Consider the following 72,089-nt stretch of genomic DNA (forward strand, 5'->3'; position numbering starts at 1 on the left):
AGCATTTGCTAGTCTTGTTAGGGGTTAGTAAGTTATGGGAAAAAGCTAATCGGGATCCGGTTCTGATGAGAGATGGCACGGGTATGCATTTTCTTTTCCACTTTTCTCGTGTTTTTATTAATTTATGTCTTATGTTCTGTCTGGTTGTTTCTTGCAGTTATGTCTGCCTTGGATTTCATTAAGAGCGACGACACTTCTGATGTTGTTTTTGGGGACGTTACCGTTATCCCTGATGAGAATGTTGTGGTGAAAGGTGCTGAATAAAGGTTTGAGGGTACTGGGTATTTTAGTGTTTCCAACGTGAAAGGTTTTTCTAAACCTCTTGTCCCCAAGACTTCGACCCGGCGATCTACTCGTCGTTTAAAAGGTGTTCCTCAATCCACCTCTACTGAACCGGTGGAGTTGAGTGATGATGTCGAAGTGTCTGGGGATCAAGGTGTTGAAGCGGGTTCTGAGAAAGAGAAGAAACTAGTTGTTCATGGCAAAAAGGTTTCGGCCAAGAAGGTTGCTGCTGCTCCTGTTCAGGGTTCTTCGAGCATGGATGTTGAAGGGTTGGATCCGGATGCGGTTTATGTACCAGGTTGGTCAGTGAAAATTGACGACAGTTTTAAAGACGCTGCTGTTTGTGAAGATGCCTTGAGTCATATTGCTCCTCCTTCTGTTCATAATACTATCTCCGAAATGGATGATGATGTGATGTTATCTCGTATGATTCTAAGCACTTGCAACCTTGCTGCCATGCTTCCTCAGGGCGTTGCCCGTTTTCGTTAGAGGATGCAAGAGTACGAATAGTTTTCTAAGACGAAAGACAAAATGAAGTCTTCGATGGCAACGATGAAGAAGGAGGTAAGTGGTTTTGTTGAGAAGGAGGAAGCTTGGTCGAGAAAGGTTGAAGGCTTGTCCAAGCAGCATGAGATTGAGATGAGTGCTTTTAAGAAGAGTTTTGAGGCCGATCGGTTGAAGCTAAAGGAAGACAAGGAGGCTTTGTCTGTTGCTCAGAAAGCTTTTGATGAAGAAAAGGAGAGCTTGAAGGCTTTGGTTTCCCGGGCAACTAGTGATAACCAGTGGTTGATTGAGCAGGGCTTTCAACAAGTTGTCACTTATCTGCTTTATTCTGCTGAATTTAACTCCGCTCTTGGTGAGGTTTATACAAAGTTGCTCAATTTGGGAAAACACCAAGGCCTCATTGTTGGTTATAAGTTGCATGAAGCTGGGCATCCTTTAGAAAAGTCCCCCTTGTTTCGTCCCGATGCTTCTGATGTTTTTAAAGGCTCAGTTGAACAGATGGAAAGGCTGACCTATCCTTATGTTCATCAGGTTTCCTCTTGTTTTGGTAAGCCTTTATCTGTTTTACAGGACTTGAAACAAGAGGGCCTTAATGAAAAGGTTTGTGCGGAAGTTTTGGGCTCACTTTCGAAGAAAAGATCCTATTCCGGAGATAGTGATGATACTTTTTCAAGTGTGCCGGATGTTTCAAAGGATGCGGGCTTGGAGGCTTCAGTGGTGGGTGGTGATGGTGGTGCAAAGGCTAAGAAGTCCAAGAAAGCAAAGAAGGCCAAAGCTGAAGGTTCTGGTGTCTCTAAGCCTTCTGCTGTTTAATGGTTATTCGTAGCTTTCTTAGCAAAACAACTTATGGTTTGTAATGTTACTTTGAACAATATTAGGTTTCGAGGAACCCTTAAGGTTCCTGTTGGTTGTGTGTTGGGCCTGTATGGTCGTTTGAACAGTAGTTAAACTTGCAAGTTACTAGGACTTGCCTTAACTTTTATTTGAAAGTCTTTTATGACTTTCTTTGCTATGGTATGTTGGTTAATTATGCTACTTTTGTTATGTTTTTATACTTATGCCTTTTTGCTGAGTTAGTTTGATTGGCTTTAACCATTCAAGCCTTTTGGCTAGTCGTGGGTGGGTTGAAGCCTTCAAGGTTTCGGGCTGTCATGTGGGTAGCTTGAAGCCTTAATGGCTTGTTATGACTTGATTTGGTTTGTATGTTTTGTTTAAAGGATTTTCTTTTTGCTTGTGTTTTTCTTTCTTGTAACTTTGTCTTTGTTGAGTTTGTGTTGTCTTTATGTTTTTTACACCTTAAAGGGTTCAGTGCTGCAGACACTTAGCCTTGGTGTTTTTTAACAATAAGACATAGCACCTATCCTCTTTATTATTTCTTTGTGATTTATTCGACTTCGTAAGCCTGTTTGTTTGTTATATTTCTAAGGCTTAAGGAACGATTGGTGTAGGTTGTTCAGACCTGTCTATGAGACAATTTTGTTTTGGCTTAGTAAGTCTCATGGAGTTGTATTGATTTAGAAACTCACCCCTTATATAGGTTCATTCAACCCTTGAACCTATTGAGCGATGTGGCGTGGGAGCTCATCCCCTTACATGGCCCTTGCCATGGAGTTTTTTTGCTAGGTTCTCAGCCTGACCTTAGGATAGAAAGACAAGTTTGATAAAACAACTTCATTCATTCAAGCAATACTTGCTTTTTACAAAAGGTTTTCATAGTGTTGTTCGAGATACATTTTGATACAAACCAAACTTTCCTGTCTAAACATGGAATTTTCTCAGGGTTTTGCCGTTCCAATGCCTTGGAAGCCTTTTGCCTTCTGAATCTGCTAGCTTGTAGGATCCACCCTTGTGTGCTTCAAGGATGGTGTATGGACCTTCCCATTTTGGGCCCAGCTTTCCTTGATTTTCCTTTTTGCTAGCTTCATTGTTTCTGAGGACTAGGTCCCCTGGCTTGAATCGTTCATTCTTGACTTTCTTGTTGTAGTAGGCTTCCATTTGCTGCTTATACTTGGCTTCTTGAATTGCGGCTTGATCTCGAGCTTCTTCTAGGAGTTGTAAATTCAACATGGTGTCTTTTTGGTTTGTTTCGGGATCCATGTTGACGATTCGTTGGGTTACAACTCCTATTTCAGCAGGGATTACAGCCTCGGATCCAAATACCAAGCTATAAGGTGTTTTCTTGTAGCTTGTTTTTTCGGTTGTTCTAATTGCCCATAGAACACTAGGCAATTCTTCGAGCCAGTTGCTTTCATATCTTCCTAATCTTGTCTTGATACCTTCCACTATGCTTCGATTTGCCCTTTCAACCTGGCCATTTGATTGCGGGTAAGCCACTGAGCTGAAGATCTGGTTGATCCTGTACTCTTTACACCAAACGCTGAAGGGCTTTTCAGCAAATTGCTTCCCGTTGTCGGTGACAATCACTCCCGGCAATCCGTAGCGGCAGATGATGTTTTCGCAAACGAAGTCGATGACCTGTTTGCCTGTGATCTTTGCAAGGGGTTTAACCTCGGGCCATTTGGTGAAATAATCTATTACCACTAGCAAGAATTTCACTCCTCCTTTGCTTGGAGGGAATGGTCCAACAATGTCCATTCCCCACTTATGGAATGGCCATGCCGAGGTTATTGGGACAAGATCATGCTTGGGATTTTTTGGGATCGGTGCATGAATCTGACAAGCATCACATTTCTTCAATTGCTCAGTGGTGTCACGATGCATCGAGGGCCAAAAATATCCGAGGTTCATGAGTTTTGCAACCACCGACCTTGCTCCAAAATGGGCTCCACATACGCCTTCGTGAATTTCTTTGATCAAATACTTTGCTCGGGACCAACACATCTTAGCAAGGGGGCAAGGTAACCCTTTTTGTAGAGGGTTTCTCCTTGCAACACATATTGTCTTGCTTTGATTTTAACCCTTTCAGCTTCTACTTGATCATTGGGTAGTTCACCATTTTGAAGGAATTTTTTGATGGGAGTCATCCAGTTTGGATCTTCCTCGGTGACTACGTCTTGGACCTCCAATTCATCAATCGATGGAGCCTTCAACACTTCTACAACCACCTTCTTGGTGAGGTGGGCAAAGGTGAGAGATGCTAGCTTACTTAAGGCATCAGCCTTTTTGTTTTGGGATTTGGGAATTTGTTTGATACTGCATGCTTGGAAGGTATTCATCAGCTCTTTGGATTTTTCCTTATATCTTCTCATATTGGGTTCTTTGGCAACATAGCTATCGTTGACTTGGCTCGAGACTAGTAATGAGTCTGTGAACACTTCAAGCTTTTGAACTTTCATTTCTTTAGCCAGCCTTAAGCCGGCGATCAGTGCCTCGTATTCAGCCTCATTATTGGTGGTCTGAAAATCAAAACGAAGAGCATATGTGAATTCCAACCCTTCTGGGTTGATTAAAACTAACCCAGCCCCTGACCCTTCAACGCTTGAAGTTCCGTCGGTGAATAGCTTCCAGGCTTCAGGGTTGAAGGGTTCAGTGGTGGTAGTGTTTACTTCGTCAATTGTTTGGTTTGGGACTTCCACAATGAAGTCGGCCAAGACTTGGGCTTTAATAGTTTTTCGTGGGACATAGGTGATGTTGTATTCACCTAGCTCCACCGCCCACTTTGCCAATCTTCTCGAGTTCTCAGGTTTTTCAAGCACATTTTTAACAGGTTGGTCAGTGACCACTTGTATGGGATGTGCTTGGAAATACCTCCTAAGCCTTCTAGTTGTTTGAACTAAGGCTAGGGCAAGCTTTTCAAGGGGAGGATATTTGGTCTCAGCCAATTTTAAAGTTTTGCTGAAGAAGTAAACAGGTACCTGAGCCGTGTTTCGTTCGATTGTGAGGACTGCACTTATAGCTTCTTCAGCAATTGATAGGTAGACTGAAATTAACTCTCCTGTTTCTGGAGCTGCGATGTCTGGCAAGGAAGCAAGGTGTTGCTTCATCTGGTTGAAGGCTTCCTCAGCCTCATCAGTCCACTTGAAATCCTTCTTATCATAAAAATTTTTGAGTGTTTTGTAGAAGGGTAGGGACCTTTCAGCCAGCTTGGAGGTGAAACGCTTCAAGGCAGCCAGTTTCCCATTTAAGCTTTCAACCTCCCTTTTGGTTTTTGGTGGCTTGGCTTCGAGGACGGCTTTTACTTTGTTCGGGTTAGCCTTGATGCTTTGCTTCCCGACAATGTGACCCAAGAACTTTCCTTCCTCGAATCCAAATGAGCATTTTTCGGGGTTAAGTTTCATGTTAATCTTTCTGAGATTTTTGAAAGTTTCTTGGATGTCGTCAAGCATTTGATATTCCGTCTTGCTTTTAATTACCAAGTCATCGACATAGGCTTCCATGTTCTTGCCAATTTGGCTTGCAAAAGCTTTGTCCACCAGACGTTGATAGGTTGCTCTGGCGTTCTTTAGTCCAAAGGGCATCTTCTTGTAACAAAAGATTCCTTTATCAGTGTGGAATGTCGTCTTTTCTTCGTCTTCCTCTTTCATGAGTATTTGATGATACCCTTTGTAAGCGTCGAGAAAGCATTTGAAAGGGTAACCGGTGAGTGAGTCAACCTTGAGGTCGATTTCAGGTAGTGGATAACAGTCCTTAGGACAAGCTTTGTTGAGATCTTTGAAGTCTATGCACATTCTCCAAGAGTTTTCTGGTTTCTTGACCATAACCGGGTTTGCAACCCATGATTGGTATTTGACTTCTCGGAGAATGTCAGCAGATACGAGCTTCTCCACCTCCTGACAAGCAGCCAGGCTTCTTTCGGGTGCTAAGCTTCTTTTCTTTTGGACCACGGGCTTAACATCAGGTGGTATTCTTAACTCATGCTCAGCAATGTTTCGGGGGATTCCTGTCATGTCTTCTGGACACCAAGCGAAGACATCGCTGTAATGTGTCAACAACTTTTCCAGATAAGAGAGAGTTTCTTGTGAAAGGCTTGGATTGACCCTTATTCTTTGTTCAGGGTACCTAGGATTTATGATAAGCCTTTGCTTGTCTTCTTCACTTCTGGGATTTTCGCCTTCAACCATGTAGGCCTCTTGAGAGGGTTGCTATCCCCCTCTCGGTTGGGAATTTTACCGTGCCATGCCCAACAGACACGACCATGAAGAAGGCACATTGTCCCAGTCTTCCTATGATCACATCATAGTTTGAAGGTATATTGATAACCACAAAGGTGAGTGGCTGGATTCTTTCCTTCTGACCTTCACTGAAACGAACATTCAGTGTAAGTTGCCCTAAAGGCTTGAGGGGTATATCAGCAATGCCTTTTATGGAGGTTCCAGAGGGTTGAAGCCTTGAACGTTCTTTATTACTCAAGCGGTTGAAGAACTTCTCGAACATGATTTCAGTGGTCGCCCAGTGTCTATGTATGCCCTATATGTTTTCATCGTTCCAATGGTAGCTTTTACGACGAGAGGGCTTGAAAGAGGGCCTTTTTCTGTTGGGGGAAAGCAAACGCATTGAAGCTCCCAAGCTTCCAACCGCTGCCTTTTATGAGGAACCTTTTCATCGGAGTTCACCATATTAACTTCCTTTCCCTTTCCTTCAGCCATTTTGTCTCGAACCCCTTTTACCAGATGGGCGAGTTCTCCTGACTTAACAGCCTCTTCAATTCTTTTCTTGAGTTGGAAGCAATCATTGGTGTGGTGACCCTTTTCTTCATGAAACTCACAGAACTATGTGGAGTTCTGATTTTTTCTGCTTTTGGGGAGAGGCCTAGGAGGCCTAAAGTTCTGCTTGACTTCTTCTGTTGCAAGGATTTCTTGAGGAGTCTTTGTGAGGGGTGTGAAGCTCATGCCTTTCTCCCTGGTTGGAGGGTTCCGGCCTTCAGACCTTCGAGGGTCTAAACCCTTTTGTCGTCTGTCATAGGAGTTGTAATTCCCTCTTTTTCTGACTGGGCTATTACTTCGCCAGCTAGACCCTCTTTTCCTTTGTTCTTTGATGTCGACCGCCTCCTCTCCCCGGATGTGGGCTTCTGCCCTTTCGAGGGCTTCTTCCAAGGTCTTGGGCAGGGACTTGTTGAAATCTCTTGTGAGGTATTTCGAGGTGATAGCGTTCATGAAACCGGCTACCCTCATTTTTTCATCTGCCCCTACATAGGTTAGACATTCCTTTTTGTATCGTTCAATAAACTCACGAAGACTTTCATTGTCACGTTGTTTTATTTGAAAAATGACTGTTGCATCTTTGACATATCGTCTCTGCTGGGAGAAGTTGGCCAAAAAACCCTTACTAAGGTCATCGAAGCTTCGAATGCTTCGAGCAGGTAAATCGTTGAACCAGATCCTGACAGATCCGATAAGGGTTTGCATGAACATTAGACAACATTCAGCGTTTGACCATTTCTCTATCCTTGCTGCACCCGTAAAGATCTGAAGATGGTCCTCTGGGTCCTCAGACCCATCATACGTTCTGATGTGGGACGGCATCTTGATTTTTGTTTGAAAATCATAATCGGCTACTTGTTGTGAGAAGCATGAAAGGTTACCTGGCTTATAGGGTTTGGCCAAGTCTTCTTCGACCCTTGTACCTTTATTGTTATTACCATTGTTGTTCCCTTGAGTGGCTAGAACTTGATTGATGAAGTGTTGCCACGGGAAGCTGGCCATCATCTGAATCATCATCTGGCTCACAGGGTTGAAGCCTTGAAGGCTTCCAGATGTGACTGGGCAGCTAACTCCAAGAGGGGTGCTCATTACTGCGCTTCGTGCCAATGGAAGCACAGACAGAGCCTGTTCCCACGAATTGGCTGTAGAAGCTGGAAAGCTTGATATTGGGGAATGTAGGAGCTGATCCAAAGTCAGCTCATGGCCTAGAGGAGCACCACTCGTAACCGGCTGAGATGAAAAGAGGGGATGTGTTGTAGGGTTTGTCATGGTAGACAAATATGGAACAGGGTTTGGAGGATTACTGGGACCGGCGTCATTCCTGACTGTGAAGGGTGGAACGAGAGGTCCGGGAGACAGCGTTGGTTCAGGTTCATCATAGTCTAGACGAATCCTCACTCCCTTATCCTTCTCTTTGTTCACGTACTGGTTGAGGGGAGTCCTCAACTCAAGAAAATTGTTGGCAACTCCCTCGGGGGTAAGTTCAATACGTGTTGGAGTGTCCGTGACGCCAACATTAGGGGAAGGAACTCCAGATCTAGAAGGAGTTGGAGTGTTAAAGGTAAGAAACTCGGGTGTGCTCCCCGGAGTTGAGAAAGAGGTCGGAATAGCCACGTGAGCTTGGCTGCTACCCGGAGTTGAAGTGTTTGGTACCTGATTTACTTCACCCGGGGATCCACTTTCAGACATGGCGAATTCAAGAGAGAAGAGCTACACTACTAGGTCTTTTTGATGAGAAATAGCGGCGTAGCCCCACGGTGGGCGCCAACTTGTTGAGACAACAAATAATAGACCAAACGTAGTAGCGAGGGTCGTTAGGCAGAAGGGTTAAAGGGTTTAACCTTGCCTAACGCAGGTCGTGGGGTCCCCCCACGTTTGCAAGACGTGGAAGGAGGTTCACTAGTTTGTTTTTCTTGTTTGAAGATCCAATTCTGAAGCGTTGTCCAGAAAAGGATGGAGGAACAAAAAGAATAAGTGTGAATTGAATGTGAGTGAGGGACACTTGCGTGAAGCAATTGTACGATGTGAAGGACCAGAGTTTAAGGAAGCAAATCTGATCGGAATGTCCCCACTCAGTAAATGAAGTGTCACTTATATAGGAGAAGACATCTCCCAAAGAGGCATTCATTTAACTAGTGAACTAGCTTGCAGCGAGGGGCTTACCCTTTCGGGGGTTGAAGCCTTTTGACCCCTGGATAATAGCATGTGCTATGTGGACCTGCGTTGCTTTTACGGCTGTGGTTGGTGAGACTGTTTTGGGGATGTGACTTGTTTACTGTTCCCGTATTACTTTACTCTATCTTCTCAGCTTTTTCAACCATTGAACCTTTTAACCTTTTGGGCGTTTACATATTTGGTCATTTATTTAGTCTCGGGCTACCCCCGTCATCAGAACCAAACTGATGTTGTTGTAGATTGTTTAGGGTTTGCGAAGGGCACCATCGTTTGAAAGGACAGATTCTTTGGAAAGGAAATATAAAAGGGTAAACAGGTAATTTCATTAAAAGAAGGGGAAATATGTAATTAATTTTAGGAGCTGGGTAAATATGTAATAAAGGCTTTTAATAGGAAGATATATGTAATAATCCCTTTAAAAAAGGTCAATATAAGTTAATTTAAAATATTACACTGTCAAATTTTATATGTTTTGTAGGCCGAAGAAACCCATACTATAAAGTAATAGTTTGCTCTAATTCGGTTCAACTTTTCAACTAGTTGGTTTGGTTCGCAATGGTTGGAAACAATAGTTTGGCTCATTTAAGATTAAACACGAACTATTATCAATTTATCACCCTAAATATATGTGTTATGGTCGGTGAACATAAGTCACGCATCACATTATCACATTCCTCACTCACTCAACTTATTTCATGGTGTTACTCACTCTTATATTTTACTTTTTTAATAAAACTAATATTTATTGTTTTAAAACAATTACGTACTAAATAAATATAAAATATAAATATAAGATTCATATTAATTAATTTTTCTAAAAACATTACATAATATTTTTTAAAAACCTCCATATTCTTTTTCCATTTTTTTCAGCAATTTAATTATTTCACATTTCGTTATGGTTTAGTGATCTATGTTGGTCCTCATTATTTTCAAATTTTCCCTTTCAACTGGTTCTTGGCTTTAAAGGGCCTTCTTTTTAATTGATTCTCGTTAAATTGTGTCAACTTACCCACTAAGAACTCCATATTTAGACTACGGGTTTGGAGGGGCTTGGGTTAGAGGGCATTACTCAACACGTGGCAGATGTGGACTTTACCAGTCCACACAAAAAAAAAGTGGGGTGTGGATGCGGCGTGGCCAAGCCGGCGTTGTGGAAGGGATAGCCAAACGGTCATCAACAACCAGCCAACCATTCCTAGACATGTCACCCTAGGCCAGCGCCCCACGCCAAGCAGTATTGCCACGCCAAGCGGGCAACGCCCATCAAAACGCCAACCCAGGGTGGAACACCCGGCGTTGAAGGGCCATCAATGCCCAAAATTCACGCCCACACCCAACGGTATTAGGCTAACATCGGGTACATTTGATGTTGATGGCCATTCTTTTATTCTTCTTGGGCATGCGTGGTGTTTCTTCGAGGTTTCCTCATCTTATGACTCATTGAGGCTTGTTTGATAATATGCATTTGAACCACTTATACTATCCTCAGTGACGGACCCATGAATTATTTGCTGGGGGTGCGGATAAGTGGTTCAAGCATATTTTCAAAGGGTGCGATCGTGTTTGTTGCCTAGAAAATACACTAAAATATTTTTTTTTCAAGGAGTGTCGCCGCCCCCTAGGCAGACACTTAGCTCCGCCAGTGACTACCCTCTTATTCCAATGTCTTCGATCTTTTTGAATATTGACTCAAATGGAGCATTGACGCCCTCTATGGAGTTGCGATTGCTTGGATCTATTTTGTAGAGTAAGTTTGTAGAGAATGAGATTGGCTTTTTGTGTAAAATAATAAAGATGATAAAAAACAAAATTACTATTGTCGAATGGTAAAAAAAACAAAATTAGATGCATCTTACGAGCGTGAGTAGGCTTGTGGATGCCAGCTCACGGAAGGTCTCATATATAGGGTGAGTGCAGTGTGCTCCTGTCACTCACGCGTCACGTTATTGCTTACGGACCGTAATAAATAGTCTAAAAGACATAGTATTGATTTTTCTATCATTTGAAACATGATATATCGAAAATGATTGTTAACAACATATTCTTTTCAAGGTATCATAATTATGGCTTGTTGGTATATTTGGAAGGCAAGAAACGAGGCGATCTTCATCACTAAAACGTCGTCTATTCCCAATACAGTGGCAGAGATTAAGTCTTTGAGCTATCTTTGGATCAAAGAATAGATCGTCGTTTAAAATGTAAGCTGACGCAATTCGTATGTTTTTATGTTGTAAGTTGGCTTTTGTCGTGTCTAGCTGTTTGCTAGTTTTATGAAATATTGTCGTTCCAAAAAAAAAAACATATTCTTTCAATAAGTTATTTCTTCCACTAGAAGTTTTTGGACCATCTTATATAAAAACTTGTTATCTTTTACTTCGTATAATTTTTTTTTGAACGGCTAATTTCTTTAATCCCCTGTCGTCTGTGGGACTTGAACCCAAGACCTTCCCCTTTCATATATTCTCTTTTAGGGCCTTTTGTTGAAATTTAGATTCTAACGAAAGTTCTTATTTTACAATCTAATTATTCCAATTTTGCGGTACATATCTATATATAATCTATATTTATATCTATACTATATAATAAAAGAAATCGACGTGTCACGTGTCATCCATTGAAGGTATCTACTTTTTTTTCCCCGTCTTTTTTTCCTATTAATTAGATAAATAATAAATTAATATTAAATATTATCCTAGGTAGAAGACGTATAACCAATCCTCAAAGGTTTCAAGAACACCAAGCTCAAGCAGCATGGGCCAAGTGGCTTTACAAACACTTTTCCAGCAATAGAAGCAGCATTGTATTCACTAGATCGTACATATAAAGGAATCTATACAACAATTGTGCTACTTACAAGGTGAAAGCGTGAGAGCCTAAGCTCCGATACCCAGTGGCGAAGCTTGAAAATTTCCACCGGAGGGTCGGAAGTCACCGAACCTAAAAATTCTATATAAGTAAAAAATTTATTTATAAAACCGGGGGGTCGAAAACGTATATACCTGAAAAATTTCTACAGGAAACGTACATACATAACACTACTGAGCGAAAAGTTCGGGGGGTCGGACGCCCCTCCCGGCCCCTTGAAAGCTACGCCAATGCCGATACCAAGTGATGGACACTGGGTGTTAACGAATAGAATGTGGGACAATGGCTAGACCTTAAAAAACAGTGCCAATAACTCGATAAGACAACCACCGACAACAAAACATGCTGATCAACAACGACTAATAATCATCGACTCAACAACAAAAACTATGAAAAGCAAATTCTTAACAATAAAAAACCGTTAATGAATCACAGCAAACTGTACCAACTGAACGGTTAAGATCTAGTTGTTCATTAGCACCATAAATATGTTCTAGTCCCTTACAAATATAATTAGTACCATAAAAAAGTCATCGTCACTTAGAAATATCATTAGAACCATGGTGAAACACTGTTGTTACTTCCCACATTCATCAAATAGACATCATCCCCAAAAGCGTCTTATAAACAACGGTAATCAGTACCAAAGCAGGAACATATTTTACAATCGAATGATATCTTCGCCACACTCATTCATGTGTATGCTCTGAAAGCTTAGAATCAACACCAAAGAAGGTACACATTTTAAGATAGAATGATATGGCATATTCATCCCAGTTCATAGTTATAGGCGTCCTCTGTGAGCAAACAATATAGATAATTTCAGCAGCCATCGCCCTTGAAAGATGAAAAACCTCATCATTCGAACTAAGCATCTTCATGTCCTTTAACTTGAGCTAAACAATTAGAGCAAATACAATACTAAACGTTGTTTTGAGGAAGATATGTTATATCAAGTCTCAGTTGTATGATAATTGAAGCTCTTATATGTTGAATTAGATAATTGAAAAATAAAATAAGTTACAGTTTGAGTAGGTCCTTAATTTAAAAGGGACAAATAATGACATTTAAAGTATAATAATGAAATAGCAAGTATACTTACATCCTTTGCCTTGTTAGATGTTGAAGAAGATGCCTTACTGATCGATCAAAGATAGCAAATCACAATTAATTTAATCGAGAAAGACGCATATATACATATGAATTGAAAGAAGAAAGTACCTCCTCTCTTCTTCGTCCTCCTCCTCCTCCATGCTGATCGATTTCATCAAACACACATCATCCTCAGAAGCGCCTTCTAAACGACGGTAGTCAATACCAAAGCAGGAACATATTTTACAATAGAATATTATCGACGCCGCACCAAGTTTCCAAATTGCAGGCGTCTGCCGTGAGTAAATAATACTCATAACGTTGATCATATCTCGTCGCGCAAGATTGGTATCCGGATCAAACTCATACTTCCAAACCTTCAGGTCTTGGAGAGAGAAAGGGTTGTAACCAGCCATATTGTATTCGGGCCCACGCTTGAGGCGATATCTGTTAACAATAGTGCTGGCGTTGTCCCGGCGGCTGCAAAAAGAAAAAAAAATATATGTGTGAATAATAATAATAAAAACTTAATGATAAGGGGAGATTTTCTTAGAAAGAAAAAGAAAAGGCATATATACATACTATTTCCAGCCGTGATATGGCAGATGAGAGTGGAAGTAGTTACAGAAAAAATGAATTTTGCGCTCAACTGTTGCCAAAGCTTTCTTCGGATCATTGTGCATTTTCATGATATCAACTACTTCCTTAACCAACAGATACAAACGATGAGGTATACGATTAGGTGCAGTTCCAGGAGAATAATAACCAAATTTAAATGGCCCGAAAAGCATCCGCCTGCTGCGGAAACGAGGATGCACGGACTGAAGAACCAAATCAAAGTAAATAGTAAATAAGAATAATGATAACATCGCTTAGCTATCGATCTATTAGGGACCAAAAGAAAGGTTTATGATTGAAACATAAACCCTTGTTTCATATCAATCAATCACTTTAAACCAAATCATTAGCATAATTAGAGATTCAAACTAAGCTTCATGACAAACTAAGCATTGTTTTGAGGTTATATCAAGTCTCGGATGCATGCATGAAAATTGAAGCTGTTGAATCTGATAAAAGTATAATAATGAAATAGCATGTATATATACTTGCCTTCTCCTTCGTCTTCTGGCATGATAATTGACTGTCCTCGCTCTTCTTCTTCATCTTCATCTTCATCTTCATCTTCATCTTCATCTTCATGGTGATGAAACCCTAGGCGATCGTAAGAAACCTAACCACCGTGCTCTTCTTGTTCTTTTTGATTCGATACCTGGGCCGCAGCCAGCCCACTGCTTCTTTTCTTTGTTCGGTCCAACAATCTTTGCAAACAAACACCTTAATTATTTTTCAGTTAACCAGTTATAACAAGTGGCCTAGTGGTGGAGTGACTTGGGTTCTCCAATGGAGACCAAAGTTCAATTCCCATTAGTACCACTTTGGTGGCCACCGACACCCGCTTTAAAGCTGGACCAAGGACACTTGAGGTCTCGGGTCCGAAACATGTTTCTTACCCCTTTTTGATGGCTATGGGTATTTGCCGCCAGGGATCCTTGTCGGGTGGTGAACTGGGAAGGGAGATCCCTTTCGTGGTCAGGGGTACCGTGCAACTACCCTCTTTTTGAAAGCCTTGACTGTTACAATAATTACATATATGCATGGGTTAGATAGAGATCCCTTCTATGAATAATATATAAAAGAAGACCAACTGCATGGAGTAAAAGTAACGCTAGCTGTTGGAGATTATTTATCAAAATAAATTAGCTTAAACAAATCTTAGGTTGTTGCTCGCTAGACGAGACGAAGTCTGTTTTAAACAAACTTAGTCATGGCTTCTTAAGCTTATTTGGTTGTTAAAATTCATGTGAATTCTTATATCTAACCAACAGTTTAAATAGTACTAATTATAACATCAAAATAATTTATGTAATAATAATAACATGTTTACTTCAATTATGTTGGTTTTGGTTCTTTACAAGAAATCATCTAAATTTGGAAGTAAAAATAATGTAATAAAGATATAATAAAATAGTAGCATATAATCTACGTATACAAGCAGATTAGCCAGTTTTTGAAATTTATTTATGTGCTAACTTTTACAAGATTCATTCTTTGAATTATAGTTTCAAAAATCTCCATTAAATAGCTTTGGATAAATAATAACAACCATAAATATTGATCATAAATATATTAAGGGTGGAGTGGTCACCATTTGGGAAGTGGTAAACTTATTTTCTAACCAATAATATCATGTCATGTCATGTCAAGTCCCCACTCCATTCCCTATTTTGCACTAAATCACTAGCAATGGTCAAACACATGAAGAGTAGTAAACAGTTTTAAAAAAAAGTGATTGGATGAAAAAGGGTGGGACTCACCATTAACCCTCTCTCTACTCTATCCCTTCTCTTCTCTTTCGGTTTCTCTCTCGGTGAGTATTCACCACTAGTTCACCTCCCCGCACACCGAAGAAGGGGTGGCATCACCTTACCGCACGGTGACTACCACTCCCCGAAGCCTTTCCCGCAACCACTCCCCCACCCTAAGATCCAAATATATTGATTTCATTAGTTGGGCAGAGAACAAAGAGAGGACGGTGGAGAAGGACGACCGGCGATTGTCGCCGCCATGTCATCTCTTTCTCGACTTGACTAGTTGAATCGTAATTCGTTTTTGAAGATAAGCTCCAATTGCATCATATGCATTACAAAAAAAAGGTTTCTTTTTTTGTATAGTTATAGTTATTATCTTCATTTTGATAGTTTCTATGATTATATGGATTATACCTATTTTGTTTTGTGGCTGATAGTTCACGAATCGATCAGCAACGGTGTGTGGTGATGGTAGTTCTTGGCTGCTAGATCTTTAGGGTTTCTAGGCGGTGTGTGGTGATGGTCATTACCGCTTCCCTCAGTGGGGATTACAATTGTGATGGCGAACTTGAGTTTGTTTTGTGTTCTAAACATTGTACAAGTGACAATTGATTTTTTTTTTTTTGGGGGGGGGGGGAGTTTACAACGGATTATTCTTTAACTAGGAGGCTGTGATGATGAACTCGAAATTGTATGGATTCCTTTGTTTAGTGACCTCATAGAACTTGTGATGGATGAGGCGCACAAGTCTCGATACTCTGTACATCCAGGTTCGGATAAGATGTATCAGGACCTCAAAATCATGTATTGGTGGCCGAAGATGAAAGCTCACATCGCAACTTATGCCAGTAAATGTCTAACCTGCTCGAAAGTTAAAGTGGAATACCAGAAGCCATCGGGATTGCTGCAACAACCGGAAATACCCATGTAGAAATGGGAAAAGATTGCTATGGATTTTGTCACCGGATTACCGAGAACTCAAAATAGAAACGATACCATCTGGGTGATCGTTGATCGCCTCACAAAGTCAGCGCATTTTCTAGCAATCAAGGAAACCGATAAGTTCTCACAGCTAGCTGCCGTCTACCTGAAGGAGGTGGTTTCTAGGCACGGGGTGCCTACATCTATCATCTCTGATCGTGACCCGCGTTTCATTTCAGATTTGTGACGGTCAATGCACAAATCGTTTGGTTCGCAACTTAGCATGAGTACTGCATATCACCCGCAGACGGATGGTCAGAGTGAACGAACCATCCAGACACTAGAAGACATGTTGTGCGTGTGCGTTATCGATTTTGGCAAGGGTTGGGAGAAACACTTGCCTTTGGTGGAGTTTTCTTACAACAATAGCTACCATACCAGCATTCAGGTAGCTCCATTCGAAGCATTGTACGGACGAAAGTGTCGTTCACCTCTCTGTTGGGCTGAGGTGGGTGACAGCCAGGTCACAGGCCCTGAACTTGTGTTGGAAACTTCAGAAAAGATTGTGCAGATCAGGAAACCTATGGCAGCGGCGCGCGACCGTCAGAAAAGCTACGCTGATAAGCGTAGGAAACCTTTGGAATTTGAAGTTAATGATCGCGTCATGTTGAAGGTCTCACCCTGGAAGGGTGTGGTGCGTTTTGGAAAACACGGCAAGCTCAACCCTCGTTATGTTGGGCCATTTAAAATTCTAGAGCGAATTGGTAAGGTGGCCTACAAGTTAGAGTTACCTGCTGAGTTGGGTAACGTTCATGATGTTTTCCACGTGTCACAATTAGAGAAGTGTTTGTCAGATGAAACACTGGTAGTACCGTTTCAAGAGCTGAAGATCGACGACAAGTTGCAGTTCGTCGAGGAACCAATAGAAATTATGGATCGGGAGGTCAAGGTCCGTAAGCAAAGCCGTATTCCGATTGTGAGAGTTCGTTGGAACTCAAGACGTGGACCGGAGTTCACGTGGGAACGCGAGGATCAGATGAAGCTTAAGTATCCACATTTATTCCCAAAGGACAAGACCAAGCCTGGCAAATCTAAATCTAATGCAACTAGTGAATTTCGGGACGAAATTCCCTTTCAAGTTGGGGATGATGTGGCACTCGCGGAAAATACACAGTCATCATCTTAATTCATCACTTCACTCCCCTACGATTACTTGTCAAATTTCGGGACGAAATTTCTTTCAAGTTGGGGATGATGTGACAACCCGTATCTTAGATTTCTCTGATATTGTATTGTAGCTCGTATAAACGTTATGTGATCATGTGGTGTGGTTAATTTAATAGAATGACATGAGTTCATTATTACTTGATTGTATATATACATAAGTCTCGGTCGCACAAGATGTGCTTAATCACACAACCTCCTCATTGCACAACACATGTGGTGGGCTAATCCACGGCCCTATATGAAACCCAAGAATGGGTTTCGGCCCATGACTCTTGTACGCATACACTAAGGGGGGTGTGTGTAGTTTCTCATCATGTTGTCATAAATCAAAACACACAAAACCCTAATCCTTCCCTCTCATCATCGACGGCAGCCTTCACCCTCGAAGTCCCCATTGTTTAGCATCATCATTCCTTTGCCTCAACCTTCTTGCACGCACACATCACTTCTCGGTTAGTGATTATATTCATAATTAAGATGTTTTGCATGATTGATTTGTTTGTACTTATGTTAAAGGTTATGTTGCGGTCTTGGTTTTGAATGAATTGAAATAGTGACCACGCATGTTAACAAGAAAATGTAGGGATTCACTCATGATTTGTTATACATAGAACACACGATGCCAGAGCCGTTAATGTTTAAGCATACTTAGGATCATGAATTGTTGAATCTGAACTAGGATGTTATGCATTTAGACATGTTGTTGAAGGTTGTGATTCGTGAATATATGTAGTCTTTTATTGATTGGTTTGATGTTATGCAAGAACAAGGGATTTCATGTTAATTAGTGACGATTCTTGATTAAGGGAATAATTAGGAAACCTAAGAATTGATGAGTGAATCCTTGATTTGATCGAATAAATGCTGAATTGGAAACTGTTAGAATGATTTGGTTGATCTCCTAAATTTGTGGTAACTGTGTAACCGAATAGGGGATGGATTAATCGCACAAGGGGCTTGGTCGCACAAGTCCCTAATCGTATAACTGATCAGAATCGCACAAGTCTTGTGGATCGCACAAGTCTTGTGGATCGCACAAGGTCTTTGGGTCAGTAACAAATTGGGCCGGGTACTAGGTTAAATCACACAAGTGACTGGACTGTGGCCCAGCACGGATCGCACAAGGGAGAGCAGTCGCACAAGCCGGATGGGCTTTGTGCACTGTTGGGCCGATTTGCTTCTGAATCGCACAAGGCATCCGGGTCGCACAAGATAAGTGGGCCCGAATGCCTGGGCCATATGTGACTGTGTTTGGATGACTAGGATTGTTAAGCGGAAATTGTTATTGTGTTGCATGCTACATGTATCGATTACGTGCTATGTGATATATCTATTAAATACGTGTTTAATAATAAATGAAACTGATTAGATTGATAACCATGATTAGGACGTGTTTGATAGATCAGTTGTGAACCAGTAAATTACATTACCGAGTAATCCAAGGTGAGTTCACTGCTCTTTTCCAAGCATGCATCCCGGGAAGGGATATCGGGTAATGTTTTCAGGGAAGAATGTTAGGTTAATGGGATGTTTGTTATTACTCAGTTTCTATCATATAAGACCCCTTACATCTACCGATAGTTTCCGGTAAGGCAACGAGGTATTTAGTTGATAGCGCTATTAGGTTTGGCACCCTCACACCGGGCCGGAATGGACGGGCGTGAACTATTTACCTTGACCACTTGACCAATGCTTTGATAGAGGCATTGGGGTTTGGGCAAACACATCTAGTAGCCACTTACGGTAATCGGGTTAATAACATTATCAAAACAAAACGTTGAAATGTCTTAAACACACAACTGGTAACTAAACGCGTTAGCAAAACTTTGAACTCACTAGCGTCGTCTGACACACTTGTCTGCATGCTTACAGGTAGTTAGATTTCTGATTATGGACTTGCTATCTGGGAGCACTGGAGTGGTCATGGTTCGAGGCTCTTGGATACTCACTTATTGATTATGAACCCATGTTTTGGAAACTTTTGAAATACTAATTACATTGTGCTTCCGCTGAATACTTATTTTGGTTTAACGCTTGACTTAGATTTATATTCTGAAATGAATGGAATGTTTTTATTAAATATACTTGGTTCGATATGATTAGTGGCTTGGATCCTGGTACGTCACACGCCCCGCGGTGTCCCCGCATGTGGTATTTTGGGGGTGTGACATAAGCCGTCGGCAAAAACCCGAAGCCAGACAAGGCGTCGCCGACGCCTCACCAGGCCGTCGGCGACGGCCTCTAGTTCCTTGCGTCACAAAATTTGTTGAGTTGTGCTTTGGGGACGGGTTATAGGTTATGTTTTGACCATTTTTGGGGGGTTACACTTTAACTGGAGTTTGAAACTTGTTCTTGGAGCAAAGAAACTTATCACCACCATCTCCAATTATCTCAATTCATCCATACCATCTTCAATTATCGAAAACCTAATCGTCCACCATCATAATCACCATCCAATTCACCATTCATCCACCCCCATAATCCATCACAAACCCTAACCCTAATCATTATCATCCTCAAAGCTTCAAGATGATCAAGTTCAAGCTCTCAATATCCGGTGATCGCGTTCATCCTACCCTGAGCGGCTAGATTCTTGTGGGTTTCACCCTGGTGTAGGTTTTTGTAAGTCTAGGGTTTAAACATTGTTATTAGTTTGATTTTATGACAAGTTGCTATTTGATTTTGAAGCTTATAACAATTGTCTTGCATTTGTATTGAATTCATAAATTGTCGAGTGAAGATTAATTTTGACTTTATGAAATGTTTATGTGCATTCATGCCTTGTCTAGGTTAGAATTTACATGTTCTTGGTAACGAGGTGCATTTTTTTTCGTTCTTTGTAACGTCGATAGCTATTGGCACCTAAGCCTCACAACACTAAATTCGTTAGTCATATTCGCAATTGAATCAAATCTAAAGCGTGTAGAAACTCTAGGATTATAATTACCGAGTCGGGTGTGAACCTTGTTTGCATATTTTGTTTTAAACCAATCATTAAGTTTTTGTTTCATTGTTTAAAGTCTTTGTAGATAATAATCAAAATCAACTTGTCGGTTCATTCCGACCCATTTTCCAACAAACAAAGTTATAAAACTTATAGCAAGCTTCATAATTGTGACAAAACTCTAAAAATCAATCAAATCCACGCATAAACCACAAACTATTCGTGGTTCGGCCCCTTACTACCACTAACGCATTGTTAAGGGTAATTTGAGACTATAAATATTATCTTTGACCAGAGCGCAACACTTCGATCATGTAGCACGACGGGTTTAACCCTTCAAGCTCCGCGTACCGCGGCGTGTCCAAATTCCAGAAATCATATTTTATCGCTTCGCTTCGCGCGAAGCCCTCTCTCACATTTTATTTTCGTTCCCATTCAGCTACGATTCGACCCGATTCTTGCTGCTAACTCTTTACCAGCAGATTTTACCCGTTTTCTTCACTTTTTAGCAACTGCAACTGAGACCTGCAAACATAAAAACTATTAAAAGAAACTATATCTATAAAAAAATCAAAACATACGAAACGAAAACTACACAAACTATACATGATAAATAGATGTATTTTGCAATACATCAAATATCCCCACATTTACTCTTTTTTTCGTCCCCGAAAAAGAATTATGCAAACGGAATCATAATCAGAATAAATGCACGGGTTCAAAACTTAGATTACTTATTAGAATTAAAACTCGTGTTAACCGGGATTGCAAGTATACGTATCCCCTTAAACCCAAACCCGGTTCCAAGCCTTTATCATGCAATTTATGTTCAAGTTCGGTCAATTTACCTAGGGTCTCACACTAGAAGCTGCAGTTTCACCTAATCCCGCCTTAAGCTCATGGAAGAATAGGAACAGTCGCTGGACTATTTCCTAACTGTTTTATACGAAAATCAAAAGAATTGAACATCAAAAAAAAATCTTCTTTTTCTTTTCTTTTGAGCACTAGACTTTGCATACCTAACCCAGAGGCTGTCTCAACCAGAGTCACCATCCCCGAGAGCGACAACATAGGCGCCGATAATATTGCATTTTTTTCTTTTAACTTAACCTAGAGGCAATCTAAATGAGAGTCACCATCCCCAATAGAGATTACATAGGCCTCGTTTTTTTTCTTATCTAGCTCAATTATTATATTTTTTTCTTTTGATAAAAAAATTCTAACAATTTTAGCTTATAACGACATTCCTTAAACTATTATTGACGATTTCAACTTCCTACTTTTTTCCTAGATGAGAACCCACTAGCAAACTAACAATTAGGTATATTAGTATCAAAGGAATCTAGAAATCGAATCGGGCCTACTCACATATCCCAAGTTAGACACAAGTTCAACTTACTCATATTATTATTATTATTTGAAACCCTTCACTTTCCGTCTTTATTTGCAAACTTCTAAAACAAGAGACATTTTCATTTTTTTCAATTTTCTTGGATTCTTAAATTTTTTTTTTGTATTTTTCAATTTTTTATGACTCAAACTAGCACTACGGCTCATATTTACGACTCTATATCCCATCCCCACACTTAACGCTTGCATTGTCTCTAATGCAGGTATAGAACACTCAAAACTAACTAAACTAAAAATAAAAATAAAAACTAAACAAAAACATACAAAATATACAAGTGGAAACGACTTAGCTTATATGCGAGACTTTCAAAGTGCCAGTCAATTCCACATATGCCCTCCTATCCGAATATGCTCACCAAACAATTCCTAACCTCTCACACGCGAACGGAAGCGGCAACAAAACACCATACCTATCAATAACCACAAATATACCAGACAGATAGACAGATAGATAGATAGATAAAAGTGTCTCACAGTTCGACCATCATCAACCCAACCCTACCAACCAGTTTAAAGCATTCAAAATACAAGTAACCCAACCCTACCAACCAGTTTAAAGCATTCAAAATACAAGTACAGACCAAAATGAGGATAAAAGCAACATAAATAGAAAATAAAGCAAAAGATACTCCATTAAGCTCCAGTTGTTTCTAATCTTCGTCGTCTTCACGTTCTTCCTCTTCATGCCCTTACACCGCTCAAAGGTTTCAAAAACAACAAGCTTAAGCAGCATGGGCCAAGTGGCTTTACAAACACTTTTCCGCAATAGAAGCAGCATTGTATCTTGTACTTCACCGGATCGTACATATAAAGGAATCTATACAACGATTGTGCTACTTACAAGGTGAAAGCGTGAGAGCCTAAGCTCAAATACCAAGCGATGGACACCTGGGTGTTAACGAATAGAATGTGCGACAATGGCTAGACCTTAAAAAACAGTGCCAATAACTCGATAAGACAACCACCGCCAACAAAACAAGCTGATCAACAACGACTAACAATCATTGACTCAACAACAAAACTATGAAAAGCAAATTCTTAACAATCAAAAACCGTTAATGAATCACAGTAGACTGTAACTGAAAATATAAGATCTAGGTATTCATTAGCACCATAAATATGTTCATAGTCCCTTACAAATATAATTAGTACCACAAAAAGTCACCATCACTTAGAAATATCATTAGTACCATGGTGAAACACTGTTGTTACTTCCCACATTCATCAAACAGACATCATCCCCAAAAGCGTCTTCTAAACAACGGTAATGAACATATTTTACAATCGAATGATATCTTCGGCACACTCACTCATGCTACTACACTCTGTATGCTCTTCATAAACAATCAGGGCAGAATAATAACATTCGTTAGTTGTGACAAGTCCAAAGTTACAAAGAACATAATAGTGACTCGAGGCGTTTTCCCTTCGCCTCACGAGGTGTACACCTTGAAGCGTAAGCTCCAGACAAAATGAAAAAAAAATAATATAAGAATTACATATCTTGTAAAATATAAAATACTAACTAATTTCATCATTATATTCATCAAAAAGACGCGGAATGTTTGAAATTTGACAGAAAAAAGTCTAAAACATCAACAAACACATCAGAACCCTTTGAGGCAAAACAACCCCATGAGGCGCTGCCTCATCCGTTTTGTTAAACTACGGAACAGTAAGCAAAGTCCAATGATCTCTAAATGCCAAGTACGTACAGATTCAAATATCATAAGAGATTAAGACTAAGCTTCATGTCAAACTAAAATACATACAACACAAACAAGCTAGCTAGCTATTTATCAGCCTATTATTTTATGAGTCAACTAATGGAATTTCCTAAATCCCTTGTTTCAAATTTAAACCAATGGCCTCTAAAAATTGAGCCTATGCTTCATGTTACAACACATGCTAGTTGTATCCCTATAATTACTCACCAAATGTTATCAAAAACCCTAACTCTATTATATATATGAACCAGATCAATTAATAGATTTATGTGAGCATACCTGTTCCTCCAGTGGCATCTCTTTTGTCATCGAGGGCGAAGTACTTAAAAGTGGTTTTTCCTGACAGTCATCCTCTGAATCCTTACAATCAACACCAAAGCAAGCACACATTTTGTGATAGAATGATATGGCATATTCATCCCAGTTCATAGTTATAGGCGTCCTCTGTGAGCGAGCAATATACATAATTTCAAAAACCATCGTACTTGAAAGATGAAAAACCTCATCATTCGAACTAAGCATCTTCATGTCCTTTAACTTGAGCTAAACAATTAGAGCAAATACAATATTAAGAGTTGTTTTGAGGAAGATATGTTATATCAAGTCTCAGCTGTATGATAATTGAAGTTCTTATATTAGATAATTGAAAAATAAAATAAGTTACAGTTTGAGTAGGTCCTTAATTTAAAAGAGACAAATAATGAAATAGCAAGTATACTTACATCCTTTGCCTTGTTAGGTGTTGAAGAAGATGCCTTACTGATGATCGATCAAAAATAGCAAATCATAATCAATTCAATCGAGAAAGACGCATATATACATATGAATTGAAAGAAGAAAGTACCTCCTCTCTTCCTCGTCCTCCTCCTCCTCCTCCAGGCTGATCGATTTCATCAAACACACATCATCCTCAGAAGCGCCTTCTAAACGACGGTAGTCAATACCAAAGCAGGAACATATTTTACAATAGAATGATATCATCGCCAAACTAAGTTTCCAAAAGGTGGGCGTCTTCCGTGAGTGAATAATACTCATAACCTTGATCATCTCTTGTCGTGAAAGATTGGTATACTTATCAAACTCATACTCCGCAACCTTCAGGTCTTTGAGAGAGAAAGGGATGTAATCAGCCATATTGTATTTAGGCCCACGCTTGAAGCGATATCTGGTAACAACAGTGCTGGCGGCGTCCCGGCTGCTGCAAAAAGAAAAATATATATATATGTGAATAATAATAATAATAATAATAATAATAATAAAACTTAATGATAAGGGAAGATTTTCTTAGAAAGAAAAAGAAAAGGCATATATACATACTATTTCCAGCCTTGATATGGCAGATGAGAGTGGAAGTAGTTACAGAAAAAATGAATTTTGCGCTCAACCGTTGCCAAATCTATCGGATTATCGTGCCTTTTCATGACTGCTTCCTTAACCAGCAGATACAAATGATAAGGTATACGATTAGGTGCAGTCCCAGGAACATAATCACCAAATTTAAATGGCCCTGAAAGCATCCGCCTGCTGAGGAAACGACGCACGTACTGAACAATCAAATCAAAGTAAATAATAAATTAGAATAATAATAATAATAACATCGCTTAGCTATCTATCAGGCACCAAAAGAAAGGTTTATCACTGAAACATAAACCCTTGTTTCATATCAATCAATCAATTAATGACTTTAAACCAAATCAATTATTATTAGTTTGATATCTAACAGTAGTTGTTAATTTTAGATTGAACGCTGCTCTTTCTAAGAAAACAGCGCATTTTATAAAACAATAACATCCATTAGCTTTGATCAGTCTCTAAGCTTCATGACAAACTAAGCATTGTTTTGAGGTTATATCAAGACTCAGATGCATGCATGATAATTGAAGCTGTTGAATCAGATAAAAGAAATTATAAGTATAATAATGAAATAGCAAGTATATATACTTGCCTTCTTCTTCTTCTGGCATGATAATTGACTGTCCTCGCTCTTCTTCTTCATCTTCATCTTCATGGTGATGAAACCCTAGGCGATCGTAAGAAACAACCCTAACCACTGTGCTCTTCTTGTTCTTTTTGATTCGATACTTGGGCCGCAGCCAGCCCACTGCTTCTTTTCAATTTGTTCGGTCCAACAATAATCTTTGCAAACAAACACCTTAATTATTTTTCGGTTAACCAGTTATAACCGGTTATTACTTCAAACCATGAACCATATATACTTTGAAACCCTTGACTTACATATATGCATGGGTTAGATAGAATCCCTTCTATGAATAATATATAAAAGAAAGAGTTAGGATATAATAGGAAGTATTTTTTTTTTTAGAAAGGCTAGGAAGTAATTTTGACAATCAATAGATTTAATCAAGGGCTAAGATTAAATGAGTGAAATTGAAGAGAAAAAATAAAGAGGAGGTGCGTGGATTTGTGTAAGGGCATTCTAGTCAATACAGCACAATAGTTTCTCTCTCCTCTAATCCCCCCCCTTAAACGTTAATAACTTTTTCATATGACAGTATTTTTTTATAAAAAATGCACCAAAAAACGAGCGTTTTTATCTTTAAAACGAGTATACTATTGCTATATTTTCGAAAAAAAATTGAAAACCCAGTTGCGTAAAACGCAATGGAAAAAAACCCAGTTGCGTAAAACGCAATGGAGTAAAAAATGACTTTTTTTTCTAAAACGCAATGCACCAAAAACACAAAGAAATGTCTTATTTCTAAAATGCAATGGCCAGAAAACACAAATAAATGTCTTATTTCTAAAACGCAATAGCCTAAAAATACAAAACAAAGTGTACTTTCTAAAACACAATGGACTGAATGTGTTCTACGTAAAACGCAATGCACCAAAAACACAAAGAAATGTCTTATTTCTATAACGCAATGGCCAGAAAACACTTAAAAATGTTTTTTTTTTCTAAAACGCAATGGCCTAAAAATACAAAAGAAAGTGTCTTTTCTAAAACACAATGGACTGAAAACACATAAAAATGTGTTTTATCTAAAACGCAGTGCACCAAAAACACAAAGAAATGTCTCATTTCTAAAACGCAATAGCCATAAAACACTTAAAAATGTCTTTTTTTTCTAAAACACAATGGCCAGAAAACACATAAAAATTTCTTATTTCTAAAATGCAATGGCCTAAAAATACAAAAGAATCTGTTCTCTCTAAAACGCAATGAACTGAAAACACATAAAAATGTGTTTTACCTAAAATGCAATGACTAAAAATACTTCAAAAATGTCTTATTTCTAAAATGCAATTACCAGAAAACACTTAAAAATGTCTTATTTCTAAAACGCAATAGCCTAAAAACACAAAAGAAAGTGTTCTCTCTGAACCAGAAATTGTCTACGAAAATGAGGCAATTTCCAGAAAATTAAATTTTCTGATGCAGCTCGAACCCAGCCAGGGGCTCTGCCCCTTGGACCCCGCCAGGGGCTGCCGCCCCTTGGACCCTGCTCCCAGGGGCGCTGCCCCTGGACCCCCGCCGAGATCGTAAAATGTAATTACTCAATTCAAAAATCCAGATCGTAAAAATGCAATTTAAAAATTTTCTTACATAGATCGAAGCCGATTTCTTCAGATTTCTTCATCGATTGATGAAATTTGAATGTTAGAAACACTTATCAGCGATCAAGTCGAACGAATCGAGTGATTCGCTTCAAAATCACAGGGAAAAATCAGATATTGTATGAAATTAAACTGTGTTTCTTCAAAAAAGTTGAATAACACGTTGATGGGGTGTTTGAATAATTGATTGGTGACGAAAATCGCACTATAATGTAGTGATTACTGAGATAGAAAATGAAGAAAAAGTTGAAGATAGTGGGTTTTGAAGTTATAGAGAGAAGAAGAAGGGAGAAGATTGGGTAAATTGACTAAAATACCTTTCCTCTTTATTTTAAATTTTGCCACATGTCATAATTCTATTGCTTCCAATCCTTCCTAGCCAAAATAAACTTCCTATTTCATCCTCATCCATAAAAGAAGACCAACTGCATGGAGAAAAAGTAACGCTAGTTGTTGAATATTATTTATCAAAATAAATTAGCTTAAACAAATCTTAGGTTGTTGCTCACTAGACGAAGTCTGTTGAAGTGGCCGAGTTCGTTGAAGATGATTAAGTGGGGCAAGAAGAGACTCCGGGGGTATTATTATGGTTACATGTTGGGCATTGTGGAAGGAGCGCAACAAGAAGGTATTCCAGGATTCTTCGCCTAGAGTTTTAGAGGCTGTAGCGATTGTAAAGTCGAGGACGTATCTTTGGCTTAAACATCGTTCTAGTCTTAAAAATATTCTGTAAGGTTGTTTTAAGCGGTCCTTTATTTGAGGGCTTGCTCGTTTAATGAAGTTTTCTGTTGCATGATGCATGCATGCATGATAATTGAAGCTGTTGAATCAGACAAAAGTATAATAATGAAATAGCAAGTATATATACTTGCCTTCTCCTTCTTCTTCTTCTGGCATGATAATTGACTGTCCTCGCTCTTCTTCTTCATGGTGATGAAACTCTAGGCGCTCGTAAGAAACCACACTAACCACCGTGCTCTTCTTGTTCTTTTTGATTCGATACTTGGGCCGTAGCCAGCCCACTGCTTCTTTTCTTTGTTCGGTCCAACAATAATCTTTGCAAAACACCTTAATTATTTTTCCGTTAACCAGTTATAACCGGTTATTACTTCAATCCATGAACCATATATACTTTGAAACCCTTGACTTACATATATGCATAGGTTAGATAGGGATCCCTTCTATGAATAATATATAAAAAAAGGGGTTAGGATATAATAGGAAGGTTTTTTGGCTAGGAAGGCTAGGAAGTAATCTTGACCATCAATAGATTTAATCAAGGGCCAAGATTAAATAAGTGAAACTGAAGAGAAAAAAAGAGGCGTGTGGGTTTGTGTAAGGGCATTCTAGTCAATCCAGCACAATAGTTTCTCTCTCCTCAAATTCCTCCCCCCCCCATTTTTTAAACGTTAATAACTTTTTTCATACGACATTATTTTTTTATAAAAATTGCACCAAAAAAACGAGCGTTTTTTATCTTTAAAACGAGTATACAATTGCTATATTTTTGAGAAAAAAAATTTGAAAACCCAGTTGCGTAAAACGCAATGGAGTAAAAAATGACTCTTTCTAAAACGCAATGCACCAAAAACACAAAGAAATGTCTTATTTCTAAAATGCAATGGCCAGAAAACATAAAGAAATGTCTTATTTCTAAAACGCAATAGCCTAAAAATACAAAACAAAGTGTACTTTCTAAAACACAATGGACTGAATGTGTTTTACCTAAAACGCAATGCACCAAAAACACAAAGAAATGTCTTATTTCTATAACGCAATTGCCAGAAAACACTTAAAAATGTTTTTTTTTTCTAAAACGCAATGGCCTAAAAATACAAAAGAAAGTGTCTTTTCTAAAACACAATGGACCGAAAACACATAAAAATGTGTTTTATCTAAAACGCAATGCACCAAAAACACAAAGAAATGTCTCATTTCTAAAACGCAATAGCCATAAAACACTTAAAAATGTTTTTTTTCTAAAACACAATGGCCAGAAAACACATAAAAATGTCTTATTACTAAAATGCAATGGCCTAAAAACACAAAAGAAACTGTTCTCTCTAAAACGCAATGAACTGAAAACACATAAAAATGTGTTTTACCTAAAATGCAATGACTAAAAACACTTCAAAAATGTCTTATGTCTAAAACGCAATGACCAGAAAACACTTAAAAATGTCTTATTTCTAAAACGCAATGGCCTAAAAACACAAAAGAAAGTGTTCTAAAACGCACAGCCAGGGGCTCTGCCCCTTGGACCCCGCCAGGGGCTGTCGCCCCTTGGACCCTGCTCCCAGGGGCGCTGCCCCCGGACCCCCGCCGAAATCGTAAAACGCAATTACTCAATTCAAAAATCCAGATCGTAAAAATGCAATTTAAAAATTTTCATACATATATCGAAGCCGATTTCTTCAAATTCTTCATCGACTGACAAAATTTGAATGTTAGAAACACTTATCAGCGATCAAGTCGAATGAATCGAGTGATTCGCTTCAAAATCACAGGGAAAAAATCAGATATTGTATGAAATTAAACTGGGTTTCTTCAAAAAAGTTGAATAACACATTGATTGGGTGTTTGAATCCTTGATTGGTGACGAAAATCGCACTATAATATAGTGATTATTGAGATAGAAAATAAAGAAAAGGTTGAAGATGGTGGGTTTTGAAAATGGTGGGTTTTGAAAATGGTGGGTTTTGAAGTTACAAAGAGAAGAAGAAGGGAGAAGATTGGGTAAAATTGACTAAAATACCCTTCCTCTTTATTTTAAATTTTGCCACGTGTCATAATTCTATTGCTTTCAATCCTTCCTAGCAAAAATGAACTTCCTATATGATCCTCACCCATTAAAGAAGACCAACTGCATGGAGAAAAAGTAACGCTAGCTGTCGGATATTATTTATCAAAATAAATTAGCTTAAACAAATCTTAGGTTGTTGCTCACTAGACGAAGTCTGTTGAAGTGGCCGAGTTCGTTGAAGATGATTAAGTGGGGCAAGAAGAGACTCCGGGGTATTATTATGGTTACATGTTGGGCATTGTGGAAGGAGCGCAACAAGAAGGTATTCCAGGATTCTTCGCCTAGAGTTTTAGAGGTTGTAGCGATTGTAAAGTCGAGGAAGTATCTTTGGCTTAATCATCGTTCTAGTCTTAAAAATATTCTGTAAGGTTGCTTTAAGCAGTCCTTTATTTGAGGGTTTGCTCGTTTAATGAAGTTTTCTGTTTAAAAAAATGTATGTTTTAAACAAACTTAGTTATGGCTTCTTAGAATTCATGTGAATTCTTATACCTAACCAACAATTTAAATACTAATTAGAGTAAACTGCTATTTTGGTCCCTAAGTTTTGGTCATTTTAGTCCAAAACTCAAACTTTTTGCATCTGGGTCCCTATGGTTTCAGTTTTATTTTATTGCCATTTTGGTCAAAAAATGAAATAAGCTCAGATTTCTCAAATAAAATCATGGTTTTTTGTCCTTTTCCTCAGTTTAATGAAGGGCAAAATGGTCATTATAAGTTTTCTCTCTATCCTACTTATCTCTACCCGTCACTCCAAACTTGGATTAAACTCCCCTGAGTTTATATATTAATGCTGTGTGGAATTCATATATTCATACTTGTTGTTGTGGTTTTAAAGGCTTTGAATTCGTTATCTTTCCTGCGGTTATGAGGATCCAGCCCTTAACCTGGATTAAACTCCCTGAGTTCACAATAATAGGGGGTGTAGGTTGTAACTCATCTGATACTGTAGTATTAGCATTGTTATTCATGTCCATCTAAATATCTAAATTAGAACTAAGATTTTCAAGGTTGGACAGTCAACAACAATTGACTTATCACGGTACTCAGAATTGGGATTCGGCATATTACTTGGGTTTGCGTCTGAGGATGTAGAACAGGGGAATCCACTCCCTGAATTAATCGCTGAGTTCGATTTCCTGCTTTCGTCACATACAAGCCCTCTGATTGCTGGTTTCCTTCAGACATACGTTTCACCCAGGACCCAAGAGCCGCAACGAAGTTGGAGCTGGCCAGTTCATGGTCCGATTTGTGTTGGGCAGAGGTATCTTCCCCCAAATTCAAGTTGAAATCCTCTAGATTGAGGTTAACAACCATTTGATTGTTGGATTTCGATTGCTGATTGGATCCAATTTCAAACGTATCATTGTTTTGCAAAGGGTTTGACGAGTTATCAGGGTTTTGAGTGTTACTGGAGGTTTCAAGATGAGAAGATTTAGCAGGGTTTGGGAGATGAGGGGAATCAGGGGGCTTAGATGGCGGGGTGAGCTCTATTTTCTTGTGGAACTGTAAATTGAAGTGAATTAGGGTTAGGGTTTTGGGTGTTCTTGTTGAAGAAGATGAGATGATAATAGAGCCTTTTATGTAAATGGATTATTTAATTTTATTATTTTAATTAAAAAAAATTAAAATGACAATTTTACCCCTAAGAAAAAAGACAAAATAGCAGGATCTTATAAGACAAATATGACCTGATTGCAATTTTGGACCAAAATGGCAATAAAACTCAAACCACAGGGACCTAGATGCAAAAGGTTTAAGTTTTGGACTAAAGTGACCAAACCTCGGGGACCAAAATGGCAGTTTACTCTACTAATTATCACATCAAAATAATCTATGTAATAATAACAACATGTTTATATCAATTATGTTGGTGTGTGGTGATGGTCGTTACCGCGTCCCTCTTTGGGAATTACAATTGTGATGGTGAACTTGAATTTGTTCTTTGGGGGGTTTTTACAACGGATTATTCTTTTACTAGGAGACTGTGATGATGAACTCGAAATTGTATAGGCAGATTGGAATGAGTTTGATGCGGGCCCGTTAGCGTCTGGGCTTAACCGGCCAAGGAGACACATCAGGAAGCCCACGAAGTTCCTGGACTAGCCCAAAGAGTTAAATTGCTGCTCACGTTTATTAATTCTTGCATTTGTTAATTTTAATTAATCTGCATTGTTGAATGTTTCAATTAGGCACATGTTTAGCATGGTAGAAGTAGTGGTAGGTCATGGCTGGAAATAAGGGATATGACATGGTGTACATGTGATCATGACATGTTGGACCTGTAGTCCCAAGCATGTTTAAATACTTGTATTGTTTTGCATTTGGAATATACATAAAATTGCCCCAATTGGATCTCTTCTCAATCTTGATTATTCTTGGAGTTTAGCCTACTTATAGGTTGCAACAGAGTTTGTGATAATTTGCATCTTGGCAGGGTAAGTCGAATGTGTACTTGAGTGGAACATCAGTTTCTCTCATATTGTAACCGATACATTTGCAGCCATTCGTCTTTCTTTGTTTATAGATCTGAGCCTCATTAGTTCCTGTAGGAACTAGGTTCACGTTTTAATAAAAAAAAATTATTAATAAAATAAATAATAACGAGACTCTCATTATTTGTGGGAAATTCGACTAGTACAGTACCGGTTACAAAAACTAAATAAACGAATATAAATACAATATAATTGTACCAATCTTGATTCAAATCGACGTATTTAGAGAACTTCAACCGCAGCTTCTTGTACGAAACTCCGCATATACGCCCAAGCAGTATCGGGCAGCACACCAACATCGCCATAGGGTCCAACGCACACAGCTTCCAGACTGCCATATCTTGTGTGCAATCTTTCTTGGCTGCAATGATGAAGAAATTGAAGTTGGCGGTTGTGGTTGAGGCACGTGTTCAACACACTTCCCTTAAAACAAATTATGCGCCTCCTCTCAGATAGTTCTGTCTCCCGGGGTACAACAACTAAAGAAGTAGTTGGACTGCCGGAGATGGCTCTCGCGCCCGAGATTACACCGGGTATAATTTGGTGTTGTGGAAAATCAAGAAACGAAGTTGTAATTATTTTAGAGTACTCCTCTAAAATAGGTTGTGAATGTTTTTAATGAATTTTATGAGATCCTCTCATTTTCGTCTTTCTCAGATATGAACACAAGGTTCATATATATATATATATATATATATATAGGGAGAGGCTCATGCGAGAACCACCCTTATTGTGAGAACCTTGAGAACCAATGTGAACACAACCTAAAATAGCTAAAAAAACCTAAAAAAAACCTAACCCCCCCTCCCCCCCCCCAAAAAAAAAAAAAAAAAAACACCTAACCCCCCCTCCCCCCCCCCCCCCAAGCTAACCCCCCCCAAAGGTAAATGCTAAAAACTAAAACCAAAAAAAAAACCTAACCCCCCCCCCCCCAAAAAAAAAACCTAAACCCCCCTCCCCCACCCCCCAAAAAACATAAAAAAATCTAAAAAAATCTAAAAAAAAAAACTCTAAAAATACTAAAAAATAAACCCTCAAAAAACCTAAAAAAAATCTAAAGAAATCTAAAAAAAATCAAAAAAAAATCTAAAAATTTGTTTTTTTTATTTTAATATTTTTTATGCTCAAATCGCTACTTTTAGTGGCCAATTTTTTTTTAAATTTTTTTTGGCTTCGAAAAGTAGCGATTTTTATATAAAAAATATTAAAAAAAAATTTGTGTGATTTTTAGCTATTTTTAGGCATTTTTGGTGTGTTCACATTGGTTGTCGCGGTTCTCACAATAAGAGGTGGTTCTCGCATGATCTTCTCCCTATATATATATATATATATATATATATATAGTGGAGAGTTCAAATGAGAAGAAATTTTTTGTAAGAACTAAAAAGAAAAAATTTCAACCAATAAAAATCATTTATTTTACTTTATTTAATTTTTGTATCTAATATTTGTGTAAGGGTATATTAATAAATTTAGATAGATCATTAATTGGTATTCTTCCATTTTAATAGATAACTACATTAAATTTGTAACTTATTTTAAAAAATATATATATTTTTTTAAAGAAAAAAAATTAATTTAAAATGTAGGATAAATTACGATGTGTGTAGGATGAATTACGAGCTTTGTAGGATAAATTTCAATATGTGTAGCATAAATTTCAAAACGTATAGGATAAATTTTGATGTGTGTAGACAAAAATTTTAGTATGGAGGATGATAGTCTTTATGACTAATTTATTTGTCAAAGATAATAATAAATGAGATAAAATAAAAATTATTTAGTGTTTTTTTACAATTATACAATTTGTTCTTTTTCTTCTCAATTTAATTTCCTTCTCAAATGAACCTTCCCCTATATATATATATATATATATATATATAGGGCAAGGATAAATCGAAAACCCGGTTGAGTTGACTAAACCCTGAAAACCCATTAACCACCATTGATTAAGCTTGATGGATGGTTGAGATTCATTTTGGGCACTAGTGAAATTTGAATTCCTTTGTGACTATTTTTTAATATAAATCATGTACCTAGAGGGGCAATATGGGAAAAGCTTAATATACTCTCGTAGAAGAGACAAAAGTCTGCATGAGTGTAAGAAGCTTTACATCAATCAGCTGCATCATTACACCCCTAATCCTAAAAACCCTACATCAGTCTACAATTTCAAAAACCACAAAATATTACCAGAGACTCACATAACTCTCTCATACTCTTCAACAACCCCTCTCAAATTAACCCCAAAATCACCGGAGAGTCACTCTCTCTCATCATCTTCACCGGAGAGTCGCTCTCTCTCATCATCTTCATCAAGCGTATAACTTCATCGACGAAGATATTCAACAAATCACCGTAGAATTTCAACGGTCACCGGAAGAAAAAAATCAGGCTAAAAACGAGAGGGGTTCAGGTGCGTCGCTCTCTTGGTTGACTAAAATCATCAACTTTGTTTTAGCTATTCAGAATTAGGGAGTTTTATAATAGAGACTAGGTTAGAGCCCGCGAGCTTCGCGGGTAGAAAAATTTAATAATAATAATAAACAAAACCGGAATAAAATGAATTTTTGAAGTACCCTTAAAGCTCTTTTCTTCAGCTTGTTCATTACGGAGAGTTGCTTGAGTCTTGCTTTAACTGCTTCCCCTAAAGAAACATTTGGAGCCTTCTTTGGCGTTTTGTATCCATGGATGATCTATAATAAAAAAAGAAATAAGAAAAATCATAAGATATTTCAAAATAAATCAAGAAGCGTAACATACGACCATCGGATATTACACGTGCCATTATACTCATTTACTTACGAATCAGGCTACTTTTTTCTTTATCGGTTAAATATTAACCTAAAAGGAAACGCGAAAAAGTCTCCTAAAGTGTGTTTTTGATGCATGAAACCTTCTAAATCAATTTATTAAAGAATCATATTATTATTGAAACAATAATAATTTAGCAATCAATCATGGTCGACAACTTGACACTCGACACAAGACACACCAACTATTATATAAAGTGTTTCTGTAAAAAAGAGATTCAAGTTAGCCCAACCCTTCTTGTTTCAGTCTGTACCCAACCCATTTGGACTTGACCCATTTTGATCTATACTAATAACTTCTTGAGCATAAACCTCCTGAATCAACTTATTAAATATATATATATGCATATTATTAAAATACCATTATTAGATCATATTTGGCCCAGCACTGTCAATTAAAAATTTGGTAAAAAGGTGTTTCAAGTCAACCCATTTTGACTTTCGACCTGTTACTCAAATGGCCCACTATGACCTGTTGCACGAAAAAAGAAAGGATTTTGACATTACCAAGAACTTCTTGTGCTGTAAGACGTAACTTTGGGTCAGGATTGAGCATCTTCTTAATATGATCCTTTGCACTTTCAGATACTATAGGCCAAGGATCCCGTTTGAAATCTACAACAGATCGAATAATTGCTTGTGCAACTCCTTGCTCAGTTTCTGCAATAAAAAACAGACCGAATTTTAAACCATATAATTACTACTTCCTATATAAAGTCGAATAAAGTTTAATAGAAGTATTATTATACTGTAGATTTTTGTAATTATGTTTAACATATGAAATATTTGAAAAATTCAAGAAAAAGGGACAAAAAATGTGTCAACCCAACTTGACTCGTTTTGATCTGTGTTTATAGTTACTCATCGGACCCGAATCGTTTTGACCTGTTACCCAATCATTTAGGTGGAAACAGATCAAATGAGTAGGCTTTAAAAATTAATTAAAATGAATGACGAAAGTGCCCTGACGTGCATTTAAACGCTTATAACCTCTTCTTTGAACCTCATACGGGCCATCATGTGCCGTTTGACCTGAAATTTGCAAAGGATTTCAAATATTCCACTTAAACGGGTGAAGTTGATCATATGGATAAAAAGTCGCCAAAAGTGATATTATCTTTGAATCGTTCAAAATCAAGATCAAGATCCAAAAGTGATATTATATTGGAACCATTCAAAACTATTAAAGCTACAAGCAGCAATGTAAAGCAAATTAAATTAACCATTCGGTTCGACACTTCCTGGGAATCGAACAAAATAATCTTAAAACTGTGAAACTCTGAGCAGAAACATTGATGACCGGCTCACGACACCCATTTTATCAATCTGGAAATATTGAACCAAACATGAAATGATGAAAGGATGACTGACTTTATTAATCAAAAAACTTTTTTATTTAAAAAAAGTTTAGATTAGTTTCCATGCATTAAATTGTAATCATGAATTATTAATGACTTATCCGACCTACCAGAACGGGATCTAGTTATTGGCAAGAGACACAAGGTCGCCGAATCACCCAGATTACTACATTCCTTGTCGGAGAGGTCTAACAAATTGTCAATGGAAAATCCATCAGCGGAGACATTAATGACTTTGTTTGTACCAAAATGGGTACAAACGATTACAAAAGTCATATCGTAACAATAATAATCCAATTTTTTGGGTAAAAATGATTCAAGAGGTTATAAATGTATAAACAATCTTACTGGGAACATTATAGCTGCTGAGAATTGATGCATTAGGAACCTCTTTCATAACTTCACATTTTTATGTGGGTCTACCACCCTTTTTAAGGGTCTGAACCTGAAAACCTATACATTAAAAGTAATTATATGAGTTAAACTGGAATTACTTAGATATGATAACATAGTGTAAAGTTAATTCCTATAAACAATCAAAATCAAATTAAAAATATTCACAGAGGATAGAGGAAAAGTACATAATTCAGACAACTTTTAAAAACTAAAAAAAGCATCTACATTCTTGTTAGCTTAAAATAGACCAAACACTTATGAAAGATAGCAGATTATTTATCATAACACACAAAACGGATAATATATTTTTAAACCATTATCCAAATTGCAAACAACCACCACCATCATCCACCTATGTTAAGGTTAAAAAATGATTACCGAATTCTGCTGAAAAGGCATCAGACACGATGTCAATCACAGTCGCCACAGTCGTTGTGTTTGCGGCGGAACCCTAAACGCCACCGTCGTGTCTTTTCCCCGCCTCTCTATCTCTCTACCATAATTTCTTTTAAGCCAATAAGCAAAATAACACTCAAAAACTTGCCCTTGAAACTCCTATCAAAACCCAGTTCATCACTACGCCTACATCCTTCTTTTGATTATGACAAAACCAATACCTCTCAGCCTCTTGTTCATTTGATTGTAGCCCCCCTAAAAGTTATTTCATGTAGAAAAATCTGACCAATTTTGCGTTTTAGGGTTTGAAGATGAAAGAATAGTTAAAGAACGAAGGAGAGAGGAGTTTTTGGGTTTCGAGAGAGAAGAGAGAGAAAGGGGAAGATAGAAACGAAAGGGTTTGCAATTTGAAATTTGAATGAAAAATTTTGAACCTCTGATTAGGCCGCCCAAACATTTCACTGGTTTCAAGCAGAAGTTGACACATGGATGTAGATGAAGGCAGAAGTTGCCAAGTAGGAAAGAGAGAAAGAAGGGTGCTTGTGGTGTTGACATGTGTTTAGGGGGAATGTGGGGGTGCCAAGTGGCAAAACCTAGTTCTTTTATTAGAGATAGAGATTATAGGGTTTTTTAAGACTTTTGAAAATGCTGGATTGCTTTATACCCATTTGGGTTTTTCTTAATTACAGGTACCATTAGGGGTTTTTGTTGGCTTTAAATAATCTCACTTGTTAAAAAAGAAAGTTGAAAATTTTAGGTAGTTATGAATTTTCTTTTAGAGATACAGATCTGGGATGTGTGAAAATAAAGAATATAAACTTTTAAACAGTTTTCAAAGTGCTCGGTTTGTTCATACATCTGGCTTTTCTGTTAATGACAGGGTAACATTAGGGGTTTTTGGGGAAGAACACATGATCAATTTGGGGGTGGGGTGGGGGTGGGGGGTGGGGGTGTGGGTTAATTTTAATTGAGAAAAAAAAATTACACTGATAGTGTGTACTTGTTCATTCTAAGGAAACAAAACTCTGCTTGCTATAAACTGATCTGGGCCATAGTGATCTACTGTTGATTGGAGTCCTATATTTGTTATCTACTGGTGATATGTGTCTGTTAGAAAAGTCATGTGGTCCATATATTGACTGCCTCTTTATCTCATAGTTTTGCAGGAATCCGTTGTAACAGCTAAGAATAGCAAAACAAATCCAACCAAAAAAATGACCACAGGTGCTTATAAATTACAAAAACTATGATCAATTATGCTTACAGATTAAAATCCATTTTGTCTTTATTGATGTTGATTACAAATAAAAAATGCAGCTAAAAAGGTTCGTGATACCCCAGTGCTTGAGAAGCGCAAAAACAGGCAACAAATATGTACGTAACTACTTTTAATTCATTACATGTTTGTTGTCATGTTATGTCTAATTTCCATAAGCTTTCTAAAAACAGTGACACCGGATACTAATACATGCGGACCAGCAATGCGGACAAGGGGGGCTAAAAAAGGTTTAAATTTAGTCTTTTTTTTTTGTTAAGAAATATTTTGGTAAAGGTTGTTAGTAGTTCGTGATCTATATAAAACTTGTACAAATGTAGTTAAGGAAGCACATTGTGAGGAGAAGGTACGCAGAAGAAAGCTAATAAGTACGTAAAAAGGCATTTTCTTTCTTTCGATTGTCTAATAGTTATGTTTTATATAAATAATAAAACAAATATGGTGCCTCAGTTTTACCAGATAGTGACTTGGACACTCCCATGGAAAACACTGAGAAAAGAAATAAAGGTACATTTTTTAATGTATGGAAGCTTTGGTTACATTCTTCTTGAATCTAATATTTATGTGTACATGACTTTGTAAAACATTTGTAAGGCGAGGGCGATCAGGACGGGCCGGCAACACGTACAAGAGGAGGTACAAAACTGTACTAGACATGATCTTTGAGAGTCTAAATAAAATGAATATATGTTTCAATACTTGGCTTAGGTACTTTAATGCTAATTGTTTACAAAAAAATGTATATTTACAGCTCAGCGATGGCGTGAGGATAGCAAACCAAAGAAAAATGTCAAAAGGAAACTAATAAGTACGTAAACACACCCCACTACTACTTTCCTTCTTTTATAAAATATGAAAATCGTAACCAAAAGTTGTTATCTTAGTTTCAGCAGATGGTGACTCACAGATGACTGCAGATACAGCTCTACCAAAACAGGATGCAATTGCTGTAAAAAAAACAAAAAAAGTAAAACATGATCGGGTGGAAACCCGAAGTGGCAAACACGCAAAAACGACGCATAAGTGGCCTAAATTAAAAACACGTTCGTCACCTATGCAGTTGTTCAAATGCATCAAGTCTCTAACGAGGAACCAACAAGAAGACGTTAATAGGATGGGTTTTGGAAAAATGTTGTCATTCAACATCAGTGGGATACCTCTAAAAATTGCCCACTATGTTGTGGACCACTTTAACCCAGAAGAAATGGCTATTGAAATGCCATGTGGGTCAATAGATGTTGATGTTGAGTCTGTCCATGACCTTCTAGGGATTCCTAAGAAGGGCATAGACATGCAAAAAGTACGAACATATTCAAAGCTTGATGTTGCTGTTGAAGCATGGAGAAAACGATATCGTAAACGATTTGTGGCACCAACGAACCTGGCACAATCTATACTCACAAGTGATGAAGCCAACAGTTTTCATTTCCGACTGGACTTCCTGATGTTATTCTTAACCGTCATGGTTGAGTGTAACAAAAATGGGCGAATGAAAGAGTGGATTTTGAAAACTTTTACTGGAGACACGGATTTCAGTAAAATTAATTGGTGTGCCTATCTGATCCAACAAATCAAATCATGTAAAGATGGCTGGAAGAGTTGTGATCCTGAATCTCCATTTTCTGGACCACTCACACTTTTGGCTGTAAGTGTCCTGTTTAACAAAACTTACTAACAATATAGGCATACAACATTTGTTTTGTTATCTTACCACTTGTTTTTTTTTTTCGCCGTTACACAGTTGCTATATGTCGACAGAGTTAAATGCACAGGATTTCCAGTTGACCGGACAATATACCCAATCGTATTCTGGAACAAATACGAACTGAAAAAAAGAGAACGGTTTGAGATAAAAAGAGGTGGCTTTGGTGGAGAGGATTTGCATGAAGTTGGTGTGGTTAGACGGGATCCAAGAAAAACAGAGTTACATGCTAATGATGAAGTTCTGAGTGTAAGATTAATAATTATAACCAATTACAAAATAATTATGTTCTTTCGAAAATTAGTTAAAAACGTATTTTATAACTTTGTTTGTAGAATGAGATTGCATTGATAGAAAAACATTTGGACGTGATGGAGGCGAAAAGAGTTACGGTGGAAAAAAAATTGGAAGTAGTGTTCAATGCTCATCCAGACAACGAGCAAGTTAAAAAATTGATAAAACGATTTGAGAAAATTGTACACTCAAAAAAACAAGCATATGGCTGTGGCCTGATTCCCCAAGGAAAAAAATTGTTGGGGTCCTCATGTCTCTTAACAAGACAGTCCAAAACCCAGATAATGATTACACAGAAGGTACAACGGGAAACGGATATATATCACTTCATTGAATATGTACTCAGTTTTTCTACAAGCTGTTACTAATTTGAATATTTTTTTTAAATGCAGACCCTGAAGATGATGTGCCAAAAGCGGCTGCAGTGGCAAAGATCAATGGTATGACCTTTTTTACAAAAACATATTTATCTTTTTTTATTTGCAAATAATCGTTTACACGAAAAAACTATTCATATGTATTTGTAGCTCAAAAAAATAGAGTGCGAGATAACTTTTTTGGTAAGACTTACTGGAACAAGAATGTACTTATCGTACTTCGTTCAGATTCGTTGAGCCATAAACTGCTTTTTACATTCTTCGTACTATCAATTTACTCCTACACGTTAAAAATTTATTTAAAAGATGGATTAACAAGCTCCATTTTGATTACATTTCCCCGAAAAAAATAACAGTACCATTAAAAACGCCTATGTATAGTAGTTCAAAAACTTAGGGTACATTTAATGTATCGTGGGCATGTACTGACTCTTTAAACCCAATCATTTCTAACACAAAAATAATGATAATTGACAGATTCGAATAAACAGAATCATGTGGATGTGCGAAATAAAAAACGCAGTGCAGCGACTGATAATTTACTGAAAAAAGGTAAGGTGCAAAAAAAATATAATACACGTGCGTGTGATAATAAACTGATACTATTTTTTTTAAACGTATATAGCATCTGGCAATGATCGGGGGAATGGCGATGGTAAGCGAATGAAGAATGATGTGTCGGCAAAAGGTAACTTTAGTGATGACAATCCTAACAAAAAAGTTATGTGAGGAAAAGCTAACAATAATAAACTGATACTATTTTTTTTAAACGTATATAGCATCTGGCGGGGAATGGCGATGGTAAGCGAATGAAGAATGATGTGTCGGCAAAAGGTAACTTTAGTGATGACAATCCTAACAAAAACGTCTTGTGTGATAATAAACTGATACTATTTTTTTTAAACGTATATAGCATCTGGCAATGATCGGGGGGATGGCGATGGTAAGCGAATGAAGAATGATGTGTCGGCAAAAGGTAACTTTAGTGATGACAATCCTAACAAAAACGTTATGTGAGGAAAAGCTAACTTTAATTTCTTTATTTGAAATAGAAACTCCACTATAGAAACATACACGACAACATACACGTGCAGTAATTGTAGATAGAAAAATAATAAAAAAAATAATGACATCAATGTTACATTTCTCTACAGATGAAAAAATGTAAAATGTTTAACTAACAATAAAGTAAACCACCAAATGTATGTCCTAAAATGCAAACTAAGCGTAACATGTGTGTATGTGACCACATTAAAATAAATAGATCGGGGTAAGGCTGACAAAACACCAGAGATGATAGATAGATGGAGAAAGGTGCGGAGATGCCACTACAAAAAAAAAATGCTACATGTGGAGACATAGCCAACAAAGAAAATGAGGCAAAAGATCAAGAGACGATAACTACAACAAGTAAGTTTTACATCTTACATATAACCCGTCACAAGTGTAGAAAAATCAAGAAAACCCAATCATACACAAAACAAACTAACACGTATGTGTCTGTGTACATGTGAATGAATATAAATAGACAAGAACAACGAAACACAAAACATGCAAGGATTGTTTGATGCGCCTACCTTTCACCTGCTCACACAAGACACCGAATTAGGTGACTCATGATTCCCCAAAAAAAATGAACATGTGTTATTTCTGTACACAACGGATAATCCGACTTATCAAAACCAAAAAAAATTGCAGGTGATGATGTCGATGATACGCATGACAAAAATCAAGAAGGTGAGTTCTACATGTTTTTTTACTTCTTTCGAAGATTCTAATAAACTTGGCATTTTTTTATTAAATACTAACAAACAAAAACTAAAATTGAGCAGGGAAGGGAACGGCTGAAAATGATATCACACGTAATGCTTGGATAAAGGAACTTGAATCAAGACGAAGAAAACCAGTTGGTAGGTTCAACCGCTCATGTGATGACCATGAACACGAAATGGGAATAGACATTACAACGGAAGAACAGCGTATTTGGGATTTTCTATTCGATGTGAAGTACTCAATGTAAGCTTCAGTTTAAAAATATTAAAAATATTACTTGTTACATTATGCAAAACTTTGGTCCTCTGATAGATTATGGAATGTTTTTGCTCCAAATAGTATGTTTTTTTTTAAATAGTCTATTATGTTTTAAATGTATAACTGCATATGATTTTTCACAAAACAGGACACGGGGAATGGTCATCTCCTTGTCTAGCGGGGTAACAAAAAAATTTGGTCAATCTGCTGGGTAAGTTCAACTATAAAAGATATACATAAAACATAATAGTCCTAGTTTCTTGATATCCAGAATCTAATTTACATATCTAACATTGTCTTGCGCAGAGATGTTATCTTCGAGAGTATATACGGCTTAGAACTCACAAAAACGCTGATGCGCACTTTGAGGGAGGAAGTGAAGGTCTGCTCTGATGTAGTTGATGCTTGGGTAGATGTGATGAATTTTGAAGAACTTGACAGAACCGACGGCTGCCCGACGCGGGTTTATTTTAGCACAACTGTGATAGTAAGTATTCATACTATATTACTTGATCTTTGACTGTGATTTTGGATTTATTAAGTCTTTGGGAACGTTGTAAGTATCTCTATCTAAATGCATCTTTTGAATTATGGTAATTCGGGGCTTGCACCACCTTATTGACACAACTTATTTGGAAAAAAAACAGGACAGCTGGCTTTTGACGGATTCTACTTGTGATGATGATGAACGTATGCAAACGTTCGGCGAAAGGATGGTCGTAGGCGGCGCATATGATTTCATTGGGATCAAAATGGGTTTCTTTCCAATCCTCGAGAATGATGAATATTACATGCTTGTTTTCGATCTGGAAAACGGTGAAATAACCGTCATAGACCACAAGCCTGATCGCACACCCTTAGCTGGCATTAGGGATCATCAAGACTACTACAAAAAAGATACACCATACAAAGTGGTTAGTCATTTTCTTTTCCCATAAAACATTAGGATGAAAAACAAGAACTCATACAAAAACTGATTAGTTTATCGTTTTTTTTACAGAAGCATATGCTGGACAATTATTTGGAGCATTGCAAACATCCGTTAAAGGATAAAATTGCACCAGCCAAGATTAAGAGGTGTGATATCCATTGGACGACAAGTGCACATCCAATGGATAGTGCAGTATTCCTTATGCACCACATGCAGAATTTTAACGGCGTTGGTAAACACTTTGAATGTGGTTTTAGTAGCAACTGGAAGCAAAAGCAAAAACAGATTCTTACCCTCCGAAAAAAATTCGCTACACGCATACTACTCTGTGATGAAGGGAAAGGTTCGTGATGCTGCATTATCAGTGTAAGTTGCTGCTCCGTATGGTAATGTTATGTTTTTTTGTGGATGGGACTATGGTGTACAACTTAAACAATTTAAACTCGTACTTTGTCAGTTGCCTATATGTATCTAACTATTAATGTCTGTCGTTGATCCGGACAGCTTAAACATTTTGGTGAAGCATAAGTAAACTACTGGAAAGTTTGACAAGCGACCATAACTATCAATATGTGTGTTCTTTGCTATAATAATTAGCGTTAGTCAAGCGGCCATAACTATCATTACAAATTACTTTGTTACAAAAAAAATACCTTTCTTTGTACAACAAACAGTACCAAAAATAATGTAACAAGATATATTAAATCGAGGGGCGAGTTACCTGCTATGCAAACCTAACTACTCATTATAATATATTTTCATAAATGCCAGCTTTGAATTGTCAAATCTGCAAAAAAAAGTACACGCATGTACCCAAACCATATCCAAGAAATATATGATAGTACCCATTATTATAATAATATATATAAAGTACAATCTCGTATAAATGCCACGTTATGGGGAATACTCTTATAGTATTTTTATAAAGAAACAAAAAGTGAAGTCTTACAAAGTAGTTGTTATGGGGAATCTAAGATGGACAAAAAGCCAGGATAGTTCTCAAATTGTACTTATGGGAAACGTTGTACTTATATCTTATCTCAATTGTAATACTCTTATAGTATTTTTATAAAGAAAAAAAAAAGTGAAGTCTTACAAAGTAGTTGTGCCAACTTGGAAGTGACTAATCTGCATAAGAAGTACATACATATCGAACACTATATCCAAGAAATATATAAAAGTACAGTCTCATAAATTGCCCCATTATGGGGAATCTAAATTGGACAAAAAGAAAGCTTATCACTTATTAATGTTTACACCAATGAAAAGGCATAAATAATAAAAAGGAAAAATATGTGTACTTCTATCTCTATCTTATGTCCAATTAAAAAAGGAATAAATCACTACTTCTATCTCTAACTATATTCATTGTTAATGTATCTCTGTCATGATTTCATAACTATAGTACACGCATCTAATAAATTCGAAATTGACTCTTTGCGTGTAATAATAAAAATATAAAATATATATATACACCTATCACATTTGGGTAAACAAAAAACGATGGAAAAAATCAAAAGTTCAAATCTTTAAAGAAAATTGTAACTCCTTAAATCAATAAAATAATTATCTTCTATGTTGGTCAGTTTAGTACATTTAATGTTGATGTAAACTGATGTAAACAATCTAATTAATTTTTCCACCTAACATCATTTTATTGTCTATAAATTAAGGTGAAATGTAAACATTAGTTTCATCACTTGTTCACCATAAAGAACTAAAAAAAACCACCTTATTATGTCTAGTCCATCATCACCAGCGAACTCAAAACGGGTTACCAAACGATTACGGAGAACTCTTTCATTCGAACTCCAAACTCCAAAATCGGATTGCAACCCAGAGTGTTCTCAAATCACAAAAACCTCTTTCATTCCGTCAACGCCGCACACTGTTGAAGAAAATCTGGATATCGATGCTAAGCTTATAAGTGATCTCCTTACTAACACTAAACCTGAAGTAACAACACATGATGAGATGTCGCTAGATGATGCACTTTTGGATGTTGACTGGGGATCATTTTACTTCACCGCACAAGTTACCCCTGTCAAAAAGTCTTCATCTGTGGTGCTCGCAGACCAAGCAAAACCAGTCAACGGCACCCAGGAGACCTCCCCGGCAGTTGATCCAAAAACTATCGATGATCCTGAAGATGATCCTATAGATGATGATTACTCTTGTTACTCTCAAAACACCCTTATCTCGTGGGCCAACCACAACCCGTGGGAGAGTGAGCTTAGCCCAGAACCACTTAGCGCTGAAATTGAGTATGGCACACCAAGATCGTTTCTTGACTAAATAGTGGTGTTTACATCAAGTTGCTATTATCGGTGTGAAAAAAAATGTGCCCCAATTTTCCCTCTCTCTTACAATATAGGGGCTACTTTACTTATCCTATGTTGTTTACCATATCTAGTGTTGAAGTTATTATGTACTCAACTATTGAGTTAAATCTATGTTTTTTCCAGTGTATCTTATTCAATAATTCGTGTCATTATTATATGATTTTAAAAAAATGATATCTTAAAAAAAGGGCATACATAGGTTACACACTTTAGGGAAAAAAATAAATAAATAAAAAAGAGTCACGTGATCAAATCTAAAAAAACATACAACGTTGTTGGGGAAAAAATATATTCAAGGAACGTTCAAACAAAGGCACATGATCAAACACACATAGAACAAAAATGTACAAAAAAATCTCGCTGATAAAAATGTATCTCGGATACACCAAAAATGTACAAAAATCAGAGGCAAAAAAAAAATGTAACATGGTAAAGACAAAAACCAAAAAAACACTAACATAAAAAATTCTCAGATTCAAAACATCAGAAGTCTACATAAAATCTTAGGGGGAAAAAATGTAATATGGTAAAAACAAAACCCAAAAACCCATAACATAGAAAAATCTCAGATTCAACCAAACATCAACAAGTACATACTAGAAAATGTCATTAAACATACTAATAAGCATAATCCAACTAAGTACTAACTAATTCTTAATCATAACAAACAATCCTAACAAGTAAGCTGCCAAACACTAACGCTAATATCAGTAACCATATAACCATATAACCCTATTCTTCTTCCGAATTTCTTGTTCGCGGGTAAATAGTTCAGCTTGCAGGTTGTTGATGTTCCTCAAAAGACCTGGTATGATCCTAGTTGACCGTAAGCACATCGGTGGGTCGACCCAACCAATGAAAGGGCAGTTGCTAGGCTACATTAAAAATAATGGGCAAAAAACACGATTAGAACACACATTTACTTATTAAAACCAGGGTTCGAATTTTTTACCTTAGATGGACATGAATAGAACCTTCTTCCTGGGTTATCGTCGGTCCATGATGTCCGGATAACAGCAATCCTCCCACATGAACACCTTTTCATCTTTTTTGAGAGATAGATGAATTGTATACGAAAAAGAGAGATGAGAAAATCATATATTTAAATATAGTTTGGGTAGTTGGAGATGGAGATAGTTGGAAGCCTGTAGTTGAAATGATGGATCTAATATAAAGATATGAACCAAACATTTGTGGGTCCCATTGTAAATATATCCTTTTGTCATTACCCACGTCCATGTACTTCCTACTTTTTTTACTTTTCATTACTTTTTTTAACAAATGGGGCTTACCTCCCCTAGGAAAAAGTTTACCACATATCTACTTGAATAAACCAAAAACATAATAAAAAAAATAATAATACATCCCAACAAAGAAAGTAACAACACACAAACTAGATACTTTTTTTTTCCATTAGATATTACACCACAAAAGATTACAAAAACATTAGACACATAAATTACTCCTTAGATAATGTTGATAAATTAACCTAAAAACATACATACATCTTAAAAAACAACATAATTAATAAAACACACCAACAACACCTAATTTCTACTTGAGCTTGTTCATGTGAACCATTTTTTGCACTTGCATGGGTTTGCTGGCACAGGGGAAACTGATATGTTTATTGGGAAATATGAATCCCACTCAATTTCACTCATCCACGAGACATCATCAACCCAATCGCTGGTTGTGGGATCTTCAACATCTCTTTTTTTGGGTATATTGTAGGCTCACCCTTGGGCACTACTCTTGGCTCCATCTTGACTGTAGCGTTAACAGTAGGCTCGTTTTTCGGTATTGCTCGCGCCGTAGGCTTCACATCGGGTTCAACCTTGGGGGTCGAAAAACTACTTCTCTTCCCGCGGGGGTGCCCATCACTGGTAAAAATCTCCCTAAGCGTACGTATGGGCATAGCGGGTAGAGGGGTTGTTTCAGGAATATCGCCAACGCCGACTGGAGTCGATGCATACTTTCGAAGTCTCTTGCCAACATTAATGAACTCATTTTTTTCAGGCTTGAGATCGATCGCCTCAACATCCGGAACTTTGGAAACCAAACATGGCCTCTTGTACATTGTTATGCTTTGTGTGTGATAAGTAGGTAACAATGCTTTGGGGATATACACATTGGGGGATGCTGAAACTTATTTATAATGAAAAAGGATGGTGGTGATTAGATATGAAAGTAAATGACAAATTAAATGCATCGCCAGGTAAAAAAAGGAAAAAGTAACAAAAAGATACATCTTGTTGTATGTATTATGTAAAAATGTATCTACGGCTAGTGTTTTGTAAAAAAAAAATACAAACAGAAAAAAAAACAAACTACTATATGTGCTTAGAATTTTTTTTTTTTGTTACTGGCTTTTGTAACGAAAAGGGTCATTTTCTAACTAATTATATACGTAAAATGGATGTAACGACCAAAATATGTAACATGGTATAAAAAAAACAAAAAATCCATAAGATTGAAAAATCTGAGATTCAAACACAGCAAAGAATCTACAAAAATACTCATGGTAAAAAAAATGTAACATAGTAAAAAAAAAAAAAAAAAACTAAAAAATCCATAGCATAAAAAGGTATCAGCTTCAACGAAACATCAGCAAGTACATACTAACGAAAATATCATTAGCATACTAACAAAGGATAAATCCAACTAAGTACCACCCATTTCTTAATCTCAACAAACAATGCAACGTTTACTTCTAACACAAAACATTAGGGATATCATTTCATAATGCAACTGATCAGTTAAACCATAGTCATTAAACTTAAAACCATACGACATACCAAAACCACATACATCCTAACATGCAAACATATGCATGTGCATCGATTTTCAGATAATCTACACATGCAAACATGTGCATGTCCAAAAGGGGTGATCAAAGTTTACTTGCGCTCCACTAAATTGGAGACCAAAAAGCTGGCGTCATAAAAGTTTTCAAAACACGCACATCAAACACATCAACATAAAAATACCAAATCAAGTGGACTCCTGACTCGCAGAGCTTGAGTCCTCGTCCTCGTCCTTGTTACCCGATTTATTCTTGTTCTTCTTTTTCTTGCAATTTCTTGAATCATGCCCAGTCACGTACTTCATACAGGTTCGGCAAAGCCTGGGTGTTTTGGGAGGTTTGACAGCAGAGTTGCTCGTTCCATCCTGAGGTGCTCTAGACAATCGCCGGCGTTTGCCGCGTCCTTTGTTCCTGATCCCGTCTGGATTGTCGAGAGTTATGTCCCCATCTAAAGAAACACCAAGCAATTCTTCAACAGCAGCATAGTTATCATTGTTGGCTTCGTCATCAACTGGTCCTCCATTTAGTAACTTGCATTTCAGTTCCTTTATCTGCTCAGCGAAAGAGGAAAGTCCTCCAACATCGCTTCTTAATGCGTCCACACATTCAGTTACGATCTCAAGAATCTGACTTCTCGCAGCAGCTTGTGGACGAGTGTCAACGCCATATCGACTCTCAATAGAAAATAAACTTTTAGGAAGCACGTCCCTAGACCAACGCTTAACAACATACTGGGCCGGGATTCTTTCAATATTGTTTACCCGGTAAACACAAAAAATGTGCCTACACAGATATCCAATACGGATGAAGTTGTTGCATGAACAGGATACCGACTGGTTACTCAACTCAAGTATAACCTATAAAAACACCAAAACACATAATTAAGCTTCTATGAAAAAAAGCATAATGAATAGCTTAAAACAAAAAATGCAACTATAAGGATACAACAAAGTTACCGTGAATGTGTTGGTTGCATTGTTACGTTTGTCCAATTGATTCACATAGTAAACACAACCATCATCACAATCCTCCGTGTTTACAATGTAACAAAACAGCTTCCCCTTGTATATCTCTTTTCTTACTTCTGTAGAAATTGCATGTGTATACAACTCAAAAGCATGCTTCTCAATAGCTAGGTCAGTACTGTCCATGAATACACTAGATGAAGTTTTAAACTCTGCAACACGTTGCCTGTAACGCTGATTGTCTATCCTAGTCTCGTAACATAGCATGAACTGAACTAGTATGTTAGCGCTAGAAGAGTTGACCTTGAAGCTTGAGTTAGAGCTTTCACATCTTGATGTAGTCTTCATCAGACAACACATTGGGATGTCACGGAAGTAGGCAGGTACCCATTGGTCCCTAATTGAGTACATGTCATTCAACCAGTCGTGATCTTGTAACCCATATTCCTCCATCAAAAGTTGCCAACGCGTCTCAAATGTAGATGGCTTCATGTGAATACTCCACACCAAACGATGCATCAATGCTCTTAGCTCAGAGTTTTGTAACAGGTCTCCAGCAATCTATACATATGAAAACACAAAAACTGTTAAAATAAATGAAACAAAAAAAAACTTCTCAAAATAGATTCATAAATTAATAAAACCTTGGTGGGAAGTTTCTTCATAATATGCCACATGCAAAGGCGGTGCCGAGAGTCTGTGAAAACCTCTGAAATGGCAGCTTTCATTGAAGGATCCTGGTCCGTCAGAACTAACTTTGGTTGCTTCTTGTGTGCCTTCAGAAATGATTCAAGTAACCACTTGTAAGACTCAGTGGTTTCATTGAATAACAAGCCAGCACCGAATGTCACACATTGTTTATGATTATCAACGCCTGTGAAAGGAACAAAAATCATGTTGTACCTGTGCGACAAAGAAAAAAAAACAAAAGTTAAATAATATGTTAAAGGGAAAAAAAGTGCAACTATCCAAAACCTTACTTGTTAGTGTGATAAGTCGCATCAAAAGCTAACACATCCCCAAACACCTCGTAGTTTATCTTGGAAATTTCGTCTGCCCAAAAAATCGATCTCAATTGCCCTTTCTCAACAACAAACTCATAGTAAAAGTCTGGTAAGCTCTCAGATCTTTCTTTGAGACGATCTATAACAAGTTGCGCATCACGATCGCCAATATAAAGCCTAACCGACTGGCTCCAGTTCTTAAAATCAGTTGGCGTGCCACGTACATTGTGATGTCCACCCATCAGGGACACTAAAACTCTGTGAGAAACAATCGGACCAATTCTGTTCAAACTCATGTTATGGATAAACTGTTTGGATGCAAATGGTAGTTTCCTTGAAGTCCTACTTAGGTCACGATTGAAACGCTCAACAAACGGATGATTATGGTGCTCATTGAACCCTACCACTGTGCACGTAGAGCTGCCCTCACAAAACTTAACCAGTATACTAGCCTTGCAATCTGTCACTGTGAAATTACTTTGCCTAATAGTCAAGCTTGAATGCTCCAAAGTATCAGTTTTACGCTTAATCTGTGGTTTTGAATATTTAGTACACCTTATGTACTGGTGAGTGACAACCCCCTTCCATCTCTTGGTTTGCCCCTTACGAATAGAAAACCCAGAATACACAGCATAGTCCTTGTACATACTGAACACATCCTTCCACGTTTCATAAACAGAACCAACAACAAGCTTTAAAACAATAGGAACATTAGGACACCACATTCTAGTCCCATTGGGTGTGTGGTGAACATAAAATTCCTCGTCCGCATGAACACCTAGAAAAAATGTATTGTTTAATAAATTATAACACGTATAGGTTAAAAAACAAATTTACTTGTAACATGAAAACATAACAAACTGATACTGTAGTTTCCAAAAATACAACATTAACACGTTTTCCAAAAAATTCAAATAAAACGTGGAAGTACATTTTATTGATGACGCCAAAAAGTGTAGATGCTATTGCATTTTTTTTATGGTGACCATATGTCATACTTTGTTAACGTATCCTTACTAAATTATTATTATGGTATGCGATAGTGTCACCTTTTCAATACATACTATCATATATAACCTAACCATAGTACCAAGTTCAAGTCCTTTGTTTCCAAAAAAATATAAAACCTTAATACAAGTGTAACGACATGTTTTCTAAAAGCTTGTTTCTTAAAAAAAATGGTTACACTTCTTTTTGCCTTGGAAAAAAAATACCACATTTTCAACCAAACTACCCAAAACATCATCTGTTTAATAATAATAATAATAATAATAATAATAATAATAATAATAATAATAGTAATAATAATAATAATAAACTACAAACATTAAAAAAATGGGGTGTTACAATAAAACTATAGATAAAAACAATGACCTGTGGATAGCAACTGAGTAAAAGTACAATCTTGAACACCATCTTCATCATCATTTGGTCCATTTTGATTCAGAAGTGAGGCTACACATAAAAAAACAAAAAAAAAAAATAAGCAACAAGAATCCAATGTACATCTAAACAAAGAAATCTTTAATTTACACAACAGAAAAAAGAAAGGAACCAACATGAATCGAACGAAAATCTACACAAGCATTTAAAGCTGTACATTTAATAAAACAGAAAATAAAATCACTCACGTGGAATCTCTGAAGAAATAGGTTCAGGATCTGGAGAAACTCTACCCTCACCCAAAGCATCTTCATCTTCATTAAATGCAAAATGAAGTGAAAGATTATGTGGGACAACATTTAAGGGTGAACCGGGATCATCATTGAGGTTGAGTAACTCCGTACCGCCGGCAACAGTTAGATGTTGTTGGCTGTTCGAATCAGCCATGTTAAATGCAAAATCTCTTCAATGGTGAGTAAGGATTCTCTCTTTAACACATTCTCTATCTATGGTGTTAATAAATAAAATGAAAAAGCTGATGAGAAGATATGATATTGGAAGGTTGTGAGAGTAAGAAGGGAGAGAAGAAGAAAGTCTACAAAGTACTATAAGCATTTATTAAAAAGCATGACAAGAAGGAGGTTTGAAACAAGGAGAAAGTCTGCGTGTGCAGACATCACCAACCCCATCAATAGATGTCAAAAATGAAACATATAAAATTACTATCATGCCCTTGCTTCTTTCAAATAACAATTTAAACGTGGATCAATCCTAGCCACATATTAGAGTTTTCAGGGTTTAGTCAACTGGATTGAGTTTTCTCATTATAATTAGCCTATATATATATATATATATATATATATGTATATATATATATATGTATGTATATGTTAAACATTAAATAGTTGTTCTATCAACTCATTTATTATTATCTTTGACTAATTAATTAGTCATAAATAATATCATCCTCCACACTCAAATTTTTGCTTACACACATCAAAATTTATCCTACACGTTTTGAAATTTATCCTCCACATATTGAAATTTATCGTACACAGCTCGTAATTCATCCCACACACCTCGTAATTTATGCTACACTTTAATTATATATATATATATATATATATATATATATATATATATATATATATATATATATATATATATATATATATATATATATATATATATATATATATATATTGAAAAAATATGTTATTTAGAAAATAAGTTACAAATTTAATAGTTAGCTATTAAAAAGGAAGACTACCAATTAATGATCCATCTAAGTTTACCAGTATACCCTTACACTAATATTAAATACAAAAATTAATTGAAGTAAAATGAAGCATTCTTATAGGTTGAAATTTCTTCTTTTTTATTCTTACAATAAAATTCTTCTTATTTTGAACTCTCCACTATATATATATATATATAGTGGAGAGTTCAAATGAGAAGAATTTTTTTGTAAGAAGAAAAAAGAACAAATTTCAACCAATAAGAATGTTTTATTTTACTTCATTTAATATAAGTATTTAATGTTACTAGAATGGTACATTGGTAAATCTACATAGTTCATTAATTTGTAATCTTCCTCTTTAATAGCTAATACATTAAATTTTTTGTAACTTATCTTCAAAATATATATTTTTTTCAAAAAAAATTAAATAAAATAATTTAAAGTGTAGGATAAATTAGGAGTTGTGTAGGACAAATTACGAGTTGTGTAGGATAAATTTCAACGTGTAGGATGAATTTCGAAATATGTAGGATAGTTTTTGATGTGTGTAGGCACAAAAAGTTAGTGTGGAGGATAATACTCTTTATGACTAATTAATTAGTCAAAAATGATAATAAATGAGATGAGTGAAAAAACTATTTAATGTTTTACAAAATTACCCTTTGTTCTTTTTCTTCTCAATTAAATTTTCTTCTCAAATGAACCTTCCCCTATATATATATACACACACACACACACACGCACATTCACAAATCGAATTAAACAAGTTGAAACAGCTAGTTCAACCAAGTCCAACCAGCTGTTTTGTTTCCGCTGCAAACATGTGTGCGCGCCTGAACTGAGTTGCCAGTCCATGCATCACGCTACATGGACCTTACGCCACGCCATGTGGAGTCGCACATCACATGGAAGCCACTACACATACCAGGATGCCACCTGGTTGATGTGTTGCAAACGCATCTTATTTTCCTTGTGTATTTTGTATATTATTTTAATAGAGTAGAGTCATTTTTATAATATTGAGACATATATTTTATTATTTATTATTATTACAGGTTCCGGTGTGAAAAGGAATGAAAAACAAGCTTAAACGATTATTGGGTGAAGAAGCGGGAAATATTAAATGAAGCTGAAACTCGAAGGGTTGAATTGCAATTAAAGGAAAGTTGTTTAAAAATAAGTCATGAATTATGGGGGACTAGAAGTGACATAATGACCAAACTTGAAATTAATTCATATGATGGTAAGAGTAGAATTCACGTGAATTCTAAAAGTGTGGCGGGCTTAATTTATGCATAGTATAGCCTACATAATTCACTATGGTGGACTTATTTCAAAGAAAGTTTAGATGGGCCATGCAATGGAGTAAACAAGTGAGACCCCGTAAGGGGCGTTTTTTTTTTTAATTCAAAAAAAACGCCAAAACACGCCCCTCATCCATTACATCTGGGTGTTTTCTGGCGTTTTATTTGACAAAACTGATTCCGGCGTTATAAAAAAAACGCTGAAGTGGTCAACTCAAAATTGCATGTGGCCAATGGGAGTGGTCCAAGTGTAAGTTTCATTTTCTTATTTTTTTTTATCCTTTTCTCTATAAAGAAATAATTGTTTAATGATTGAAAGGGGCATTATTAGGCATTATTCCCACTACGGCACTTTTGCAATAACCCCCAATAATGCCCCATGCTCACTGGACTGTCACGTGTCGCAAAACGCCCCATGGTGGGGGCATTATTGAGCTAAACCACTACACATGGTCTAATAATCTATTGAAGTTTGGGCAGCTAGAATTGAACGGCAATAAGACCATGTGTAGTTGAAGGGGAAGATAATGCCCCCACCCTAGGGCATTTTACGCCATGTGGCGGTCTAGTCAGCAAAGGGGCATTATTGGGCGTTTTCTAAAATGGGTGTAGTGGGGATGGGGCATTAAATAAAATAAAGAAAAAACACCTAAAAATCTTATTAGATAACAAAAAGAGAGATGAAAGATGATTGGACAAGGAGAAGGGGGCAAGGCGTTTTTAAAACCACGCCAAGGGGGCTTTTTTTAAATTTAAAAAAAACGCCCTATGTAATGGTTATCGGGCGTTTTTAGGCGTTTTTTTTTTTGAATTTTTTTTTAAAACGCCCCACTACGGAGGGTCTAAAACAAAAAAAAAAAAAAAAAATTCAGTTGATCAATTTCTAAAGCCCTATTGGGCTGATTGGGCGGGAGTGGGGCGCAAGTTTTAGATTATTTTATTATTTTGGAATGCAACTACTATATATCATGGAGGCATCAACGAACAGACGGGAATTTTTGGGAGATATTTTGACGATACGGCAGACGAAATTTGGGAGCACATCAGGAACGAAATTTTGGTGTTTTGAAGAAAGAGAAGGATCGGGATTGAAGGTTTTAGCAAAAAGTTTATTGCTTTACGGTTAGAATACGTTTTATTGTTTTTGGTTTGTTAAAACTCAATACTTTAACATGTTGTGAATGATTTTGAATTTATTTGTGTTTCATTCTTAAATATGCTTGGCTAAATTTCTTTGTGCTACCTAGGCTATGGATAATTGTTACAATTTCTTGGTTGGTTAATAATGTTTTGGCTCGGTGTTATGGTAAAAGTGTTCTAGACTAGGTTCTAATGATTATGTGTATTTAATAGTTAATGGTTTATATTTGTTCCACCTTTTTTTGGTTAAAATTAATTGTGTATTAATTGAAGCTAGGGTTAGGTGATTTCGTTAACTTTGTGTTTTAAATTAAATCTTGTGGTTGCTAGACGTAGTAAACCCTAGGAACAAATTAATAAACTATTTGGTAATTAAATATTCTACCATCTTTGAGACCGAGAGGAGATTAGATGTCGGGTTATCTTAACTCTTAATCATTAGACGGGTAGGTGTTAATTGCACGAGAGTTAATTATCCTAGGTTTTCTTGTGATTTTTAGCAAACCGTGTTAGAACCTAATTAGAGTCACCACCCTGTACATCCCTTACACTTCCTGGATGTACCGTTTCTAGTGGGACCGAGAGGTAATCTAGATTTAGGGTACCATAACCTAGTTAGAGAGACCGAGAGGTGATCTGACATTAACCGGTGAGTTTATACGCTTTTCTTGACCCTAGATTGCGGCCTGTTTGGAGAATGATCTGCCAGCCAGTTTAGGTCTTGTTTAGTGAACCTTAAGATCCCGGTAGCCAAAACTTAGTTATTCCATTCCAAGAACCCATGAGTGAATTGACATGCATCTTGCCTACTTTTCCGTCATCTGAATTCACCTAAATTCGTTATCTGTTTGCTCTGCTTTCGTATTTGCTTTCTCATTTAATTTTAGTAGTTAATATAAATCAAAACACTCACTAAATATTATTAGACTAGGACTCGACAAAAGTTTAGTATCGAGAGTCGCGCCATTGTGTCCACGGATTGATACTCGGTCTTACCGACTTGACTACATAACGACCGATGCACTTGCTGATTATGTGTAATTAAGCTAGTTTGACCATTTAATTTGGTGTTTTAAAAATATATTAAACATTTTACACATCACTGGTCATGCGCCATCCATACTCGTGCGCCACCTGCACTCTCCGCCCTAGCCAATGATGTGCCCGTATGACATACGCGTGCACCGCACTAGAACCTGCGCAGACACATAGCCTTGCGCCATGCGGATGCCGCTACGCATACCAGAACGCCACCTGGTTATGCGCCATTCACACTCGCGCGCCCTTGCACTGCCTGTCGCGTGCCTGAGAGGCCTGCGCCACATCATCTTCCTAAGTCACCCACTGGTGTGCCATAAGCAGGCCGACCACATTCTTGTCCAATGATGTGCGCCATGAGCCTAAGGAGCTCGCGCCGTATCGACATGCGACATGGCATCTGCCTGCGCCACCCAAGGGTGCGCTATAAGTGGACCAGCCATGTATCTGACCACACGCTCATGGGCAAAAATGCAAAGGCAGCGTTCGAAGTTCAAAGTGCACCACATGGGCCCTATAGCCCATGTCACGCGCGCATATGTGCGGGTGCGACGCACCCTTTGGAGTGCTCCACCTTATATACCACTTTGAGTTTTGTCATCCCACCTATGTGGGACAAATTGACAAAACTAATCCATTTTATTTATCTTTGTTTGTTCCAAACATACAACTTCAAGCTTCGATATCTTATTCATCTTAGCTCTATTTGGACATAGTTTGAACACAAACCCATAAATAATTATTTATACAACACATATACAAATATTATTGATGTCCAAAATATTTATTGAAAACCTCATTTTCACTAAATTTCCAACAATTCCTTCCATATTGCTTGATTATCTATACCCAATGTTACACTAAATTAAAAAGAGTTACTATTGGAACTATACAGGTCCTTTTAGTCCTTGCTTTTGCAAATGTCAACACCAAATATACATATGTTAGTTGCAGTGACGGATCAGGAATTATTTTCCGAGGGTGCGAATGATGGATGTCTGAAAGATGGAATTTTGATTGTTTGGTTGTGAATCTGACGACAATTTCCTCACTTGCATATGGTTTTCATCTTCTGTGCATGTCTTAACAGTGGTGGTGGCCAGAGGGACAAATCTATGAAATAAACAACACCTTTGTAATTCTATAATCAATCAAATTCCAGTTCAGTTTGAGTTGAGAAGGAATTAACAACCAGAGTATAAATTCTGTTACCAAAATTGTCAAAATAAAAATAATTTTTAGTCATGTTTTTTATTGTCTTCAGTTTTTATCTCTCAACAAAGAATGATGTGATCTTCTCGTTTATTAGAATCATATCCCAATTAAACTAATTACAATTACAAATATAGTGTTGCTCGGAAGTAGGTCTAAGAGTAAGAATAAGAACAAACTGATCATTTTTTTAAATAAAGTTCTTAAAAAGGCATTATCATAAAAGCTGCCATGTGCCATCTTTAAGAAATAAGTTTTAAGCAAATTCATGGAGGTTTTCACATAACCACACTTTAGTATATGATATCTGATCCTTAAATGTTTTTTTTATCGTGCATATAAATCTACACTTTACTCATAGCTTTTTATGGGTGCATCCCAATTTAACAAATGCTAAAATTTAATCCCACAGAAGAGAGATTTTTTGTTCATATGTATATTTGGGGGACACTGTTCATCCACTATAATTTTTTAATATATATTGAAAGTGGTTGTGAGTGAAGAAGAGAGAAAAATGTAATGATAAAGGTATAAAAATATTATTTAATTGAAAAGGAAAGAGAAAAAGTATTTGTTTTTAGTGGAAATATATTGATATAGAAGTTGTTTTTTAGTGGAATGTATGTATAATTTTAGGGGACTGGATGTGAATGCTCTAAGTATTATCAATCAAAGAATTAGTTTGAACTTTTTCATTTCTCAGATGTTGCAAGATTTAAACATAGTTCTTATACTTATGTTTTAAGAATATGTAACTTATATGGAAGGGACCCTGGATATATATATTTCATAGTTCTAAAGTTGTGGATTATTTTTAAGGGTGCTAAACGGTCATGTTCGCGAGTTGGCAAGTCCAACCAACCCACATCGAACATGAACATGAACACGACCCAAACTTGAAAAGTGTGTCAAAACATATGAACCAAGACATGATGTGAATATTCGTGTGTTGACACGAACATGACTCGTTTAACCCGTTCTTTTTTTGTTTTTTTTATCCTCATATAAATACATTAAAACTACAGTTTTACAACATGATATATATACAGTTTGGACACACTTTTTAATTAAAACGTATAATTATTTGTACAATTAATTTTAGTTTATTTTGTTCTTTGAAAAGGTCCCGTTTTAAAGTGGGTATTGGAAGCATAAATACATAAACCTCTTATTCGGTGATGGATCCAACGAAAACAGTCCCGGCTTAGTGTTAAAATGATATAAATCTTATACTTATTCATTCATTGGGCTTTGTTACAAGTGTTGTTATTTATTGTGGGCCTGTTACAAGTTGATGTTGGGCCGGATGTTATTGTTACAAGTTGTTAAAGTTGTTATGGGCTGATTGGTTTGTTAGTTGGTTTCCATAAATATCTACAGGGTTGATTATGTAACTTTGAGGGCTATTCGTTATGGCGGTGCATTCTTGAAGGGCTACAATGAAAGTTCTATTTTTACAAGATATAAAAGGGTTCTCTACTATCATTGTTGTACTTTTGAGATCATTCTTTCATCTGGTTCTCTTGTACTCCGTTAGGGTTTCATCATCCTGTATATGAACAATCTCTCATCTGTATCTGAGAGATTGTTCTGGTAGTTTGTTTTGTTGTTGATCATCATCTGTAGATGATCTTCTTTCTTATTTCTGTATTCGTTGTATATTTGATCTTACTGTTGTAAGATCTGATCTTACTATTGTAAGATCTTTGGGTATTTGGGGGGCAATCTCTTTTGGGTTGGTTAAATAAGATTTTGTCACCTGTTTTTGTCGCTATTTCTGTTGTTTTGTTTGTGATTGTGTTAAAATCATATATTTCTACATGGTATCAGAGCTCTTGAGCTCTTGATCCGATCTTATTTCCGCTGTTGTTTTCTGATCTGGTTTGATTGTTCTTGGTGTGTAGGTCTGCTTCAAGTTGCAGATCTGTACTTGTTGTTGAGGGAGATCTTCTGGATCTTGGGAGGTTGTTGATATTCAAACCCTAGCTAGGGTTTCGTATATCTTGTTGAAGAACTGTGTTGGTCTCTAAACCCTTGAAGGTTTAGGGCAAACTGACCAGTTTGTTTGTGCTTCATATTGTATTAAAAACCTCAGATCTGTTTCAGATCTGGTGTTTTTTGGATAGCTTGCACCCACTGTGAGATCTTTCTCTCCCCTCTCTTTATTTCTGTTGTTGGTTGATTAGTTGAAGTCGGGGTAGTGAGGACCGGCATTTGTTTGTTTGTTTGATTTCTTATCTGCTGTTGTTGTTGTTGATTTTTGTTCTTAGGGTTGGCTCCTGTATTAAGACCTGTCCAGGCACTATAAGTGACGAACCTGGAATCTGGACACTGATACAGCTTCGCCTTAGGGTTGTTGAGTTCTTATCTTGTTGTGATTTTATTTGTTTGCTTTATTGGTTGTTAATCATGACTGGTAAAGATGATACTGCTGGGTCTTCTCAGACCTTGATTAGTAAATTGGATATAGGAGATCCTTTGTTTTTGCATCCTAGTGATTCTAGTTCCTTAACTATAGTTGGTATAAAATTAAAGGGAACTGAAAATTATAGAGTTTGGTCTAGTGCTATGAAGTTGGCTCTTGAAGCTAAAAACAAATTTGGGTTTATAGATGGTAAATGTAAAACGAATTCTGATGATGAGGTGTTAAGTAGTCAATGGGACAGGTGTAACTCAGTTGTTCTGAGTTGGTTGTTAAATTCTGTTTCTGAGGAGCTGTACTTAGGACAAGTGTTCTCTAAGTTAGCCTCAGAAGTTTGGGTTGACCTAAAAGAAACTTATGACAAGGTTGATGGCTCTATAGTTTATGATTTGTATAAAAAAATTAATTGTATTACTCAAAATGGGAGTTCTGTTTCTGAATATTATCATAAGTTGAATACCATGTGGAAGCAGTTTGATGCTGTACTTCAACTGCCCACATGTTCATGTCAAGCTGCAAAAGATTTCAATGACTTTTCTACATTAATCAAATTAATGCAGTTTCTTATGGGCTTAGATGATGTCTATCAGCCTGTAAGAACTAGTTTGTTAACTAGAGAGCCATTGCCTACTGTCAAAGTTGCTTTTTCTATTGTTTCAAGAGAAGAATCACATAGAAATTCTAGTGGTAATTCAAAAGGTCAAAATGTGTCATTTGTATCTAAAACTACTCAATCTTTTGAACAGAAAAGAAAAGATTATAAAGGTCCTAATCCTAATCTAAAATGCACACATTGTCATAAGATTGGACATACTGTAGATAGGTGTTTTGAGTTAGTTGGGTACCCTTCAGGTTCCAAAAAGAAACCTGGAGGTCAAACTGGTAAAACTTTTTCTAATTCTAAGTCAAACGTGTCTTCTTTGCCATCTGTATCTCCTTTCTCTCCTGAACAGGTTGCTAAATTGTTAAGTCTTCTTGGTGAAAAAACCAACTCTGAGTCTCAACCTTCTAATATGGGAGGTGAGTCAAATTTTGTCTTCAATTCCTCAAGTCAGTTTATGTGTTGTTCTAGTCAGTTAAGTTTTGAATTTGATTGTAACTGGATTTGTGATTCTGGTGCAAACCAGCATATGGTTAAAACTGATAGTGACATGTTCAATAGTGTTGATGTGTCTGAGTATGATCTTTCTGTGTCTCATCCTAATGGTACAAAAGCTAAAGTGTCTAAAATTGGTAGTATTAAGTTAGCTGAAAATGTCATTTTAAATGATGTGTTCTTTGTTCCTTCTTACAGTGTCAATCTGTTGTCTGTTTATAAACTGGCTAAAGATAATAATATAACTGTTTTGTTTAATGATAATAATTGTGTGCTTCAGGATTCGAAATCAGGGAGAATCCTGGTGACTGGTAAACAGGACAATGGCCTGTATTTTGTTAGGAAGAATGGTAATTCTGTTAACTTTTGTTTTAATAGTTTAAATAATAGCAGTCTATGGCATAGTAGGTTAGGTCATCCTGCTGACCAAGTCTTGTCAATTTTAAAAGATGATCTGGGTGTTGGAAGTTTTGAAAAAAATTCTTGTGAGGTTTGTCATAGAGCCAAACAAGTTAGAGTCCCATTTCCTTTAAGTGAATATAAAACCAAAAGTATAGGAGATATTGTTCATCTAGATGTTTGGGGACCTTACAAGGTCACAAGTAGGGATGGTTTTAAATATTTTCTGACTGTTGTTGATGACTTTACTCGTACTGTTTGGTGTTATTTACTAAGAAATAAGATGGAAGTGTTTGAAAATATAGAAAGTTTTTATGAGCTTCTATTAACACAGTTTAAAGTTAAAATTAAAACATTTAGAAGTGATAATGGGACTGAATTTGTTAATAATAAAATGGAAGTTTTTTGTAAAACTAAAGGGATTATTCATCAAACATCTTGTGCTTACACACCACAACAAAATGGTGTGGTTGAAAGAAAGCATAGACATCTTTTAAACTTGGCAAGATCATTGTTGTTTCAAAGTGGTGTTCCACTAAATTTTTGGTCTGATTGTGTGTTGACTGCTGTTTATCTTATTAACAGGTTACCTTCCTCTGTTTTGTTAGGTAAAAGCCCCTATGAATTAATGTTTGGTTTTAAACCCTCTTTTGCTCATCTTAGAGTGTTTGGTTGTTTGTGCTTTAGTACTATATTAAATAATTCAGATAAACTATCTTTTAATGCTGAGAAATGTGTTTTGATTGGTTATTCTAATACAAAGAAAGGTTATAAACTGTGGAGTTTAGATAACAAAAAGGAATTTTATTCTAGAGATGTAAAATTTTATGAAAATGTTTTTCCTTTTAAATCAAATAAGTCAGTTAACCAAGATGTTAGTTTAACTGAAAACTTAAATCATCTGAATTTTTTTGATATTGTTGAGGTATTAACAACCAAACCTATAGTTCCCAATGATGAAGAGGGGAGTAATCAAACTCATGAGGTTACTGGTGAAAATCAGCAACCGATTCCCTCTACATCTGCCTCTCCTAGCAGTGCTGATCATCAGCATTCTGTAGTTGGAGTAGAGAGTAGTAGTAGTAGTGATGAATCTGGTAGGGCAGAAGAAGCTAGTATCTCACATGATGAGTTTAACCCATCTGAGGGAACAAGTCCTTCAGTTAGAAGGTCTTCTAGGAAAGTTGTTGTGCCTAAAAAATTTGAAAATTTTGTGCTAAATAGTAAAGCTAAATATAGTTTGGATAAAGTTGTCAGTTATTCTTGTTTGTCTTCTGATAACTTAGTTTTTACTACTTCTCTAAATAAAGTTGTTGAGCCTTCTTCTTATGAAGAAGCAGCTAGTAACCCCAAATGGGTTGAGGCTATGAACAAAGAAATGGAAGCTTTGTTCAGAAACCATACATGGGTTCTAGCTGATCTTCCTAAAGATAGAAAGGCAATTGGTTGCAAATGGGTGTTTAGGGTTAAATATAAATCCAATGGTGAAGTTGAGAGATATAAAGCTAGACTTGTGGCTAAGGGTTTTAATCAAAGGGAAGGTCTTGATTTTGGAGAGACTTTCTCTCCTGTGGTCAAAATGGTGACTATAAGAACTGTTGTTGCCTTGGCTGTGTTTTTTAACTGGTCTTTATATCAGTTAGATGTTGATAATGCTTTTTTACATGGTACTATAACTGAGGATGTTTATATGAAGTTACCTCAAGGGTACTATTCTAAAAATGAATCTAAAGTTTGTAAGTTGGTCAAATCTCTATATGGCCTAAAACAGGCACCTAGGAAGTGGAATGAGAGACTAACTGCTGTTTTGTTAAATTTTGGGTTCATACAAAGTAAGTGTGATCATTCTTTGTTCATTTTGAACAAAGATAATGTTACTGTGTTTTTACTTGTTTATGTGGATGACATTGTATTAACAGGTAATTCTGTTGTTGAGATTGAAAAGATTAAAAAGGTTTTACATGATACATTTAAAATTAAAGACCTAGGAATTTTAAAGTATTTTCTAGGGATTGAAGTGTTGTATAATAAAGGTGAAGTTTGTTTTAGTCAAAGAAAATATTGTTTGGAACTTTTGAATGAATTTGGATATTTAGGATGTAAGCCTGTCAATACTCCTATAGAACAGAGTTATGTGGTTAAGTCTAAGCTTGATAAAGATCAAAAGTTGTTAAACAATATAACAGGCTTTCAAAAATTGATTGGTAAACTTATATATCTGTCTTTAACAAGACCAGATATAAGTTACACAGTTCAATTTTTGAGCCAATTCATGCATAAACCTACTGAAGTTCATCTTAGTCTTGCATTAAGACTGTTAAGATATTTGAAACAAAGTCCTGGTAAAGGACTGAGTTTCAAGAAAGGTCTGAATCTTGATTTACTTGGATATGCTGATGCTGATTGGGCTAAGTGTTTGTCTACTAGAAAGTCTGTCACTGGTTATTGTATTTATTTAGGTGATTGTCTAGTTTCTTGGAAAAGTAAGAAACAAAGTACAGTTTCTAGATCTTCAGCTGAAGCTGAATATCGTGCTATGTGTTCAGCCACTTGTGAAATAATGTGGTTGAAAAATTTATTGTCTGAATTGTCTGTTAGTTGTTCTTTGCCTATTGTTTTAAAATGTGATAGTCAATCAGCCATGTCCATAGCTGTTAATCCTGTTTTCCATGAAAGGACTAAACATTTTGAGCTGGACTTACATTTTCTAAGAGAGCAAGTGTCAAATGGTGTTGTAAGTCCTGAAAAGGTTGACTCAGAAAGTCAACTAGCTGATATTTTCACTAAAGGACTTGGTGTTGATCAACATGTTCAATTTTGTGAGAAGTTGAAATTAGTTGATCTGTTTAAGCCAAATGAATGAAGGGGGGGTGTTAAAATGATATAAATCTTATACTTATTCATTCATTGGGCTTTGTTACAAGTGTTGTTATTTATTGTGGGCCTGTTACAAGTTGATGTTGGGCCGGATGTTATTGTTACAAGTTGTTAAAGTTGTTATGGGCTGATTGGTTTGTTAGTTGGTTTCCATAAATATCTACAGGGTTGATTATGTAACTTTGAGGGCTATTCGTTATGGCGGTGCATTCTTGAAGGGCTACAATGAAAGTTCTATTTTTACAAGATATAAAAGGGTTCTCTACTATCATTGTTGTACTTTTGAGATCATTCTTTCATCTGGTTCTCTTGTACTCCGTTAGGGTTTCATCATCCTGTATATGAACAATCTCTCATCTGTATCTGAGAGATTGTTCTGGTAGTTTGTTTTGTTGTTGATCATCATCTGTAGATGATCTTCTTTCTTATTTCTGTATTCGTTGTATATTTGATCTTACTGTTGTAAGATCTGATCTTACTATTGTAAGATCTTTGGGTATTTGGGGGGCAATCTCTTTTGGGTTGGTTAAATAAGATTTTGTCACCTGTTTTTGTCGCTATTTCTGTTGTTTTGTTTGTGATTGTGTTAAAATCATATATTTCTACACTTAGCTCAAAAACAGGGCTTTAGTCATTTATACTACATGATGCAGCTCGCGAAAAAGGTGCATTAAAGAAAAGCCAGAAAAACCCGACCTCAGTAACGGGTAGCAACTCTTAAAGGGAAGTCTAACACGTGAAGAAAAGAAGAAGCATTTACAATAGCAGGAAGTCAGCATGCTTATGCAGCCTAAAACGCCATGTTTGATATAACTACTTTTTTGTTAAACACCCAATGTCAAACTTGGGATCATAGTTAACATGCCTAATTAAACTACATGCTTTGATGTAACCACATTTGTAACTAATGCCAAACCGTGTACAATACACTGGTAGGCACTAGACAATATGCTACCGATCTCCCTCGCGCAAAGCACGTGAGGGAATAATACTAGTTCAACAATATTAAACAAAAAATCAAAAACAAAGTATTAAAAACCAGAAAATAGGATTTTAAAAAAACTTAAAAATAAGGTATAGAAAAACCGAAAATAGGGTATTTTAATACTTGGTTTCTTAAGAACCGGAACCGAACTATACCTAGACCTAAGTACATAGGGTATGGTTCTTTGTCCAATAACTTGAACTGGAACTGGAACCGAACCTGTTATAATAATAGCAACCGGTTCCAACTCTTTAAACGAGAAACCGAAACCAGTTATTAAAAATACCCTATTTGTGCACCTCTAGCTCATAGTGTCTATTACATCGTTCAACAACCAGATCTTTCATGTATGTAATTATTAGGATTTAGCAAAAAGTCATCTATTACGAGTTATGAACCAAATTTTGAGCTGAGCAGAAAAATTTATTGATTAATATTGTATTGTAGTTTCTTTGGCTTTTTAAGATAAGCAACCTACATGTGAATAGTCAGCCAGACAGTTTATTTTTTTCTTATCAGTTATTTTCATTCAATGAATATAATTATATAGACTTGCCTTACAACTAAATAACCATATAGATGTTCAGGCCTTTTAGGGGATGGTACATGTGAATGCTCTAACTTTTTATTAGCCTATATTATAAATTAATCTCTACATTTATTTTAAGTATTAAAATAGCTCATTACCAAACTCATTATAAAGACCATAACTTAAACGAAAGCTCATTACCAAACTCATTATAAAGACCATAACTTAAACGAATTTATTACATATTTTAAGTGAATTTGAATCAAAATGAATTTATTTGAATTCAAATTTTTAGTCGATTTAGAATCGAATTGGTTGATCTTAATCGAATTTGAAACGAATACGAATTCAAGCAAAAAACTAAATTATATGAAAATTGCGATTCTAGCAATTCGAAAATTCGATATTCGATTCGAGAAAAAAATGTTGGCTCCACATAGGCGACACGTAGGCACCATTTTTTTCACCCTTGAGAAAAAAAGTGTTGGCTCCACATTCGAAAATTTCCAAATTTAATTTGCTGAATATTGGTTATTAAGTTTAATAAATTTGGTTTCCTTTACGTTTTCTTAATTCTAATTTGGTTTTGTTTTAATAATTTTGTTTTGTCGTAAAATCTTGGTTTTGAGTTTGGACAATTGGTTGGGGTCTTAGCCTATTAGATGAGAAAAAAGTGATGGTACGTAGATAGATGACATATAAACGTACTTTTTTTCCCATTCATAAAGGCCCAAAATGAGTATAATAAAAGGGGCTTGATTTATTTATGTTAGTTCTATATATTAACAAACTAGGTTATGGCCCCGTGTGTCACACCCCCAAATAACCACCTAGGGCATATCCCTATTGGAGGTGCAACGATCCAACAAAGAGCCACCAACCATATCAAACACAAGTTATAATGTATTGAAATACCCAATTGAAAGAAATGTATCGTTTGAAAATCAAACCAAAACCAGTGTACTGAGCGGAAGCATAAAAGTTTAAATGTATAAATGTATCGAAACCAAATCAATGTAAATGTTTATCATGACCATAACCACTCCAGCAGCATCAGACGGCAAGCTCCCAAGCTCCTTCAATAATTACCTACAAGCATGTAAACAAGTGTGTCAGACTACGCTGGTGAGTTCAAGGTTTCGTTAACGTGTTGTGTTACCAGATATATGTTAATGCGATTCAATGTTGTGTTACGATGTTGCTCATGTTAGATACCCTAGGGAGTGTGCCCATGTGTATCCGGGGAGTGGTTACCCCTTAACGACCGATTGCTATGTTGCCTTCGTTAGATACCCTAGGGAGAGTGCCCATATGTATCCGAGGAGTGTGCCTCTAACAACCATAGCCATACCCAGATAATTAGTTCACGCCCGTCCTTACGGCCCGGTGTGAGGTTTCCCACCTAATAGCGCTATCAACTAATCACCCCCATTGCCCTCCAGGCAATAACCAAAACCGATTAAGTTATTTACCCAATGTTTCCCTTCCAAATGTTTACCCGTTGTCCCAAACCACCGGGACGCATGCTTGAGAAAATGCAATGAACTCACCTTAGATTTGCTCGGTATGTTACGTTACGTTACCCGTTCCCAGTTGGTCAACCAAACCCTATCGTGGTTACCAATCCACATCAGTCACATAAATCGACAAGTTACACATTTGCACACAGTAAGTCACGTAGCACATGGTAAGTGTTTAGATTTCATACGTATTTACATCACACGTTCATGTTCCTAACAGTAGTCACCGATGGTACCAGTTTCATAACAATCGATTCACGTGTTGTTACAGATTGTGTTTAGCTAAGATCATAGTATAATACATATCAAGCATTCAATTTTCAAATAAGTCTACATCCAGTGTTCACCATACATAACAACGTTTTACAGCCCACTAAGTCAAGACTATATCAGTTCATCATTATGTAACATCATCAGACAATCTCAATCGAACAATTTTCATGTCATCACAGTTTACCAAGCCCAAACTTCACGATCCTTCACACTCATTATTTAATATGCGTGATATCCCTATTAACAACATTATCAAAATGTTTATTTTGTTCGATTAAATTATCACATGGGCCGCCTCTTTTAGTTAGGGTTATCCTTTTTTTCAAACCACCACCACCCTTTGATTCTTACCTATAACTTTTATTATATACTAAACAACAATGGCCGACAACATAACATGCAGGCATTTAATCACATGATTTATTCTATTACTTCATTTAGATTCGGCCCAACCCTCATTGGACCATAGTTCGGTCCAGTAGCTGACCCACACATCATTACATGTAATTATTCAGCAACAATATTTAAACAATCAAAACCATTGCACCGCAAATGTCATGCACACAAGGCCGACAACTTTTGCCATTTATTAAATGCAACCTTTGACTAAATTCTATTGGACCTACACTATTACTTTAATTATGAAACACATAATTATGATCATGTGTTTATTATCATATATCCTTTCGGTTTACCAGTTCCGAGACAGTGCAGATTTCAACATTCAAAATACTAATAGTGATTAACAGCATACATTTATTCATGTCGGACTAAATATCAAATCATGCCATCGCCTAATCACGAATTCATCCTGTCCGTTTACAACTAACTATAGGACCCCTATGTTCATATAATTCTGGTTATGCAATATCATTCATGGGTTCCGATTGTGTGAATAAACCATCCCTCATGTCAACGTATATTCGTAATTAACAATACTACAAATTACAAATAGGATAATACGTAACACTAATTAACCATGAGCATCCAAGAATCACAACAAGTATAAATACACTAACCGGAGATTGTAACAGGTGAATTGAGACGAGAGTAGGAGTGTTTCGGAGAGATGGCCGATCGGTGGACAAGGAATTGCCGTCGCCAAACTTGTGGGATATCTCGGTCTTAGGGTTTCTTTGGTTACCTTTTATAGTTTCAAAACTATCAACTACATATTCCGACTCCAACCTGAGATGAGTTGGACTAAGATGCTTTCGGGCTTGACATTAAGTGTGGGCCAAGGTGATTTAGGGGGTGACATACTAGTTTAAAGGTGTGCAGCCCAAACAGTTAAGGTGTGTGTGGTCCCACTACTCGCGGCCCAACTACCCATTCAAACATATTCCAATCCGTCTTACGTTTAACGAGTTTAACATGGTTGAGATCGTTTAAAATTTATAATAGCAAGGAACGTAAAAAGGGAAAAATAATGAGAAATCAGGGTCGCGAGACTAAACGACACTGACCTTGAAAGTTCGGGTTGTCACATCATCCCCAACTTGAAGGAAATTTCGTCCCGAAATTGGCAAGCGTCAAGCGTGAGAGAAATGAAGTGAGAAATCAGAGTTGTTGCGGGTTTTGCTCAGTTGTGACATCATTCCCAACTTGAAAAGGAATCTCGCCCCGAAATTTAGCAAACAGTCGCCGAGGACACTAGTTTTGTTAAGCGTTTTCGCGGGGTGTCACATCATCCCCAACTTGAAAGAATTTTCGTCCCGAAAATTGATCTAAAACAATGGCTTGAAGTGAGTTCCGACGAACTCGATCTATAGATACTTTACAACGCCTGGGGGGGGCTAATCTTGTGATCGGTGGAAATCATGGTATGGTGGTTAGCGTTTTGTTATATTAGTTGCCAATCAAAGAAACAGGGAATTAATGAGGTTCGTACAAAGAATCGAGCGAAACAGGGGTCCATTAAACATCCGAAGGATTTGGCCAGCAAATTTGTTGTCAAGAAGTAATTTCCAGTAGTGGTGCATGGCGGCATGGCACAACAGGGAGGTTCGTCACATTGCGGTCGCGCGAGTGTATCATTTGTCCAAAACAGAGTTTGGTGGGTAGAGGTTAGTGTTGCAAAACGACAAACGCGTGTAACTGTGACTGCTTCACTTCTAGCGGCGATGACATGTGAAAGTGATAAGGTTCGTCTACAGGGATGCGTGGGTATAGTTCTCCTAATCCCGTGTTCGTTCGGAAGTTCCATCTAGCGATGCCATCACATGGTTAGCTCTATTGAAACAAGGGTGCGCTGGAGGCCCTTGTGATCGGTCTAATTGGTGCATTCGGTACCGTCCAAGTAATGCCTCCCACTTAAATCAAATGATCACGGTTTCCACCGGAGATTGTAGGTCGTGAAGTTCCTCTCCGTTACACCATCATGGTATATCGCTGGATCATCGGTACCCTCGGATAGAAGCGATGCTCCGCGTGTTGTAGTGTTGGGTTTCAAAAGCTGCAAAGACGTTCTCCGATTTTATTTCTCAGGAATTCACAACTCCCCGCTATGCTAAGGAGGTTGAAGTTGCGAAACCTTCGAAAATCCTATCATGAAGCTGTGATAGTATCTAGCGAACCTAAGGGATTGCTGTATCCCAGAAGGAAATCAAGATTAGCATAAGGTCTATTCTGAAATTCCACCTAACGATGTGGAAGTAAACCAGGTAACTCTTCAGAAGACACGTCAGGAAATTCACGAATAACTGGAAGATACTCGATCTTCCTTTCTTAAAGTGGCGAATCGGTGACAAGAGCCAGTATAGCAGAGTAGCCCTTCCGTAGACACTTCCAGGCTTTCACGATTGAGATGATGCCAACAATGGCACCACTATGATGATCTCAAACTGATAAGGATTCCCCACTGGGAGAGGGAACGCACGATTTTCTTTTTGCAGAGAATTTGCTGCTTGATACATAGATAACCAAGTCCATGTCAACGACCATGTCAAAACTTACAAGAGTATTGGGAAGTAGGTCAATGTCGAACAGTTGACCCACGAGATCAAGTTTGCATCCCAACGAACATATAAGGTTTCAATTGACTTGCCGTCAGTCGATTCGTTATCAAGAACGTGCAGGCCACCATGCTGTTGTATTCCTGGCGTCACTCACGCCAATCCTAAATGCCCCTCCACGAGCATCATTTCCAATGTTGTTGCTATTGTTACGAGGATTTCTAGTACTTCTGTCGTTCCCTTGGTTGTTGTCTTCTTGATTTAACAATGGGCGATCCATGCCATAGGCACCTTCATTTCCCTACTATAGACTACGATTACGAGTGCCTTGATGTTGCCGTGACTGTTGCCTCTACTATTGTTGCTCGAAACAGAGCCCTACGATCTTTCACCAACATGGTCCATCATAACACATTCCGTGCCGCGTCCTAAGGCGCCGCTCGTTGCACTGGCAGTTATCCATTCCTTTCTACAGTCCATTGTCATCGTGTATGTCCCGTTTGGTTTGTAAGAGTTGACTCCCATAAGTCGCTAACTAGGGTGAATGATCCGTTTGAAGCCAATTCGCTGGTGTTCGTTGCCGGTAATCAGGGTTGTCCAAATACTGAGGTCGGTAAAATACTACGCTCACCCTTTTGTCTATCGATCTAGTAAGTCGATTGAGTAATACACGGTATGCTGCGAGAGTGTTGCCGAAGTGATCACACTTCGGAGTCTAAGACGTCAATACATAGAGTCCCAGCAAACGAAGAGAAGCGAGAAAGGTATAGACCAGCTCAAGGACGTTCGTTCAAGCACCTAACATTCTACACGTTTCGCTAGGCGTTCAGATGTGTGTTCAGATAATACTTGATAGCATCGAGATTTGTAAGGATTCAGAAAGGAGTGAAAAGATCATGTTCGAGTAGGAGACAATCACTGCTATGACTCCCATGGACTGTTGTGTTCTAACATAACGTCAATTAACAGAGCGGAACCCCTCTCACACTCGTTAAACCTCACTGGGACTCACATGCACCCCACATTATTATTA

General features: G+C 37.0%; 4 protein-coding genes and 1 long non-coding RNA gene across 7 annotated transcripts; 2 read left to right on the forward strand and 3 right to left on the reverse strand.

Moving 5' to 3' along the window:
- Positions 1-12,559: 12,559 nt before the first annotated feature.
- LOC110935242 lies at positions 12,560-13,327 on the reverse strand. The gene is made up of 2 exons (XM_022177724.2): positions 13,104-13,327; positions 12,560-13,001 (listed from the first exon to the last, which is right to left on the reverse strand). Exons 1-2 carry the CDS (start codon positions 13,310-13,312, stop codon positions 12,602-12,604), a joined length of 609 nt encoding a protein of 202 aa, XP_022033416.1. The 5' UTR covers positions 13,313-13,327; the 3' UTR covers positions 12,560-12,601.
- Positions 13,328-34,491: 21,164 nt separating this feature from the next.
- On the reverse strand, positions 34,492-37,439 carry LOC110937799 (calcium-dependent protein kinase 32). Of its 3 annotated transcripts, none has more exons than XM_022180251.2 (5): positions 36,939-37,439; positions 36,513-36,617; positions 36,275-36,352; positions 35,314-35,466; positions 34,492-34,689 (listed from the first exon to the last, which is right to left on the reverse strand). In XM_022180251.2, the coding sequence occupies exons 2-5, from the start codon at positions 36,559-36,561 to the stop codon at positions 34,628-34,630; spliced, it is 342 nt and encodes a 113-aa protein (XP_022035943.1). In that variant the 5' UTR covers positions 36,562-36,617; positions 36,939-37,439; the 3' UTR covers positions 34,492-34,627. The 3 variants fall into 3 exon arrangements, with proteins under 3 accessions (XP_022035943.1, XP_022035944.1, XP_022035945.1); XM_022180252.2 differs by lacking the exon at positions 36,275-36,352 and adding an exon at positions 35,797-35,838 and having other exon boundaries at positions 36,939-37,436; XM_022180253.2 differs by lacking the exon at positions 36,275-36,352 and having other exon boundaries at positions 36,939-37,428.
- Positions 37,440-38,276: 837 nt separating this feature from the next.
- Positions 38,277-38,600, forward strand: LOC110935243. Its single transcript, XR_002588979.2, has 3 exons — positions 38,277-38,330; positions 38,406-38,462; positions 38,553-38,600. It is a non-coding gene; the product is annotated as an uncharacterized LOC110935243 (long non-coding RNA).
- Positions 38,601-41,909: 3,309 nt separating this feature from the next.
- On the forward strand, positions 41,910-43,918 carry LOC110934134. Its single transcript, XM_022177323.1, has 8 exons — positions 41,910-42,015; positions 42,134-42,214; positions 42,304-42,342; positions 42,438-42,621; positions 42,785-42,847; positions 42,943-43,123; positions 43,284-43,550; positions 43,637-43,918. The coding sequence occupies exons 1-8, from the start codon at positions 41,910-41,912 to the stop codon at positions 43,916-43,918; spliced, it is 1,203 nt and encodes a 400-aa protein (XP_022033015.1).
- A 4,985-nt stretch (positions 43,919-48,903) lies between these two features.
- Positions 48,904-52,514, reverse strand: LOC110934135 (protein FAR1-RELATED SEQUENCE 5-like). The gene is made up of 6 exons (XM_022177324.1): positions 52,316-52,514; positions 52,059-52,139; positions 50,661-51,462; positions 50,325-50,583; positions 49,672-50,241; positions 48,904-49,572 (listed from the first exon to the last, which is right to left on the reverse strand). Exons 1-6 carry the CDS (start codon positions 52,512-52,514, stop codon positions 48,904-48,906), a joined length of 2,580 nt encoding a protein of 859 aa, XP_022033016.1.
- Positions 52,515-72,089: the final 19,575 nt, after the last annotated feature.

This window comes from Helianthus annuus, chromosome 4, assembly GCF_002127325.2.
Source record: "Helianthus annuus cultivar XRQ/B chromosome 4, HanXRQr2.0-SUNRISE, whole genome shotgun sequence".
NCBI classification, from domain to species: Eukaryota; Viridiplantae; Streptophyta; class Magnoliopsida; order Asterales; family Asteraceae; genus Helianthus; species Helianthus annuus.

Bases quoted from the DNA above. Each gene is read 5' to 3' on its own strand.
- LOC110937799 (XM_022180251.2), bottom strand. From the start codon at position 36,561: ATGAAAGAGGTTCCTAATGCATCAATTCTCAGCAGCTATAATGTTCCC. The intron at 36,353-36,512 runs GTAAGATTGTTT...ACAATTTGTTAG, and splicing joins CAGCAGCTATAATGTTCCCA to ACCTCTCCGACAAGGAATGT. The intron at 35,467-36,274 runs GTAGGTCGGATA...TTTTTATTGCAG, and splicing joins AATAACTAGATCCCGTTCTG to AAACTGAGCAAGGAGTTGCA.
- LOC110935242 (XM_022177724.2), bottom strand. From the start codon at position 13,312: ATGCTTTTCGGGCCATTTAAATTTGGTTATTATTCTCCTGGAACTGCA. The intron at 13,002-13,103 runs GTATGTATATAT...TTCTTTTTGCAG, and splicing joins CCATATCACGGCTGGAAATA to CCGCCGGGACAACGCCAGCA.
- LOC110934135 (XM_022177324.1), bottom strand. From the start codon at position 52,514: ATGGCTGATTCGAACAGCCAACAACATCTAACTGTTGCCGGCGGTACG. The intron at 50,584-50,660 runs GTAAGGTTTTGG...TTTGTCGCACAG, and splicing joins GCGACTTATCACACTAACAA to GTACAACATGATTTTTGTTC. The intron at 49,573-49,671 runs GTAACTTTGTTG...GTGTTTTTATAG, and splicing joins ATGCAACCAACACATTCACG to GTTATACTTGAGTTGAGTAA.
- LOC110934134 (XM_022177323.1), top strand. From the start codon at position 41,910: ATGGAGAAAGGTGCGGAGATGCCACTACAAAAAAAAAATGCTACATGT. The intron at 42,343-42,437 runs GTGAGTTCTACA...AAAATTGAGCAG, and splicing joins GCATGACAAAAATCAAGAAG to GGAAGGGAACGGCTGAAAAT. The intron at 43,551-43,636 runs GTTAGTCATTTT...TTTTTTTTACAG, and splicing joins AAGATACACCATACAAAGTG to AAGCATATGCTGGACAATTA.